Source organism: Notamacropus eugenii, chromosome 7 (assembly GCF_028372415.1).
Source record: "Notamacropus eugenii isolate mMacEug1 chromosome 7, mMacEug1.pri_v2, whole genome shotgun sequence".
NCBI classification, from domain to species: Eukaryota; Metazoa; Chordata; class Mammalia; order Diprotodontia; family Macropodidae; genus Notamacropus; species Notamacropus eugenii.
This window is the reverse complement of record NC_092878.1, coordinates 84642629-84714717: the sequence shown is the minus strand read 5'-3', so window position 1 is coordinate 84714717 and position 72089 is coordinate 84642629. Positions and strand designations below refer to the sequence as shown.

Sequence of the window (72089 nt, the reverse complement as noted above, 5' to 3'; positions counted from 1 at the left end):
AATTTTACTTTGACGACAAAGATGCAAACATACAAAGAAGAAGACAACAAAGTTAAAGCTCCTACACCAAAAGTCTCCAGGAAAAATACAAATTGATCACAGCCCATGGAAAAGCATAAATATACTTTTGAAAGTCAAGCAAAAAAAGCAAAGGAAAAATCAGAATGATAAATGATACTGACACAAGAAATTCTTGAAAAGTGAGTCAGCAGCTTGCTAAAGAAGACCCCCCCCCCCAAAAAAAAGAAAAAAAATAACAACTTAAAAAAGAGACTAGCCCAAATGGCAAAAGAGGTCCAAAAAGCCAATGAGGACAGTGATATCTTCCAAAAGTTAGGTGAAGAAAAAAATTGCTTAAAAATTATAAAGGCAAGCTAATTATGAGAAATCAAGAAATTAGAATGAAAAAGAAGTAATAGAGTGAAATATCTCAATGGAAAACCAACTGACTGGGAAAATGGACTCAGGAGAGATAATTTAGAAAGTATTGGACTACCTGAGAATCATAATCAGAAAAACAGACTAGATATCATCTTTCAAAAACTTACCAAGGAAAACTGCCCTTTTAAATTTATATATAATATTTACATATTATGTATGTAATATTTATATATATTACATACTTTTAATTACTTATTTAATAAGGAAAATTTAAAAATTTACTTCATTTTATAAACATCTATATTACATATTTTTGTATATTTTATATACCATAAGTTTTATCTATATCTATCTGTATATATGTGTGCGTATTTTTTATGTTTCTATATGCATATATATGTATATGTAAATGAATGCATATGTGCATTATCTATATTGTGTATGTATGAGTGTATGCTCATGTATATACATATAAGTACATGCATATATAGAAACATACATATATACATGCATATAAACATATATGTGTATGTGTCTATATGAGTGTGCATGTATATGTATGCACACATGTATGTATGCATGTGTGTATATATATATATACATTTATATATTTATAGAGAGAGAGAGACAGAAGACACTGTGAGTTTCATGAAGGGATGATATCTAAAAAATAAAATTAAGGATTGAGAGAGGAATATATTGGGAGAAAGAGAAAGGATAGAATGGGGTAAATTATTTCACATAAAAGAGTCAAAGAAAAGCCTTTACAATGGAGTGGAAGTAGGGGGAGGTGAGAGGGAATGAGTGAACTTTACTTTCACCGAATTTGACTTGTGTGGAAAAAGGGACACACGCAATTGGGTGTCGTTCCCTCCAGAAAAGTAGGGGGAAGGGCAGAAGGTGTGGGGGGATAATAGAAGGGAGGGCAGATTAAAGAAGGAGGAAATCAGAAGCAAACACTTTTGAAAAGGGATGTGGTCCAATAAGAGTAGAATAAATGTGGTGGGGGAGGGAAAGAATGAAGAAATATATAGTCATTCTTTCTCACCATGAATGGCAGGGGTGTGTACGAGAAGCTAGGCCTTGCTAAGAAGCTATTGAATTATATTTAAAAGCAGAGACAAGTTGCTGGAAGAGAAATCTCGGAAAGAAAGCTAGTTGGCTGGTTTGCAAGAGAGGCTTTTTATGCTTCAGGATTCAAACTCTGCTTTAGAAAAGCTGGAGGGTCTCAGATGACAGGAAAAGCTATTGGCAGTTTAGCTTATAAAAAAAAGCAGATTTGAAAAGATGAAGGATGTGTGGTCAGCTTCTCAGGCTCAACAGGAGAATCAACAGGGTCACACAATGTATGGGGGGGAGCGGTAATTAAGGATTTTACTCAGCAGGGGGTCGCAGATATTTCGAGTTGATTCACCCAAAAAATGGGAGAATCATGGGTATCTTGGATGGTGATAATCAGTGAAAAAGATAAATTTCATCAAAAAATAAGAAATAATTGTCAGTATATTCAGCATCAGAATAGATTGACAAGAAAAGATAAGTTAACTGCTCTATTGAGAGTAGTAGCAGATTTTGGAAGAATAAATGGTATTCCAAGTACTGAACACTATAAAATGTAATGAGGAAAGAGACTTGATATTAGATTGCGCAGGCAGATGAGAACTGCCCCTGCAGATACTTCTGAAATATTTTATTCAAGTTGGTAAGACCTGTAGGGAAAATGGGAAGTTGGTCAGGCCCCAGCTCAGATTAAAGAAAGTACACCTCTAACAAGAATGATAACCCCCAAAACTGAGAGTTAGAAAAGAGTAAACAACAATGAATGAGGCTATGGTAGTGGGTCCATGGAATGTAGAAGCATGGCTGAAGTTGTATCTACCCTGATTCTGATTATCGTCTCCTTGTTTCTTTTTGGCTTTTTGTCTGCTCAACTTGTTTGTCAGATTTCTTTTCTGTTGGTTTAGTACCCTCCCCATGCAGGTGCCTTATTCCTTAAGTCAAATATCACTCACAGTCCAAAACTGTGATGCCCTGGGCCTGGCATCAACCAAGCTCTGCATGTAGGTTGAAAAACCGACCCCTTGAATGGAACATCTGAGCCGAGACAGCTCTATGCCACTTCAACAGGAAGTAGCTATGGAAAAAGAGACCTATATCCCTTACTAGAATATTTCAGACCCCATTCATTTGAGGGTGGATGATGGGGTGGTTGTGCACAAACCCCACGCTAAGATGTTGTATGTGCTAATTTTGTGCGATGCCTGCTATATTTTAATTGAATTATTTTGTTTTCAGTGCTCGACAATCACTTGCATATATCTTAGAGTTTTTTCACATTCCCTCCACTCTCCCTCTTTGAGACAGGGTACAATCTTATATAGGTTACATATAGGTATATAGGTACATTATACTTATATATTCCTATGTTTCATAGAATAATTAAAATGAATGAAAGTATGAAACAAAACAAAACAAAATATAATACAAAAAGAAAATGGTCTGTTTCTATCTGTGATTCAATACCAGAGTTTTTTCTCTGAATGTGGAACGCATTTTGCCTCAAATCCATTGGAAATTTTATAAAGTCCACCCATTTCAATGAAGTATTAAGTCTACCAGAAACATTCCTCTCCCCCTGGTTGTTTCTGTGTATAATATTCTTCTGGTTCAGCTCCTTTATCTCAGCAGGAATTTATGTAAGTCTTTCCAGGCCTCTCTGAGGTCTTCCTGTTCATTGTTTCACAATAGTATCCCATTACATTCATGTAACAAAACTTGTTCAGTCACTCCCCAATTTATGGGCATCCCCTTGATTTCCAGTTGTTGGCCACCACAAAGAGTGCTGCTATAAATATCTTTGTACTTGTGGGACCCTTTCACATTTCTATGATCTCTTTGGGATAGAGTCACAGAGGTGACATTACTGGGTCAAATGGTATGCACATTTTTATAGCCCTTTGGATATAGTTCCAAATTGCTCTCCAGAATGGTTTGATCAGTTCACACGTCCAGAAACAATGAATTAGTTTTCCAACTCACCTGTATCTTCTCCAACATTTATTATGTTCCTGTTTTGCCATATTAGCCAATCTGTTAGGTGTGATGTGGTACCTCACAGTTGTTTTGATTTGCTTCTCTCCAATCAATAGTGATTTACAGCATTATTTCATATGATTATAGATAGCTCTAATTTCTTCCTCTGAAAATTTCCTGTTCATCCACTTTGACCACTTATCAACTGAGGAGTGAATTTTATTCTTGTATATTTGACTCAATTCTCTATATATTATATAAATGAGGCCTTTATCACAGACAGTAGCTGCAAAAAATCTTTCCCAGTTTTCTGCTTACTTCCTAATCTTGGTTGCATTGGGTTTGTTTGTGCAAAAACTTTTCAATTTAATATAATCAGATTTACTCATTTTGCACTTCATAATGTTCTCTATGTTTTGTTGGGTCATAAATTTCTCCATTCTTCATAAATTTGACAAATACACTATTCCTTGATCTACTAATTTGATTATAATATCACTCTTTATATCTAGATCATATATCTCTTTGGACTTTATTCTTGTGTCAGGCATTGATCTATGTCCAGTACCTGCCACATAGTTATCCAATTTTCCCAGTAATTTTTGTTAAATATCGAGTTCTTATCCCAGAAACTGGAGTCCTTCAGTCTATCAAACAGTAGATGGCTATATTCATTAATTACTGTGTCTCGAATGCCTAACCTATTCCACTGGTCTACCCCTCTGTTTCTTAGCCAGTATCAAGTGATTCTGATGACTGCTGCTTTATAATAAAATTTGAAATCTGGTAGGGCTAGGCCACCTTTTCTAGCACTACTTTTCATTAGTTTCCTTGATATTCTGGTTGTTCTGTTCTTTCAGATGAATTTTGATATTATTTTTTCTAGCTCTAGAAAATAATTATATATTAGTTTGATTGGTATGGCACTGAATGAGTAAATTAATTTAGGTAGAATTGTCAGTTTTATTATATTAGCTTGGCCTACCCACAAGTAACTGATGTTTTCCCCCTTACTTAGATTTAACCTTACTTCTGAGAAAAGTGTTTTGTTATTGTGTTCATACAGTCCATGGGTTTGTTTTGGCAGGTAGACTCCCAGATATGTTGTAGTGTCTACCAGAGCTATAAATGAGATTTCTCTTTCCATCTTGTGCTGTTCAGCTTTATTAGAGATACATAGAAATGCAGATGATTTATTTGGTTTTATTTTGTAACCTGCAACTTTGTCAAAGTTGTTTATTATTTTAAGTAGTTTTTCCTTTGATTCTCTGAAATTCCTTAAGTATATCATCATATCATCTGCAAAGAGTTGTTCTTTACCAATTCCATTTGTTTCAATTTCTTTTTCTTCTCTTATTGCTACAGCTAACATTTCTAATACCATATTGAATAACTGTGGTGATAATGGACATCCTTGTTTCCTCCCTGATCTTATTGAAAAGGCAGCTAGCTTGCCCACATTGCATATAATGCTTGCTGATGGTTTTAGGTAAATATTGCTATTTATTTTATGAAAAGTTCCACTTATTCCTATATTTTCCAGTGTTTTCAATAGGAATGACTGTGGTATTTTGTCAAAAAAAATTTTTTCTGCGTCTATTGAGATAGTCATGGGATTTCTGTTAGTTTTGCTGCTTATATGATCAATAATGTTCATAGTTATTCTAATACTGGACGAGTCCTGCATTCCTGGTGCAATAGTACTTGATCACAATGTATTATTCTTATGATAAGCTGAGTATTTTTTTTGAAAATATCTAATTTAAAACTTTTGCATCTATACTAATTAGAGAAATTGGTCTATAATTTTTTTTTCTCTCCTTTGGCTCCTTCTGGTTTAAGTATCAGAACCATATTTGTATCATAAAAAGAATTTTGTAGAGCTCCTTCATAGGCAATTTTTCCAAATAGTCTATACAGTATTGGAATTAACTGCTCTTAAAATGTTTGTTAGAATTCAATTGTATATCCATCTGGGCCTGGAGAGTTTTTCCTACAGGTTGCATTCACGGCTTGTAAAACTTCCTTTTCTGTAATGGGATTATTTAAGAACTCAACTTCCTCTTCTGTTAATCTGGGCAATTTATATTTGTTTATTTTATTTTTTATTAATTTTATTTATTTTCAGTGTTTTGAAATCACCACCATACAACTTAGATGTTTTTTTTCCCCTCCCTCCCCCCTCTTTCGTCCCTCCCTCCCCAAGACAGCATACAATTTTATATGGGATCTACACGATTGGTTGGTTGGTTGATTGGTTGTTGTCCCTCATCTTCAAAGAGGACCAAAATGACATTACCATTGTAAAGTGAAATTTCAGTGTGTCCGACTGTGGCTGATCAGACCAATAAGAGCTCAGAAAGAGCTACTACACGTTGGGTATATTTTATAGTGATTCTGGGTGCCCTATTTGAGTAATTCAGTATAGCCTATATATATATATATATATGTAGTTTTGCAGAAGACTTCCATAACAGTTGTGTTGTGAAAGACTGACTATATTTCACTCCATCCCATCCTGGTTCACATTTATTCTATTCTCTCATTTGACCTTGTCCTTCCCCAAAACTGTTTACTCCTGCTTCCCATTTGCCCTACCTTCTGTCATCCTCCCCACTCCACTTAGCCCTTTTCACCTTCTTTAATGTATCGTAACAAAGATATTCATACCAAATTAAGTGTGCATGATATTCTCTCATTAAGTCAAATATGGTGAGAGTGAGCTTCACCTTTCCCTCTCACTTTCCCCTTTCTACCTCCATTGAAAAAGATTTCTTTACCTCTTTTATAAGTCACAATTTGCCCTATTACATTTCTGCCTTTCTCCTCCCAGTATGTTCCTATCTCAACCTTTAATTTTACTTTTTTATATATCATTCCTTCCTAATCAACTCACCTTGTGCTCTGTGTGCTTGTGTGTACACACACACACATAAACATACACACACATATATGTATGTGTGTATGCATACATGCATGTATTATCCCTTTATCTACCCAAATAGTGAGAAAATTTTCATCAGTTACAAAAATTATCTTTCCAGGTAGTAGTGTAAACACCTCAGTTTTGGTGAGTGCCTTATGATTTCTCTTTCCTGTTTAATTTTTCATGCTTCTTTCTTTTCTTGTGTTTGAAAGTCAAATTTTCTTTTCACCTCTGGTCTTTTCATCGACATTGTTTGAAAGTTCTCTATTTCTTTAAATGACAATTTCCCCCCTTGAAGTACTATACTCAGTTTTGCTGGGTAGTTGATTCTTGGTTTTTATCCTAGTTAGTTTAACATCTAGAATATCATGTTCCAAGTCCTGCGATCCTTTAATGTAGAATTTGCTTTAACTTTTGTTGTACTGATTGTATTTTCACAATACTAGAATTTCTTCTTTCTGGATGTCTACCATATTTTATGGTGGAATTTAGCTACAATATTCCTGCAAGTTTTCCTTCTCAGATCTCTTTCAGGAGATGATTGGTGAATACTTTCCATATTTATTTTACCCTCTGATTCCAGAATATAAGGGCAGTTTTCCTTGAGAATTTCATGAAAAATGATGTCTAGGTTCATATTTTTATCATGGCTTTCTAGTAGTCCCATAATTTTTAAATTATCCCTTCTGGATCTATTTTCCAGGTCAGTTGTTTTTCCAATGAGATATTTCACATTGTCTTCTATATTTTAATTCTTTTGGCTTTATTTTGCAATTTCTTGGTTTCTCATAAAGTCATTAGCTTCCATCTGTTCCGTTAGAATTTTGAAAGAATTATTTTCTTCAGTGAGCTTTTGAATCTCCTTTTCCGTTTGGCAAATTCTGCTTATTAAAGCATTCTTCTCCTCATTGGCTTCTCCTCATTCTTCTCTTCATTGGACCTCTTTTGCCAGTTGTGTTAGCCTGTTTTTAAAGCTGTTATTTTCTTCAGTATTTTTTGGATGTCTGTTTTAGCAAACTGACTCCCTTTACATGATTTTCTTGCATCGCTCTCATTTATCTTCCCAATTTTTCCTCCACTTGTCTTACTTGGTTTTCAAAATCCTTTTTGAGCTCTTCCATGACCATGAGAACACTACATACATATTTTGAAAGTTTGGGATGCAGATGCCTTGACTTTTAGGTCCTCCTCTGATGTTAAATATTGTTCTTCCTCATCTGAGAGGATGGAAAAAACATACTTGTTTGCCAAGAAATTAGCTTTCTAGAGTTTTTTCCCGTTTTGGGCGCATTTTCCCAGCCAGTTACTTGACTTCTGAGTCCCATTTCAGGAGGAGGCTATACTCTGGGGACTTGTAAGTTCTCACTTCCTCCAACGTGGCACAATCAAGGGAGATGAGGTAAAGAGGAATTTACTCCTCTCCTGGTCTGGTAGTTACTGCAAGCTTTTCTGCCAAAGATCTTTGAAGCTGTCTTTGGCTCTTGTGGGTTGAATAATCAGAGAGCCACAGTTGCTATTGGGGATTCTTCCCGTGTGGCCTGCTCCCACCACGTCAGCAAGGCTGGGCTGCGATCCAAGGGCTACACTTCACTCTGAGTTCAGTGTGATTCCTGTTTGCTTTCCAGGCTCTCTTGGGCTTGAAATCCCCTTCATTCTGCAGTTTTACGGCTTTTGCTGCTCTATAACTTGTTTAGAGTCATTTTTCACAGGTATTTCATAAGCTATGAGGGGAGAGCTAGAGTAGGTTCGTCTTTCTACTTTGTTATCTTGACTCTGCCCCTGGCAAAGGAATTTCTAATTATTGTTTTAATTTCCTCTTCATTGGTGTTTAGTTTACACTTTTCGTTTTTGATATTGGTAATTTGGTTTTCTTCTTCCTTCTTTTTAAATTTAAATTGACCAAAAGTTTATCAATGTCATTGGTTTTATCATCAAACCAACTCTTAGTTTTATTTAGTAGTTCAATAGATTTTTTCAAATTTATTAATCTCTACTTTGGTCTTCCATTTTTCTAATTTGATATTTACCTGGGCATTTTCAATTTGTTCTTTGTCTTGTGTTTTCAGGCACATGTCCAATTCATTGACCTCCTCTTTCTCTGTTTTATTCATGCAGGTATTCAAAGATTTAAAACTTACTGTAAGAACTTCTTTTGCCGTATCCTGTAAGATATGGTGCTTTGTCTCATTATTGTCGTTCTTTTGAATAAAGTTGTTGATTGTTTCTATAATTTGTTGTTTTCCCCACTGATTCTTTGGAATTTAATTGTTTTGTTTCCAACAATTTTTTGGTTTTTCTTTCCATAACCTTTTTTTTTTTTTTCCACTTCTTTTTTTTTTTTATTTTTTTTTATTTTTTATTTTTTTTTATTAAACTTTTAATATTTATTTTCACACATTTTTGGGTTACAAATTTTCTCCCCTTTTTTCCCCTCCCCCCCCCAGATCCAAGCTTTCTAATTGCCCCTGTGACCTATCTTCTCTCTCCTCTATCCTCCCTCCCTGCCCTTGTCTCCGTCTTCTCTTTTGTCCTGTAGGGCCGGATAGCTTTCTTGACCCCTTAACCTTTATTTCTTGTTACCCGGTGGTAATAACATTACATTTGGTCCTAACACTTTGAGTTCCAACTTCTTTGGCTCCCTCCCTCTCTACCCCTTCCCCTTGGAAGACAGGCAGTTCAATATAGGCCATATCTGTTTAGTTTTGCAAATGATTTCCATACTAGTTGTGTTGTATAGGACTAACTATATTTCCCTCCATCCTGTCCTGTCCCCCATTACTTCTATTTTCTTATGGTCCTTTCCCTCCCCATGAGTGTTGACCTCGTATTGCATTCTCCTCCCCATGCCCTCCCCTCTATCCTCCCCCCCATCCTACTTGTGCCCCTGTCCCCCACTCTCCTGTATTATGAGATAGGTTTTCCTATCAAAATGAGTGTGCATTATATTCTTTCCTTTAGTGGATTGTGATGAGAGTAGACCTCATGTTTTTCTCTTGTCTCCCCTCTTTATCCCACCACTAATAAGTCTTTTGCTTGCCTCTTTTATGAGAGATAATTTGCCCCATATAACTTCTCCCTTTCTCCTCCCAATATTTCTCTCTCACTGCTTGATTTAATTTTTTTTTTTTTAGTATGTGATCCCATCCTCTTCAATTCACTCTGTGCACTCTGTCTCTATGTATGTGTGCGTGCATGTGTGTGTGTGTGTGTGTACTCCCACCCAGTGCCCAGATACTGAAATGTTTCAACAGTTATAAATATTGTCTTTCCATGTAGGAATGTAAACAGTTGAACTTTAGTAAGTCCCTTATGATTTCTCTTTGCTGTTCGCCTTTTCATGGTTCTCTTCATTCTTGTGTTAGAAAGTCAAATTTTCTTTCCAGTTCTGGTCTTTTCATCAGGAAAATTTGAAAGTCTTCTATTTCATTGAAAGACCATTTTTTTTCCTGAAGTATTATACTCAGTTTTGCTGGGTAGGTGATTCTTGGCTTCAGTCCTATTTCCTTTGACTTCTGGAATATCCTATTCCACTCCCTTCTGTCCCTCAATGTAGAAGGTGCCAGATCTTGTACTATCCTGATTGTATTTCCACAATACTTGAATTGTTTCTTTCTAGCTGCTTGCAATATTTTCTCTTTCACCTGGGAATTCTGGAATTTGGCCACAATGCTCCTAGGAGTTTCTCTTTTTGGATCTCTTTCATGCGGTGTTCTGCGGATTCCTTGAATATTTATTTTGCCTTCTGGTTCTAGAATCTCAGGGCAGTTTTCCTTGATAATTTCATGGAAGATGATGTCTAGGCTCTTCTTTTGATCATGGTTTTCAGGTAGTCCCAGAATTTTTACATTGTCTCTCCTGATTCTATTTTCTAGGTCAGTTGTTTTTCCAATAAGATATTTCACCTTATCTTCCATTTTTCGAATCTGCGCGGTATGTTCTGAGATATCTGTCTTTCTCGAAAAGTCCAAAGCTTCCATCTGTACCATTCCAGATTTGAGAGATCTATTTTCTTCAGTAAGCTTTTGAATCTCCTTTTCCATTTGGTTAATTCTGCTTTTGAAAGCATTCTTCTCCTCATTGGCCCCTTGCACCTCCCTTGCCAGCTGAGTTAGGCTAGTTCTCAGGGTGCCAATTTCTTCAAGATTTTTTTGGTTCTCCTTTAGCAGGGAGCTGATCTGTTTTTCATGCTTCTCCCTCATCCCTCTCATTTCCCTTTCCAGTCTTTCCTCCACCTCTCTAACTTGATTTTCAAAATTCCTCTTGAGCTCTTCCATCGCCTGAGCCCATTGGGTGGGCTGGGACACAGAATCCTCGATTTCTGTGTCTTTGCCTGATGGCAAGCATTGTTGCTCCCCATCAGAAAGGAGGGGAGGAAGTGTTTTTTTCTCTGCGATAAAGTACCCTTCAATAGTTTTATTTCTTTTCCCTTTTCTTGGCATATTCTCCACCTAGTGGCTTGAACTCTGAATGTTCTCCTCACACCCACCTCGCCTCCTACTCCTCCCAGCCAGCGTTAGGGAGGACTGAGATTCAAATGCTGCTTCCCGCCTTAGGGCTTTTGGCGGGGGCTGGGCTGTTATTCAGTGTTAAATTAAGTTCAGGTGGTCAGGGGCAGGGCCGCCTCTCTGGCTCAATTCCCTCAGGCGGTTTATGCACAGACCTTCCACAATGGATCCAGGCTCCCGCCCGCTTGGGGATCCGCCGTCCGCAGCCGCCTCTCAGTCCCCACCTCCCGAGGGGGCCCGAGCCATGGGGGCACCTCACTCCCCTCTCAACCCGCCAAAGAGACTCTCTCACCTACCCCCATCAGTCACCTGTTGGTGGGGGGGGCCTGTGCCGCTGCTGAAGATCCCACCTCTGGAGCCCTCTTAGGACTGTGCCTCTCAGAGCCGTGGCCGCTGCCGCAGGTCCCGGCTGGGCTCCGTGTCTGCAGCGCGAGGGACCTTTTGCGAGAGGTTTGCAGGTCCCTCTGTGGGTGGGGGGACCCGCGTGGCCGCTGGAGATCCCGTCTCGCAGCCCTCTCGGATCTGCTTCCCACGTTGTCGCTGCCGCGGTAGGGCTGCTCTCTGCTTCTCGCCCCGGCGCCCAGTCCACGGTGCGAAGGACCCCCCGCTAGAGGTTTGCAGGTCTCTCTGGAACAGAAATCTCCCTCGCTCCAATATTCCGTGGTCTCTGGGTGCAGAATTCGCCCTGGGTTAGTCCCCTCTGCCGTTCTGTGTTTTGTGGGTTTGGAGCTATGTGTCTCCATAACCTTTTAATACAAATAATTTTTATTGCATTATCATCTGAGAAGGATGCATCTGCCTTTCTACACTGGATTGTGGAGTTTTTATGGCCTAGAAAGTGGTCAATTTTTGTATATGTGTCATTTATGCCTGAGAAAAAGATGTATTCCTTTGTATCCCTATTCAATTTTTTCCAGAGATCTGTCATATCTACCTTATTCCCAGTTTTATTCACCTCATTAACTTCTTTCTTGTTTACATTGAGCTTAGATTTATCAAGTTCAGAGAGACTGAAGCTGAGGTCCCCCACTAGTATAGTTTTCGTGTCTATTTCTTCCCATAACTCCTTAATTTCTCCTCTAAGAATCTGGATGCTATACCACTTGGAGCAAACATATTTAATAATGGAATTGTTTCATTGCCTATAATGCCTTTTAGTGGAATACAGTTTCCTTCCTTATCTCTTTTGATTAAATCTATTTCTGCTTTTTCCTGGTCTGAGACTGGAATTGCTACCCCTGTTTTGTTTTGGGTTTTTTTGGCATCAGCTGAACCACAAAATATTCTGCTCCAACCTTCTATTTTTACCCTGTGTGTATGTCCCATTTCAAATGTTTTTCTTGTAAGCAACATATTGTTCAGTAATAGTTTTTAATCCATTCTGCTTTCCATCTTTATTTTATGGGAGAGTTCATTACATTCCCATTCACAGTTAGGATTATTTTCTTTGTCTTTCTGTCCATCTCATTTTCTCTTATTTATGCTTTTAGTTCTCCCTTCTCCCTTCCCCTCCACAACAAAGTTTTAGTTTTAGACCACCTCCTCCCTCATTCTTCCCTCCCTTCTTTTAGCCTCTCTCCCTTTTAATCTCCCTTCCCTTTACTACTCCTTCCCTCCCTTTTAGCCTCCCCTCCCTTTGCTTTTCCCCTTCCCTATCTTCAAGAAAGACATGCTAGCTATAAAGTCAGAGGACCTAGTTTTAAATTTCATTTCAGATGCTTATCATATATATGACCTTAGGGAAGACGATTAACCTCCCTAGATCTCAGTTGCCTAAACTGTGAAAGGACTTTTTCAGCTCTAGATTGATTATGTCATTGATCTTAGCTGTTCATTCATCAAAGATCACCTCACAATTATTCTTCAGAAGAAAAAAAAACTGAAATTCACTTATATGAGACTTATATGATAGAGACTTATATGAGGTAACATGATCCTTGCACAGTTTATCGTCAGGTGGCATAATAAAACTCTTGAGCTTGAGATCAGGAAGACTTGGCTTCAAACCTTTACTCAGTCACTTGGCAAGTCATCCTCTATAAGTCACCTGACCTCTATGATCTTTAGTTTCCCTGCTCATAAAAATGGGGAAAATATAATCTACCTCATATGCTTGCTGTATGGCAAAGAGCCACAGGATACAAAATGATTTGTAAACGTTAAAGCACCATGCATCACCATGCTGAAATAATTTATTGATAATGCATAACAAGGATACAATGTTTTAAAATTACAAAGTACTTTCCACAAAACATCCCAATGAGGTTAGCAATAAAAGCAATATTTAAATATAAATATTATGAATAACAATAATTTTGTAGATGAAGGAGAATGAAAGTCAGAGTTTCCAGCTTGTTCATAGGTAATAAATTCCATAGACAAAATTTAAACCTGTATGCTGTCTTCAAGAACTGCTTTCTTTCTCCCATGCCATGCTGCCATGAAGGGATGAAATCCCAAAGAGTATAGAGAGAATTTCCACTACTTACAAATCATTTAAACCTGTCATATTTTCATAAGCAGTGAAAATTCTCTATATTCAAAAATCTTTTTTTTTTCTAATCAGGCAATTTTTCATTTCGGAGAGAAAATTTCAGTACACTACTCATCATCAGAGTCCCCCCTTCCTCTTCTTTTATTTCACAGAAGTAATCCAAAGAAGATTGTTTGCTGTCATCTCCAAATAAATGATCAGTAAACACTTCTCATTCCACATCATTTGAAAAGTTTACTAAAGTTTACTTAAATCATCTATTTTTGTGGCTCAGGCTTAGCCTCTTTCACTGCACTATTTTGCATGAATGTTTTATCTCTTTTCATGCAACATCACCTATCAAACTGATGCCTGAATTCTGTTTTATAGCTTTGTATAGTATAATTTTAAGAATCACTTCTTCATTCTCTTGCGAGCTTTTTGCTTATTTGCCTTTTCATGTATTCTTTTAAGTAGAAAACACTATGTAAAAGCTGGCTTTAATGCAGGAATGAATGAGACTTACAAATATACTATGATAGGATTTAATATAATAGGATTCAATATAAAATGTGAGTACTGTGAATCTATCCATTCCAAAAAAAAAAAAAAATACCTTAAATACATTCCTATATAATGGAATGGATTTTACCTATTCTCATCCCTAAGCTATAGTAACTGGAATTGATTCTTGTCACCATCCAGGTGATTATTATATGTTATGCATAAAGAAGGTGTGCATTTGTCTTGCCAAGTATATAAGTCATGTTTCAACTTTTACTTCAATAACTCTCAGGATCTAAGGTACCTAAGGGTAGCTGATTTGCCCAGGGTTAGACAGTAATATATAAAACTGACTCCAAGTTAGCACTCTGTCTGCTCCAATAATCTATAATATTTTACAAAACTGAATGCGGAAACATCAAGGCAAAGTCTTAAACCCTGGTCTCCTTTCCTGTGGATAGCCAATTCCCAAGAGACATAAAGTTAACATGAAGGTTTTTTTTTTTTTTTTATAAAAGCATCAGATACAATAGTTATTTACCAATTAGAAAATGGCTCCTAAAAGATCTTCTAAGGGAAGCAATTAAAAAACTAGTTAAAAAGTTAACAACTGCAGCAAAATTGCAGGGTTTTACAAACAAATTAATCATCAGCATTTCTAGATAGAACCTATAAAATACAGCAGAAAGAGAAAGAAAGAAAAATGCAATTTAAAATTATTGCAAACGGCAAATTTAAGAAAAACCTGGAAAGAATTACCTGAATTACTGCAGAGTGAAGCAAGTAGAACAAAGTGAACATTGTACTCAGTAAAAGTAACATTATGTTATGATCCACTATGATAGATGTAGTGCCTCTTAGCAATGCAATGATCCTAGACAATTCCAAAAGACTCAAGGGAAAATGTAATCCACTTCCAGAGAAAGAATACTGGAGTACAAATGCATATCAAAGCATACTGGTTTCAGTTTTTAGTTGTTTTCTCTTTTTATGCCTTTTTGTTGTGATTCTTCCTTCCCAACATGACTAATGTGGAAATACGGGCAGCTTTGTGGTACAGTGGATAAAGCACCAGTGCAGGAGTCAGCAGGACCTGAGTTCAAATCTCACCTCAAACACTTGACACTCACATGCTGTGTGACCTTGGGCAACTCATTTAACCCCAATCACCTTATCCTGGCTCATCTCCAGTCATCCTGATGAATATCCAGCCATTGGATTCAGATGGTTCAGCAGGAGAAGTGAGGCTTGTAACCTGCACAGCTCTCCCTCATTCAAAATAAAGTCAAGTGGAAGTCATGTCATTATTTCGCTGATGGCATGGTCTTTTTTGGCAATGAAGGATGAACACACATCCAATGTGGAAATATGTTTAGCATGATTGTATCTGTATAGACTGTATCAGACTGCTCTCTATTTGGGGGATGGGAGAGGGGAGGGAGAAAAGTTTGGTACTCAAAATCTTATAAAAATAAAAAAAATGAAATATCTATCTTTATATATAATCATAAAAAAGAAAATGTTCTAAGTGGAAAAAATAGGAGAAAAACACAGAAAAAATAGTCTTCCTGGCAAGACAAACTCAGGAATTATAGGAAGAAATTTATATTTTCACAAAAATAAAGCCAAATATACACAATTGGAGAATTTTTAATTAATCTTCATAGACAAAGTCAATAGAATAAAAACAATTTTACCTAGGTTAATTTCCTTATTCAGTGCCAAATTGCTTATAGAAGCTCTTTTTGTGGTGGCAAACAATTGGAAATTGAGAGAATATTCATCAATTGGGGAATGGCTTAACAAATTTTGCCACATGATTGGGATAAAATATTATCTTACTGTAAGAAATGATGAGCAAGATGCTTTCTGAAAAACCTGAAATGACTTAAAGGAACTGAAATAAAGTGAACAGAACCAGGAAAATATTATACACGGTACAACAGTGAATGACTTAGCCATTCTCATCCACCTTTAGTGTATATCTGTCATTCAACTCTCACCGTATTGCCAAGAAACTGTAGCATGCACAATGCCTAGATCCTAGTAAAATTATATTGGAAGATTGACTAAACCTGTCTGAGGGTAACTAACAGACCTTAAACTCATCAGTGAGCTAGGGGAAAACTCCCCCAAGCATGTGAAGACACCCCCTTCCAGGAATGAGCAGATGAAAGCAATTTGTTCCATTGGATTCCATTGTTCCATGAATACAGTTGAAGCAGATGCCATGAAGCCCTTATATCATCAGACATCAAAGATGCTAAGATCATCCACTGCATTCCAGGCCATCTCCAATCATACTGACATTATTGTAGTCACTGAACTTCAACGAGAGAGAGAGTGAGACTGACAACTTTGCACAACTGTGTCTCACTCAAATTCAATTTACAAACAAATCAAGACATCATCCTTCCGAAATTATTGGCCAGTTTTGAAAGAGGAAGACAAACTATTCTCGGCAATACAATGACTTAAGAAAGTACTTATGACTTCCAGGAGCCAAGATGGCAGAGTAAGCAGTAAACTTTGGTCTCCCTCTCATATTCACTTCCAAAAATACAACAGAAAAATAGTGACTGCAGCACCAGTGAGATATTCATAGCACCTACAGTGGCTATAAATGTGCTGGCACAGCTCTAGATAGCGAAATACAACAGACTGTCTACATGGAAGACAGAACCAAAACATTTATTCAGATACCAGAAAGCCAGATCCCAACACCAGAACGTCAAATCAATCATGATAACAAAGAAATCTATATACAATAACAATGCAGAGGGAAACATCATCCCCATACCTTCCCTCTGTTAGGCTTCCCACAAACCAACTCCCTTAAACAAATCACAAACAAGCTCTCCCACTCATGCTAGTCAGCTTCCCATTTTCTCTCCCTCCCTTAGCTCTGAATGCTTTGATGAATTTCATCTCAGCTCTGCTCCAGCTCCTTCTCTTCCTGTTCCACCCTTCTTGCTCCACACCTTCCTATTTCATGTGATTTAGACTCATGTGACTCAGGCTTTCATGTAACAAGCAGGTCACATGGATTTATTAATGGATGGGAAAGATCTCCCCATTAAAAACCAAAATTTCATTAACAATAAGCAAAATGCATTAGTAATAGTGTGACTCAGCATAAATCCTGGAACAGCAGAGTCAATGTAAAGGCAAGGTGGAGTAATATTTTAGATCAGGAAACTTTTAGGATCAGAAAGAAAGGTTGGTCTCCATCAAGTAAAGGGAGAGCTTAGTGTAAGACAGGAAGGATCTCAGCAAGCCAATAAGAAGCCGAACTCAGAAAACCAGTAGGAGATCCTGAGCACCAGGATGTTGAAGCAGACAAATGCCAACCCCAAGGACCCCCACATACCTTAGCATAGCCAGAGAAACTGACCAGTTTCAGTATAAAGGACCTCCATATGCTCTGGCACAGTCCCAGATTGGTAGGTGTCCTCCAGCAACCAGATATCCATGTGCTTCAGTGGAGCCCAGGGTAGGCAGGCACATGCCAGAGGTCAGATCTCTACTTGCTTCAGGATAGCGCTGGAGGAATTCAATAAAACGCCACCTGATCTCAACACCCAACAGATATGAACCCACTTCTGTACCAGTTAAGTTGCCAGATGCCTACAAAACCTAGCTGGCAGCACCAGAGACCACAACACACAAAGTCAGTGACTAGGCACTGATCCTCACCTCAAGAAGCTTGGAATAGTGGCCCCTGGGCTCCAGCAAGAGAGCTCAACTTTAAAAGCCAGGAATTAGGCAAAAAGATGAGCTAATATCAAAAACAAACAGTGACCATAGTGAGTGACCATAGCGACTAGGAAGATCAAAAGACAAACTCGGAAGAGGAAAATATTGTCAATATACATATATCCAAAACTTCAGAAGGGAATATGAGTTGGTCCTCAGTTGAAAAAGCCTTCTTGGAAGAGCTCAAGATGGATTTTAAAATCAAATAAGAGAGGTAAAAGAAAAATTGAGAAAAGTAATGAGAGGTGTGCAATAGAGCATCAACAGCTTACAAAAGGACAGAAAGTGACTGAAGAAAGAAATTCTTTAAAAAATACAGTTGAGTGATTTGGCGGGGGACTAGAGAAAATCCACTAAAGAAAACAATTCTTTAAAAAGTAGAATTGGCCAATTGTGAAAGAAGGTACAAAAATTCACTGAAGAGAAAAGAACTCCTGAAAAAGTAGAATTGGTCAAATGCAATGGAAGTACAAAACTTAACTGAAGAAAGTAATTAAATAATCATTAAAACTGGGCATATGGGAGCTAATGTTTTTGATGTGCCATTTCTATTTTTGCTGGTCTATCAATGGCTATGTAATGTTGCATCAAATCAATTTTTTTTTCAGAAGGAAAAACTGAGAGTTTGATAATTACTCAGGACGTGGTTGATTGTATTTTATTTAATTAACTGTAGTAGGTAAAGACTGGAGTTTCAGTATTTTGTGATGCAGTTAAGACTTTTTACACTCCCTGAAATTGCAGAAAAGATTAACTTTGGTCAAACCTTGACTGAAAGAGAAACCACATTTGTATGGCCAAAGGTCTTTAGGAACTCTAATAAGCTTGATATAATGAAAAAGATTATCAGTTTCTTGGAAGATAAGGGCATGCCCACAAACAGTACTAGAAGTACTAAATTTTTGTCGAGTTTCCTTTAAAGAAACATTCCCTGAATGTAAAGACTTAGCAACTTTGGATTCTATTTGTCTTAAATTTGATGACAATAGGCAAAATTTTATACAGTAGTGGAAAGATTTCAAGAAGACCCCTATTAGATCTAGTGGAAGGTAACAATTTCTCTGAGACCTTGGAATATTTTTTGAAAGATATATTTGTTGCAATCCCTATGCTTCAGGTTGAATGAAGAAGACATTCTTTCAAAGGAAAAGTCAATAAAAGCAGAATCAAGTAAAAAACATTGAATTTAATGGCTCATTGACATTAAAATGAGAAACAAGAAGATGACTTTTGAAACAACAGTTGAGAAAAAATGGAATGAAGCCTTACCCATGTTGTAAATACACCCTTTCTATTTTTGCTGATCTATCAATGCCTGTCTCTACTTGCTACAAATGAAGCAATTTTCTCGCAAGAAGAAACTTAGCACTTAAAAGATATGAATTCCTCAGGATTTGGTTTGTTTCATTGCATTCAATGCATTGCAAAAGCTAGATTGCATGTAGTTTTAGCACTTTGTGGTTCACTAAGACACTTCTTTTCGGAAATGGTAGAAAATATTTGCAATCATCTAACCTTAAGTGGAAAAGAAAACCACTTCTGAAGGGGGAAGAATATACACAAAAATATACACAGAAAAACAACTAAATCAAACAGTTTCTTTGTTCTCTGAGTAAACTCAAAGAATATGTCTTCCTCTGTCAACAAGGCCAGATGGGGCTGACTTAAATGCATTTTTCCTCTGTTTAAGGATGTGACCCTTAACCCAAGACACTGTCTTCAATAATGGTACTTCTTCTCTACCTTGTTGTTTTGTGAACATCTAATATGTTAATGGTAAAGAAAATACAAATATCCTGGGTCATAATTTAAATTTGTACTTTGTATTTACCACTTGTATTGTGTTTACCATCTATTTAATTAAGAAAAGTTTTTTTCTCATGTTATAGTTAAAAACATATGGGGAACACAAATCTGAGAGACACAGACATCCTGGTATTGTCCTAAAATATACGTAAGCCTGGTCATTCTTTTATCAATTAGTCAGAAGGTTCTTTCTGACTCCATGATCATGTGTCTGTTAGCTTCAAGGGAATAAACAATATGGATATATAAATCACTTACTCCGTTTGCCTCTTTAACCAAACTTCCAGGTTGACACCTGAAAGAAAAATCATGTCTGGATTGGGAAAATTCTATAGAAACCTCAGCAAACTTTTAATAAACAGAATAAAGGACTACAAAGATGGTTCCTCAAAAGCTGTAAGACATTCAATATTTCTTTGTGGTTGCATTTAAGGAAGCATTCCCTGATATACGGTTTTCCATTTAGACCTTTTGAGTGTTCGAGTAGATGTCATTCATTGAAAGTGGAAAAATTTCAAATAGACTCCTATTAGATCTTGTGGAAGATGACAATTTCTTCAGGATTTTGAAATATTCTTTTGGAAAAGGAGTATTGTTGCAGTCCCCTTATTTGATCTGCAATGAATAAGAGATTCTTTCAAAGAAAAAGCCAATTCAAAGCAGAATCAGATAAAATATATTGAATTCAAAGGTGTATCTTCATTACAGTGAGAAATAAAAAGAAAGTTTCATAAACTTTGTTTAGAAAAAGAATGGTATGAAGGCTAATATAGCATGTTGAATTCACTGTTCTATTATTGTTGGTCTATCATTGCCTATCTTTAGATGCCTGAAAATAAAGATTTGATCATAAGGAAGAACGTAGTGCATAAAATATGGGAATTCCTCATGATGTGTATTGTTTCATTGGATTCAATGCATTGCAGTAGCTAGAGACTGTGGAGTTTTGTGCATTTGTTCTTACCCGTGAAACTTTTCTTGTTCCCTGAAATTACAGAATGAATTAACGTTGGTCAAACATTGAGTGAAAAGCAAAACTACATTTGGACAAACAAAAGTCAATAGAAACCTTAATAAACTCGATACTCTGAAAAAGTTCGTCATAATTGAGGATGGTTAAGACGTGTCTTCAAAAGATGAAAGAAGTTGAGGATTTCTGTACTGTTTTATTTAAGGAAACATGCCTTGGTATAAAGTTTTATCACCTTTGAACCCTAGCGAACTTAAATTGAATGTCAATTTGCTGACTTCCAAAGAACAGAGAAATGATTTCAAGAAGACTCCTATTAGATCTAGAAGAAGATAGCAACTTATTCAGGACCTTTTGGAAAGGGACTTTGCTGAAACGATTTTGTTTCAGTTTTAAGGAGGAAGGTATTCTTTCAAAGGAAAAGCCAGATCAAAGTAGAATCGAATAAAAGATGATTTCGATGACCTATTACCATTAAAAGAGAAATAAAATGATGACTTTTGAGAGTTTCATTAAAAAAAATGGTATGAGCGTAACGTATGTTGTTGATTTCCCTGTTTCATTATTGCTGATCTATCAATGTCTGTATTTTGATAGGTTAAACAAAAGAATTTTATCATAACGAAAATCTTAGCTTAGGTGAGTAGTTGCTCTCACTCCATCATCTTGGCTCCACCCCTATAAGCAATATTTTTTCCTTGACCTGGAAACTCTAATTTGGCTACAAGATTCCTAGTAGTTTCCTTTTCAGATCTCTTTCAGGAAGTGATCAGGGGATTATTTGAATATTTATTTTGCTCTCTGGTTCTAGAATGTCAGGGCAGTTTTCCTGGATAATTTCATGAAAGATGATATCGAGGCTTTTTTTTTTTTTATCATGGCTTTCAGGTTGTCATATAGTTGTTAAATTCTCTCTCCTGGATCTACTTTTCAGATTAGTTGTTTTTCCAATGAGATATTTCATAATATCTTATATTTTTAATGGTTTTGTTTTTGTTTTGTAAATTCTTGGTTTCTCCTAAACTCATTAGCTTCCATCTACTCAATTCTAATTTTTAAAGAACTATTTTCTTCAGTGCGCTTTTGAATCTCCCTTTCTATTTGGCTAATTCTGCTTTTTAAAGCATTCTTCTCTTCATTCACTTTTTGGACCTGTTTTGTCAATTGAGTTAGCCTCTTTTTAAAGGTATTATTTTCTTCAGCATTTGTTGTATCTCCTTTAGAAAGCTGTTGACTCTCTTTTCAATCTCTTTCATGGTCTGAGATCATTGCATATTTATTTTGGAGCTACTGGATGCAGAAGTCGTGACTTCCTCTGACACTAAGTGTTGTTCTTCCTCATCTGAAAGGATAGAAGAAAGTACCTTTTTATCAAGAAAATAACCTTCTATAATCTTAATTTTTCTCTTTTTTGTGCATTTTCCCAGCCAGTTACTCCACTTTTAAATCTTTTATTGAGAGGAGGGTATACTCTGGGGACCTGAGTTCCTCCGTGGTGGCACAATCAAGGGAGAGGAGTTTGCTCCCTGACCAGCTGGGTGGCTGAGATTTAGATCAGGTGTTCAATTTCCCCAGGGGATTGAGGCAGAAGTCAGGACTGCCACTCAGGGCTGAAGCCCAAAGCAGTGCCTCAATTCCCCCAGGGGCTTAAGGCTCAGGCCTCCACAAATGGTTGCTGCTACTGCTGTTGCCACTGCTGCCACTGTCTCCATTGGCTGGGGATGGAGGAGGAGCCTACTTCCTTGTCACCAAAATGAAAAATGTTTCTCACTGACCTTTGAAGCTGCTTTTGGAGCTTGTGGCCTGTGGGATCCAAGAACCACAGCTGATGCTAGGGATTCCCCCCCTAAATTCTGCTCTGGCCCTGCTCCTCCAGGGGTCACTTGGTCAAGGCTGGGCTAAGCTCTGCTCCACAACTCGTTCAATAGGCTTTTCTGTTGTCCTTTCAAGTTGTCTTGGGCCAGATATCTCTTTCACTCTGTTCTTCTATGCCTTCAGCTGCTCTGGAATTTGTTGAGAGTCATTTTATACAGGTATTTTTTGAATGTGAGGGAAAAGCTGGGGTATGTGTATCTTTTTACTCCACCATCTAGGCTCCACCCCTCTTCAGTTTTCTTTAGATATTTTCTTAATTCACGAGTCAGAGCCAAGATGATGCAGTGAGAGCAATGGCTAATCTGAGCTCTTAGACAAACTCCTTCAGATACCTCTAAGGAGATAATCTCACCAAAATTTGGAGGTGTAGAATCCAATAGGAGACAGACTGTGGCAGATTCATAGACCAAGACAGACTGGAAGGTCGACGGGAAGGATCTGTACCACCAGGGTGAGCCCACAGCACACAGCACATCACGTTCAGGGCAGTGGAGCTGGATGGCCCCAGGGAGACCTGAGGCAGCAGCAGGTGGAACCTGCAGAGCAGAAGCCCAGGGCAAGAGACCAACAGAGCAAGTGACAGCTGCTGAGCCCCAGATATCAGTCACAGCACCTTCTGAGACTCTCAGCCCACAGATCAAACGTCTGCAAGTCGCCTTCCAAGAGCCAGGATGGTACAGTGATCAGTAAATGCTCTCTCTTTCCCTCCTGATGAGCTTGAAAGAATCACAAAATATTTCCCCAGAAAAATCCTGAATCAGTGGGAATAGCGGGGGGGGGGGGGGGGGGGGGGGCAAATAGTCTCATAACAACTGAGGCTAAGAAAAGAGCTAAGGGGGATTCCTCCTACTGTGGGAGAGACTAACCAGAAAAAGAGGGGCCCGAGGGTGGCAGAAACTTGCACTAGGACCCATGCAAGTCTCAGTGCTAGAAGAGAAGCCCCAGGAGGTGTGGAAACTCGCATTAGGATCTAGGTGTGCCTCAACACTCCAGGGGAACCGGGAAGAAAATATTGCAGCTGAAATCACCATCGACTGAGCTTGCCTTTACCTCAGCTCAGTTGAGGAGATATCTCTTGACCAGACCACCCATCTCCCACACTTAACAAGCTAACCCCAGAGCTGATTGGGGAAATACAAAACAAAAAGCTTTTTCACACAAGTCAGCTCAACAACAAGTTCTGCAGCTTCTAATTGAAATAACCAGAAGCCACAACACACATTCACCTTCATGAGCAAGAAAAAGCAAAACAAGCACGAAAAAAACCAAAGAATATTTCTTTAGGGACAAAGACCAAAACACAAATACTGAAGAGGTCAGTAGTGAGACTATACTTCCATCTGAAACTTCAGAAGTCACCACGAACTGATCGAATGCACGAAAAGCTCTCCTGGAACAGCTGAAAAAGGAAATACAAGAGAAACTTGCCAATGATTTTAGGAGTATGAAAAAAGAATTCACTGATGAGAACATCTTTTAAAAAGGAAAATTGAACAAATGGAAAAGGAAGCAAAAAACCTAACTGGGAAAATTGGAAAAATGGAGAAGGAAACAAAACCTAGCTAAGAAAATTGGGCAAATGCAAAAAGAAAAAAAATTAAATGGAGAAAATAATTTCTTAAATGGAAAAATTTGACAGACCAGAAAGAAGATGCAAAAGTTAACTGAAGAGAATAATTTGATAAAAATTAGAATTGGGCAAGTAGAAACTAATGACTCTATGAGACAGGAAGAATCACTCAAACAAAATCTAAAGAATGAAAAGAAAGAAGAAAATGCAAAATATCTAATTGGAAAAACAACTGACCTGGAATTTAGATCCAGGAGAGAAAATTTAAGAATTATTGTCCTTCCAGAAAGCCAAGATGAAAAATAGGATCTGTATAATATCTTTCAGGAAATCATCAAGTAAAACTGCCCAGAAGTGCTAGATTCAGAGGGCAAAATAGTCATAGAAAGAATCCACCGTTCACCTCCCAAAAGGGATCCCAAACTCAAAACCCCAAGAAATATCGTTGCCAAATGTCAGAACTATTAAGTGAAGGAGAAAATACTACAGGCAGCCAGAAAGAAACAATTCAAATATAGAGGAGCTACAGTCAGGATCACACGGGATCTTGCAGCTTCTATATTAAAAGATCAAAGGAGTTGGAATCTGATATTTCATAGGGCAAAGGAGTTTGGAATACAACCAAGGATCATCTACCCAGCAAAGTTCAACATAACATTTAAGGCAAGGAGATGGTCATTCAGCGAACTAAGGGATTACCAGACCTTCGGGACAAAAATGCCAGAACTTAATAGAGGATTCAAATATTCAAGAGAGCCATAAAAAAGTAAGAAGGGGTGAAAAACAACAACAACAACAACAAAACTTGTTACTCAATTTGGGTAAACCGTTTAACTCCCTATAAGTTAAGATGATGCCTATTAATCTCGAGAATTGTACATCTATTATGAAATATAAAAGGGATATACATAGAGGGAACGGGTATAAATTAAATGATGTCATGTTAAAAATATGATTTAAGTATGAGAAGGGATTGTAACAGGAGGTGTGAAAAGAAGGAAGTAGAAAATGGTAAATTACATCACAGGAAGAAGTACAAAATTATAGTAGAGGGAAAGAGGGGAGGGAGATGAGCATTGTTTGAGAGGTACTCTCATCTGATTTGATTCGAGGAGGGAACAATAAACTTAAGTACATAATTCTAACTACCTCTGTAGGCAGTAGGAGGGGAAGGGGGAAGAAGGTGGAGGGGAAGTTAAGAGGGAGGGAAGAAGCAGTAAGGGTAAAGGGGAGCAAAAGGGAGGGGAGATAAAAGAAGAAAAGGAAGCCTGAATGAGGTGGTGTTGAGGAGTGAAAACTACTGAGGAAGGGAAGGAAGACAGGAGAGCTAAAAGCACAAATGGTAGGAAAGAGGATGGAGGAAAATCCATAGATGGTAATCATAACTGTGAACGTGAATAGAATTAACTCTCCCATAAAATGGAAACGAATAGCAGAATACATTAAAAGCCATAATTCAACAATACGTTGTTTACAAGAAACACATTTGAAACGGGGGGATACACTCTGGGTGAAGGGCCAAGGTTGGAGCAGAATGTATCCTGCTTCAGCTGCTGTAAGAAAATCAGGAGTAGCAATCCTAATTTCAGACAAAGCAAAAGCAGAAACAGAATTAATCAAAAGAGATAGGATAGGAAACAACATCCTTCTAAAAGGCATCATAGACAATGAAGAAATATCATTACTGAACTTGTATGCTCCAACTGGTATAGCATCCAAATTCTTAGAGGAGAAGTTGGGGGAGTTGAAGGAAGAAATTGACAGCAAAACTATACTGGTGGGGGACGTCGGCCTCCCCCTCTCTGCACTTGATAAATCTAACTTCAAAATAAAAAAGAAAGAGGTGAAGGAGGTAAATAAAACTCTGGATAAGGTAGATATGATAGATCTCTGGAGAAAAACAATGAGGATAGAAAGGAATATACCTTTATCTCAACAGTACACGGCACATATACAAAAACTGACCATGTATTAGGACACAAAATCCTTACAATCCAGTGCAGAAGGGCAGAGATACATCCTTCTCAAATCATAATGCAATAAAAATTACATGTAATAAAAGGCCATGGAAAGATAAACCAATAATCAGTTGGAAACTAAATAATCTAATCCTAAAGAATGAATGGGTTAAAGGAGAAATCACAGAAACAATAAACAACTTCATTCAAGACACTGACAATAATGAGACAACATACTAAATCTTATGGGATTCTGCAAAAGCAGCTCTTAGGGGAAATTTTATATCTTTGAATGCCTACATAAATAACATAGAGAAAGAGGAGATCAATGACTTATGCATGAAGATGAAAAAGCTAGAAAAAACCAAATTGAAAATCCCCAAGTAAATACCAAATTAGAAACAATGAAATCCAAAGGAGAGATTAATAAAATTGAATTTAAGAAAACTGTTGAATTAACAAATAAAATCAATAGTTGATTTTATGAAAAACTAATGAAATTGATAAACCTTTGGTCAATTTGATTAAAAAAAGAAAGAAGAAAATCAAATTACTAATATCAAAAATGAAAGGGATGAACTCACCTCCAAAGAGGAGGAAATTAAAACAATTATTAGAAATTACTTTATGTAAATTTATGCCCAAAAATTTGGCAATATAAATGAGATGAATGAGTATTTTTAAAAATACAAATTGCCGAGATTAACAGAAGAGGAAGTTGAACACTTAAACAACTCCATCTCAGAAAAAGAAATTGAACAAGCCATCAAGGTACTCCCTAGAAAAAATCTCCAGGGCCAGGTGGATTTACAAGTGAATCTTATCAAACATTTAAAGAACAGTTAATTCAAATACTATACAGACTATTTTTGAAAATTGGGGAAGGAGTCCTCCCAAATTCTTTTTATGATACAAATATTGTTTTCATACCTAAACCAGAAAGAGATAAAACAGAGAAAGAAAATTATAGACCAATTTGTCTAATTGAATATAGATGCAAAAATGTTAAATAAGATTTTAGCAAAACGAATACAGCAACTTATCATGAGAATAATACATTGTGGTCAGGTAGGATTCATACCAGGAATGCAGGACTGGTGCAATATTAAGAAAACTATTGGTATTATCAATCACATCAACAACAAAACTAACAAAAAGCACATGATTATCTCAATAGACTCAGTAAAAGACTTCAACAAAATACAACTCCCCTTCTTATTAAAAACTGTGGAGAACGTAAGAATAAAGGGAACTTTCCGTTAAATAATAAGCAGTATCTACCTAAAACCTTCAGCAAGCATTATATACAATGGAGATATGCTAGATACATTTTCAATAAGATCAGAGGTGAAATAAGAATCACCACTATTATTCAATGTGGTACTAGAAATGTTAACTGTAGCAGTTAGACAAGATAAAGAAATTGAAGGAAGAGGAATAGACAAAGAAGAAAATAAGTTACAAGTCTTTGCAGATGATTTGATTATATACTTAGAGAATCCCAGAGAATCAAGAAAAAACCTACTTGAAATAATAAACAACTTTGGCAAAGTTTCAGGTTACAAAATGAACCCGCACAAATCTTCTGCATTTCTATATATTAGCAACAAAGTCCAATAGCATGAGCTAGAAAGAGAAATCCCATGAAAAGTCAGGGCAGACACTATAAAATGTTTGGGATTTACCTGCCAAAACAAACCTACGAACTTTATGAACACAATTACAAGACACTTTGCACAAATAAAGTCTGATCTAAGTATGTGGAATAACATCAGTTGCTTATGGGTAGTCTGAGCCAATATAATAAAAATGACAATTCCACCTGAATCAATTTACTTATTTAGTGCCATACCAATTAAGTTATCATATAATTATTTTCTAGAGCTGGATAAAATAATATCAGAATTCATCTGGAAGAAAAAAAGGTCCAGAATATCAAAGGGAGGAATGAAAAGAAATGCTAGGGAAGGTGGCCTAGCGCTACCACATCTCAAATTGTACTATCAAGCAGCAATTATCAAAACCACTTGGTACTGGCTAAGACATAGGAGAGTACACCAGTGGAATTTGCAAGGAACTCAAGACACAGTAGGAAATGAATATAGCAATCTCCTGTATGATAAATCCAAGGACCCCAGTTTCTGGGAAGAACACACTGTTCAACAAAAATTGGTGGGAAAACTAGATAACAGTGTGGCAAAAACTAGGCAAAGACTAATGCCTGATACCCTACACAAGAATAAATTCCAAATGGGTACATGATCCATGTGTAAAGATTGATACCATGGACAAACTGAAGGAGCAAGGAATAGTGTATTTATCAGATTTATGGAGAAGGGAAGAATTTTTCACTGCAGAAGAGATAGAAAGCAGTATGAAGTGCAAGATGGATAATTTTGATTACATGAAACTGAAAAGCTTTTGCACAACCAAACTCAATGGAACCAAAATTTAGAGGGATGTAGCATAATGGAAAGAATTTTTACAGCTAATCTTGGGAATAAAGGCCTCATTTCTAGAATATATAGAGAACTGAGTCAAGTATACAATAATAAAAGTAATTCCCCAATTGATAAATGCTCAAAGGATATGAACAGGCAATTTTCAGAGGAAGAAATAAAAGATATCTATGATCATGTGAAAAAATGCTCTAAATATCTTTTGATTAGAGAGATGCAAATCAAAACAACTCTAAGATACTCCTTCATACTTATGAGATTTGCAAACATGACAGATTAGGAAAATGATAAATGTTGGAAAGAATGTGGAAGACTTGGAACACATTCATTCCTGGTGGACCTGTGAGTTTATCCAGACATTCTGGAGATCGGTTTGGAACTATGCCCAAAGAGCTAAAAAAATGTGCATACACTTTGACCCAGAAATATCTCTTCTAGGACCGTATCCTCAAGAGATCATAAAAATTGGAAAGAGTCTCACATGTACAAAAATATTTATAGCAGCACTCTTTGTAGGTGCTAAAAACTGGAAACCAACAGAATTTCCATCAATTGGGGAATAGCTGAATAAATTATGATATATGAATGTTGTGGAATGCTATTGCGCCATAAGACTTCAGAGAGGCCTGGAAAGACTTTTATGATCTGATGCTGAGTGAAAGGAGGAGAACCAGGAGAACTTTGTGCACAGCAATGACCACAGTGTGCGAGATTTTTTGTTTTGGTAGACTTGGATCTTCATAGCAATGCAAGGACATGAAAAAAATTCCCAGTGGTCTTCTAAGGCAAAACGTCTTCCACATTCAAAGAAAGAACTATGGAATTCAATCTCAGAACACATCAGATCATTTTTTTTTTGGTGTGTGTATTATGTTTTGCTTTATTATAAAATTTCTCCCATTTATTTTAGTTCTTCTACACAGCATGACTATAGTGAAAATGTATTCAAAAGGAATGTGTGTGCAGGCCCTGCATAGAATTTTATGCGGTCTTGGGGAGAGAAGGGGGATGGTGGGGGGTAGGTAAGGGGGAAAAAAATCTAACTTTTAAGTGATTGTAGAACATTAAAAATGAACAAAATTAGTATATTTTATTTATTTGTTTGTTTGTTTATTTGTTTGTTTAACTTTTATCATTCGATTTCACAAAATTTTGGGTTCCAAATTTTCTCCTCTTTTGTCTCCTCCCTCCACCCCAAAACACTGAGCATTCAAATTGCCCCTCTCACCAATCTGCTCTCTCTTCTATCATGCCTCTCTGCCCTTGTCTCCATCTTGTCTTTTGTCCTGTAGGGCGAAATAACTTACCCCTTTACCTGTATTTCTTATTTCCTAGTGGCAAGAACACTACTTAACAGTTGTTCCTAAAACTTTCAGTTCCAACTTCTTTTCCTCCCTCCCTCCCCACCCCTTCCCTTTGGAAGGAAAGCAATTCAATATAGGCCAAATCTGTGTAGTTTTGCAAATGACTTCCATAATAGTCGTGTTGTATAAGACTAACCATATTTCCCACCATCCTATCCTGTCCCCCATTACTTCTATTCTCTCGTTTGATCCTGTCCTTCCCCGTGAATGTTGACTTCAAATTGCTCCCTCCTCCCCATGACCAACCTTCCGTCAAACCCCCCACCCTGCTTATCCCCTTATCTCCCACTTTCCTGTATTGTAAGATAGGTTTTCATATCAAAATGAGTGTGCATTTTGTTCCTTCCTTTAGTGGAATGTGATGAGGGTAAACTTCATGTTTTTCTCTCACCTCCCCTCTTTATCCCTCCACTAATAAGTCTTTTGTTTGCCTCTTTTATAAGAGATAATTTGCCCCATTCAATTTCTCCCTTTCTCCTCCCAATATATTTCTCTCTCACTGCTTGATTTCATTTTTATAAGATATGATCCCATCCTCTTCAATTCACTCTATGCACTCTGTCTCTATGTGTGTGTGTGCGTGAGCATGTGTGTGTGTGTGTGATTCCACCTAGTACCCAGATACTCAGTAGTTTCAAGAGTTACACTCTTTGCTGTTTACCTTTTCATGCTTCTCTTCATTCTTGTGTTTGAAAGTCAAATTTTCTTTTCAGCTTTGGTCTTTTCATCAAGAATGCTTGAAAGTCCTCTATTTCATTGAAAGACCAATTTTTCTCCTGAAGAATTGTACTCAGTTTTGCTAGGTAGGTGATTCTTGGTTTTAGTCCTAGTTCCTTTGACTTCTGGAGTATGATATTCCATGCCCTTTGATCCCTTAATGTTGAAGCTGCTAGATCTTGTGTTATCCTGATTGTATTTCCACAGTACTTGAATTGTTTCTTTCTAGCTGCTTGCAATATTTTCTCCTTGACCAGGGAAATCTGGAATTTGGCCACAATGTTCTTAGGAGTTTCTCTTTTGGGATCTTTTTCAGGTGGTGATGAGTGGATTCTTTCAATATTTATTTTGCCCTCTGGTTCTAGAATATCAGAGCAGTTTTCCTTGACAATTTCATGAAAGATGATGTCTACACTCGTTTTTGATCATGGCTTTCAGGTAGTCCCATAATTTTTATATTGTCTCTCCTGGATCTATTTTCCAGGTCAGTTGTTTTTCCAATGAGATATTTCACATTTTCTTCCATTTTTTCTTCTTTTGGTTTTGTTTTGTGATTTCTTGGTTTCTCATAAAGTCATTGGCCTCCATCTGTTCCATTCTAATTTTGAAAGAACTATTTTCTTCAGTGAGCTTTTGAACCTCCTTTTCCATTTGGCTTATTCTACTTTTGAAACCATTCTTCTCCTCATTGGCTTTTTGAACCTCTTTTGCCAATTGAGTTAGCCTGTTTATCAAGGTGTTATTTTCTTCAGCATTTTTTTGGGTCTCCTTTAGCAGGGTGTTTACTTGTTTTTCATGCTTTTCTTTCCTCTCTCTCATTTCTCTTCCCAGTTTTTCCTCCACCTCTCTAACTTGATTTTCAAAATCCTTTTTGAGCTCTTCTATGGCCTGAGCCCATTGAGTGGGCTGGAATACAGAAGCCTTGACTTCCGTGTCTTTCCCTGATGGTAAGCATTGTTCTTCCTCATCAGAAACGAAGGGATGAAATACCTGTTCACCAAGAAAGTAACCTTCTATAGTCTTATTTTTTTCCCCTTTTCTGGGCATTTTCCCAGCCAGTGACTCCACTTCTGAATATTCTCTTCACACCCACTTTGCCTCCAGATCTGCCCAACTAGTTCTTGGGGTCTGAGATTCAAATGCTGCTTCCCACCCTCAGGGCTTCAGCGGGAGCAGGGCTGCTATTCAGTGTGAGATTAAGTTCAGGTTCTCAGGTGGGGGCAGGGCCGCCGGATGGTGCTCAGTTCCCTCAGGGGTTTTATGCAGAGACCTTCAACAATGGATCCAGGCTCCTGCCTGCTTGGGGAGCCCTGATCTGCTCCCGCCTCCACTGTTGCCTCCCGAGGGTGCCTGAGTTATGGGGGCACCCCACTCCCCTCTCAGCAAGCCGAGAGGATCCTCTCACCAACCTTTGGGGCCCCGTGGGTGGAGGGACCCACGTGGTCACTGGAGATTCCATCCCTGAAGCCTGCTCAGATCTGCTCCTCTCGGTGCTGCATGGCCAAGGCACGGCTGGGCTCGGCTCCAGGTCTGCAGCGCGACGGACCTTTGGTGTCTGTTTTCAGGGCTCTCTGGAACAGAAATCTCCTCCACTCCATTGTTCTGTGGCTTCTGCTGCTCCAGAATTTTTTGGGAGTTCTGTTTTACAGATATTTTATGGGCTGTGAGTTGAGAGCTAGCTTATATGTGTCTTTCTACTCTGCTTTCTTGGCTCTGCCCCCCAAGAATTAAATTATCTTGATGACAGTCCTTTTCCCCAGGCTGATTTTGATATCATCAAAAGTATAAAATAGGATAAGAAGTTATAGTTGTCCCCTTTTATATGGCCAATAGCATTTTTCCTACTACCAGGATAAATGAACAAAATGGATGATCATGGTGGTAACTTAGGCACAAAGCATGGCTTTCTACATTTATCTGCTTCTCTGTTTAATTGTTCAGTTTCTCAATTCTCTCAGGATGTATCTATTTACAGGTAACAATTTTAATAGGCACCACACATTTTGGTTCTCATTATTTTTGGTATGGTCTATAAAGTAGCATGTCTGACACTGGTCCCATATGGCCTCAGGGCAGCTTACTGCTCAGAATCACAATACATAGGTCTGAAGAAATTTCATAATTCTTTTCAGAGCCAGTTATTAAATAGACTATTCCAAAGCTCTGTTTTTCCAAAGCCCCTACATATTACCTCATAACAGTTTGGTCATCTCCTTGCACAGTCTGATTATAACCATGGTGTGATTAATTCTACTACTCCATTCAGCAACTTATTTTCAATTCTTTTAGGTCAGGCCATTCTAGTACTATAAGGACAAGGCTTGCCTGTGGATGGTGAGTGTGGTGTGCAGTTGGGGAAATACTTCATAATGGGTCTACTACTTTTTTATCTTTAAAGTATTCTTCAGCTAGGCCGTCCTGAAGTGGATGCTCAAGTTGGAAGTCGATCAGCACTGGTATGAAGAAATGGATGACCCCGGCATCTTTCATTTTTGGCTTCTAATTTTGGCATTAATTACTGGTAGAAATAACTGCTCTTTTTAAAATTTGTTTTATGGGGTAAATCTTTATTTTAAATGTAATATTAGGTAGTTTGAGTGACTACTTTGCTGGGAAATTGTTTCTACTCTAAAGATTCTATTGTCTTATGGTCATACGTTATAAGCTATTGCCAAGTCAATGAATTAGCTTCTTCAACCTGGATGTTACAGAATTACGTTTTTTCCACATTTTTGAAGTTCTACATCCTTCTTCAGTTTTCTTCTGGCTGACATATTGGGATGTCCCACAATGCATCACAGGAGCAATATACGTAGTTATGCAAAAGACTTCCATAAAAGTCATGTTGTGGAATATTTCCCTTCATCCTATCTTGCCCCCCATTTATTCCATTCTCTCTTTTGACCCTCTAACTCCTCAAAAGTGTTTATGTCTAATTACTCCTTCTTCCCATTTGCAATCCCTTCCATCATCCACTCATCCCCATCTTTTCCCCTTCTCCCCTACTTTCCTGTAGTGTAAGTTAGAGTTTCAGAGTAAATTGAATATGCTTGTTATTCCCTCCTTAAGCCAAATGTAATGAGAGTAAGGTTCACTTTTACCTTCTTCCCTCCCCACTTTTCCCTTCCATTGAAAAAGATTTTCTTCCCTCTTCTATGTAACAGACGAATTGCTCCATTCTATTTTTCCTCATCTCCTCCTAATATATTCCTCTGTCACCCCCTATTTTTATTGTTTTTCGATACGATCCCTCATTATTCAACTCACCCTGTATCTTCAATCTATATGTATATAATCCCTTGAACTGCCCTAGTACTGAGAAAAGTCTCAAGAACTAAAAATATTGTTTTTCCTTGTAACAATGTAAACAGTTCAACTTAATGAGTCCCTCATTATTTGTCTTTTGTTAACATTTTCTTGCTTTTCTAGCTTCTCCTGTCTGAAAAATCAAATTTTCTATTCAGCACTGATTTTTTCATCAACAATGCTTGAAAGTCCTGCATTTCATTGAAAGGCCATTTTCCCACATGAAATATTATACTCAGTTTTGCTGGATAGGCAATTCTTGGTTTAAATCCAAGTTCCTTTCACTTCTGGCATATCATATTTCAAGCCATGTGATCTCTTAATGCAGAAGCTGCTAGATCCTGTTATCCTGACTGTATTTCCATAATACTCGAATTGTTTCTTTCTGACTGCTTGCAATCTTTTCTCTTGACCTGAAGTTCTGGAATTTGGTTACAATATTCCTAGCAGCTCTCTTTTTGGAATCTCTTTCAGGAGGTGATTGATGGATTCTTTCAACATTTATTTTACCCTCTGGTTTTATAAGATCAGGGTAGTTTTCCTAGATAATTTCTTGAAAGATGATTTCTAGGCTCTTTTTTTGATCATGTCTTTCAGGCAGTGCCATAATTTCTAAATTGTCTGTACAGGATCGATTTTCTGAATCAGTTGTTTTTCCAATGAGATATTTCATATTGTCTACTATTTTTTCATTCCTTTGGATTTGTTTTAAAATTTCTTGATGTTTAATAAAGCCATTAGCTTCCAACTGCTGCATTCTGATCTTTAAGGAATTATTTTCTTGAGCGAGCTTTTGGACCTCCCTTTTCATCTGGCTAGTTCTGCTTTTTAGGACATTCTTCTCTTCATCGCCTTTTTCCATTTTTATTGTAGTTTGCATTATTCTATTTTTACAGTGTTATTTTCTTCAACGTTTTTTGGGTCTCCTTTAGCAAACAGTTGACTCGTTTTTCATAATTTTCTTGCATCACTGTCATTTCGCTTCCCAATTTTTGTTCTTCTTCTTTTACTTAAGTTTCAAAATTCTTTCTGAGCTCTTCCATAGCCTAAGACCAATTCATATTTTTCTGGGAGGCTTTGGATTGAGGAGCTTTGATTTTGCTGTCTTCTGTTTCCATGTTTTAGTCTTCCTTGTCAGCAAAGTCAGATTCTATAGTGTGATTCTTTTTTCCACTTTTCTCAGTTCCCCAGTAATTTACTTGCTTTTTGAGCTCTTTGTCAAGGTAGATCTCTGGCTACAGTGGGGGCGGGAGTGTACTGTCAGCTACTAGATTCCTCCACAATCTGTGGGCCTAGAGCTCCAGGAACAGTCATCTCTGTCCCTGCTGGTGTGGTGGCTACTGTGGATTCATCTGCCCCCTTCCCCTTCTGCCACTGTGGGACCATTCTACTCTCCTGAACTAGTCCCACAGGCTTTTTCCACTGACCTTCCAATTTGTCGTTGGCGTTTTGGGGTCCTGAAATCTGGAACTGACACAGGTGCAAGAGATTCATTCTCCCCAAGTCCTGCTCAGGTACTGTCTGTGCCAGTGCTGCCCACACTGGACAGTGCCTTGCACCCTACGTGTCAGGATAGACTTCCCATCCACCTTCCCAGCTGTCTTGAGCTGGAGATTTGCTTCATTCCATCATTCCTTGGGTTCTGCGGCTCCAGAATTTAGTTAGAGCCATTTTTACAAATATTTCACGGAGGTTAAGGGCAGCACTCTAGAAAGTGTGCTGTTGCTCCACCATCTTGGCGCTGCCCCCATTATTACTTTCAAAGATGCCCTGTTTATCCGTGTTTCCTTATGAACTTTCTTCTGTTCTCTTATTTATAGTTTAAAATTCAAGATTCAGTTCCATTGATCATCCTATCCTACATAAAAAGAAATAATCTTTTTGTGAGAAGAACACTTCTTGATTGAATTGATCAATGGAATTTAGTTTGACTATGGGTTGTACTCAAATTAATAAAACCATCATATGAGAGCCTTGATCACTTTCCAAAGAATAGTCATTAAATAAATAAGGAGTCTTTATGGAGAAGGGAGGTATTGAGTAGTACCATATTTCCTACAGTCATCTTAGAAGAAAAAACTCAGCTTGATGCCACCTATTCAAAGGACTGAAGAAAGTCCTAAAAATTAGGTCTTCTCAAACTATGCCAGTGCCTCAGTATACACATAAAGTACAGTGTAACTATCTATTTCACTCCCCACACATTACAGGTAACCTGAATCTGTCTATCTAAGTATCTGTCTACAATCTCTCTCTCTCTCTCTCTCTCTCTCTCTCTCTCTCTCTCTCTCTCTCTCTCTCTCTCTCTCTCTCTCTCCCCCTATCATCTATCTAAGTATCTAATTAGGTACCAAATATCTACCTACTATCCATTTATGTATGTATAAAGAGATAAACATAATTTAAATAAACATAATTTAAAGGAGACAGTTAAACTTTTACCTACATTCTAGGTAGTTCCCTTAACAGGGATTTAAATCAATTGTATACTCCTAACATTTTGCCTACAGTAAACTATGTAAAGTTGTAGGAGGTGGGTAGAAACTTAGACAGCAATATGTTGCCCCATGCTTTATAAAAAGCTAAATTACTAAAATATTCACTAACTCTATCTAATGAAGAAAACTTCATAACCATAACAGCACACTGGGTTAATGTCCTAAAGAAAGTTTTAGTTTCTGACATCTCCCTCACCTCTGTCCCGAGGCTGCAATTTACCTTCCTCTAATTATATTTCATGTTATTTTTAGCCAAGCATATTCATTTCTTTGTATTTACCACAAACGAGATACACATGTCATTTTACTTACTCACCCATCCTTGAATGATCCCCCTTCAGTTTATCTTCTTGGTTTAGAGTTTCATTAGGTTGGAAAGATCAGTTTCACTAATAGAAAAATTTCTTTTTTTATATTATTCTGTATGCACTCACTCTCAAAATATTTTATGCTGAAATTACACTTGATTTTCTAACATCATTTCCTTGGGAACTAATATGGAGATCTTATTCATTATTAACATTTGTGTATGCGTGCTCATCTTTCATTGCCAAAGAACACCATGTCATCAGAAATAATGACATGACTTGCATTTGACTTTGTTTTGAGTGAAGGATGGCTGTGCAGGTCATCAGCCTCACTTCTCCTCCTGAGCCATCTGAATCCAGTGACCAGATATTCATCAGGATTAGTGTATATGACCCAGTTTGAGGCAATTGGGTTTAAATGACTTGCCTAAGGTCACACAGCTAGTGAGTGTCAAATGTCTGAGGTGAGATTTGAACTCAGATCCTCCCGACTCCTGCACTGTTGCTCTATCCACTGCACCACCTCTTAAGGTAAAAGGAGTTATCCTTTGTGCTCCCAGTCGACTTGAATTGTTTAGATGCAACCTGTCAAATATTCAATTTTCATCATTATCCTTATTTCCCAGTTCATTCTTCCGTTACTATGTGGGCTGCTTCAATATCACATTATGTGGAATATATAGTGGCTTCCAAAAGACAAAAGAAAGAGTACAATTAAATGTGTAATTACCAAATTAACACTGGTGACTTGAAATAAAAAATGCAATTGCCTAACATGATTGTGCTTTGAGGGAACTTAATTCTGTAATTAACAGCTTAAATCAATATCCTGCAAGTTGTGTGTGTATGTGTGTGTGTGTGGGGGGGGGTGTTTCATTAGTTCTTCAAACAACTTCATCATATTAAAGCTTTAACATCCTTGTTTCCTATACTCATAGATCCATTTGTTCTTCATACTTTTATCATTACTTGGTAGCTGTTATGCACTCTAAGAGGCACCTGTCCTTTTGAGGATCACTATTTTAAAGAACACCCAAATTGATCCTGGCATTTTCATGGAGTCCTCAGAGGCCTATTAGAATGTTAAAAACTTACTTACAAGTGTAAAAGAATGAAGTTATAGCTAGAATTTCTGGTGCACACCTGTCTTCCAGTTATAGAGACAAATTATGTTGGAAGATATATTGGACTAAGGAGATCTGAGATAATCTTTTTGTGTGTACATTACTGAAGTCAGAATCAATATGGTGAGCGCATAGTGAGGTGAAGTACTGGTTTGACTAAGGAAGAAAAGATGCATTGACTTGGATTAGAAATGGAGTAAGTTAAAACTTGGTTGCCAATGAAACTGGGTGTTGTAAAGTCTCACCATCATTATTCAGTATTTTAGTAGAAATGTTAAAGGGAGCAATTAGAGAAGGAAAACATGATGGAAGGAATTATAATGGGTAATGAGGAAAAAACTAACTCTTTGAAATTGTTCTGATGGTATACATAAGAGAACTAGAGTGTAAATAAAAAACTATGTGAAACAATTAATAGCTTTGACAAGTTTGCACAAACCCACATAAATACTTTTCATTTCTATATATTACCAAAAAATCTAGCAGAAGGTACTAGGGAAAGAAATCCCATTTAAGGTAACTTTAGGGAGGGCAGAGTCAAGACAGAATAAAAGCTGGGATTTGTTTGAGCTCTACCCCATACCAATCTGCAAAAAAAACCGACTAAACAAATTCTGGAGCTGTAGAACACAGAGAATGAAGGAAAAAAGCAAATCTCCAGCCCAAGAAAGCCTAGAAGGTCGCCAGAAAGTGTCTGTCATGCCAGGTTAGAAGAAGAGTATAATGCAGCATTGCTGGATCAGCATAGAAAGAATCCAAGCAAGTCTTAGGGAATTGAAGCACTGGCAACTGTAGTGGTCTGCAGATTTCTCAACCCCAAAACACCAAGCACAATTTGGAACTTCAGTGACAAAAGACTATCAGGCCTGTGGGAGAGAGTAGCATGGTCCTACCCCAGACCCAAGGCAGTGGAGGTGTAGGGGAGCAAAGAAATCACGAAAAATGAGTTAACTGCTTTCCAAGGGGAATCCACTAAAATGTTGAAGAAAATAATACCTTAAAAATTAGACTAACCCAAATGGCAAAAGAAATCCAAAAAGCCAATGAGGAGAAGAATGCCTTAAAAAGCAGAATTAGCCAAATAGAAAAGGTGGTCCAAAAGCTCACTGAACAAAATAATTCCATCAAAATTAGACTGGAGCAATTGGAAGCTAATGACTTTATGAAAAATCAAGAAATCATAAAACAAAAACCAAGGAATGGCAAAATAAAAGACAGAGTGTAATATCTCATTGGATAAACAATTGACCTGGAAAATAGATCCAGGAGAAATAATGTGTGTGTGTGTATGTGTGTGTGTGTGCCGTGTTGGACTATCTGAAAGCTGTGATCAATGAAAGAAGCTAGACACCATGTTTCAAGAATTTGCCAAGCAAAACTGCCTTGATATTGTAGAATCAGAGGATAATATAGAACTGGAAAGAGTCCACCAATTGCCTCTTGAAAGAGATCTCAAAATGAAAACTCCTAGGAATATTGTAGCTAGATAAAGGAGAAAATGTTTCAAACAGCCAGAAAAAAAATCAAGTACTGTGGAAACACAATCAGGATAATACAAAATCTGGAGACTTCTACATTAAGAGAATGAAGGGCTTCAAATAGGATATTCCATAGATCAAAAGAGCTAGAAATAAAGTTAAGAATCACCCACTCAACAAAACTGAGTATAATCTTGCCAGGAGAAAAATGGATATTCAGTGAAATAGAGGATTTTTCAAGCACACTTGATGCAAATGCCCAACCTGAATACGAAATTTGACTTTCAGATAAAAGAATCAAGAGATGCATGAAAAGGTAAAAGGGACAGAGAAATCATAAGCAACTTATTAAAGTTGAACTGTTTACATTGCTACATGGAAAGATGATACTTGTAATTTATGAAACTTTTCTGAGTATTAGGGACACATGTATATATGTGTATGAATACAAATATGTATATGCATGAATATATAGATATACACATTTGATATATATGTATATATATATGACATACATGCGACATGTTATGTGTGTATATATACAGAGGGGACAGGGTGAGTTGAATACAAATAGGAAACAATGATATCCAAAAAGTAATTTGAGGGGTAAAAGAGGAATATATTGGTAGAAGGACAAAGACAGAGATACAATGGAGTAAATTAAGCAAGAAAAAGCTTTCACAATGGAAAGAAAAGAGGAGAAATGAAACAGAAAAAATGAACCTTACTCCCATGTGATTTGGCTTAAGGGGGGAGTAACATACACACTCAATGGGGTATTTTACAGTACAGAAAAATAGGGGGAAGGGAATAAGAGGGGATGTGATAGAAGGGAGGACAGATTGCAAGAGGAAGTAGTCAGAATCTCACAATTTTGAAAAGGGACAAGGTCAAAGGAGAGAATAGAAAAAATGATAGCATTGAAGGAAATGTATTCAGTTTTCTTCTGATTATTATGAAAGTGCTTTTGCATAACTACACAGTTATAACCTATATTGAATTGCTTGCTTTCTTAATGAGTGGGGAGGGAAGAATGGAAGGAATCTGAACTCAAAGTTTTCAAATCAAACGTAAAAAGTTGTTTTTATATGAAACTGGGAAATAAGATGTACAGTATTGGGATATAGAAATCTATCTTGCCCTACAAGAAGGTGAGGAGGAGTGGGATAAGAAGGCAATGGAGTAGTACAGGGTAGGGAATATTGGGAAAGGGGTAAGCAGAATGCAAGTCATCTTGAGGTGGGGAAGGGTAGACATGGGGAAAACTTGGAACTCGAAATCTCATGGAAAAAATATTGACTAAAGTATAAATAAATTAATAAAAATGAAAAGATAACTGTAGGCTAATATAAAATATTGGGAATCTACTGGCCATGAAAAAACCAGCCTTGAATAACAATGAATTACAATCCCTGTATTGATAAAATCAAAAGTCTTTTGACAGAATAAGAACATGGCTGCTGTGAACGCTAGATGTTGGAGATAAAGGAGGGACTTGCTTGGATCCCTCCCCAATCCCCTATAAATACCTGTAAAAATGACCCATACAAACTCTAGATCTGTAGAATTCGTAGAATGATGGAGTGAAGCAAATATCTAACCTAGTACAGTCTCGAAGGTTTATGGGAGGCATCTATCGTGCTGGGTTGAGAGGGGAGCAGAGCCTAGTCTGGGGTGGGCTGCAGAGGCATAGACAGGGCCAGAACAGTCTTCGGGGGCTGATTCACTGGCATCCATAGAGGTTTAAGGCTTCTTAACGTACAAACACTAAAGAGAACATAGAACGTCATTGAGAAAGCTCTCTCTGGACTGTGAGGGTGCGAGGTGTGGTCTGGCTCAGGTCTGATCCCAGACTCAGGCAGAGGATGAGGTAGCACACGCAATGGCACCTGCAGCAGAGGCAGCAGCAGCAGTTTCTGGAGTTATGGTCCCACAGACAGTGGGGAATTGAACAGCTGATAAAAAGCAATTGAATCCTGGGACAGTAATCCACAACTACTCTCAATCCCATTGGAAGCAGAGCCTCACCGTGACAAAGGTTTAGAAAGTCAAGTATTTGACAGGGAACATGAACAAACAGAGAGTAAAAAGTGAGACTAAAAAAATCTTACTTTCGTGACAAAAGATATCAAAACATACAACCACAAGGAAACAAAGTCATAACTCCTACATCAAAAGCGTCCAAGAAAAATATAAATTGACCTCAGGCCATGGAAGATCTAAAAAAAAAAGGATTTTGAAAATGAAATAAAAGTAGTAGATGAACAACTGAAAAAAGAAATGAGAGTGGTGCAAGAAAATCATGAAAAATGAGTCAACACCTTGCTAAAGGTGACCCCAAAAATGTTAAAAAAAAAAATTACACTGACAAAACAGAAAAATTCAAATGGCAAAAGAGCCAACTAGGAGAAAAATTCCTTAAAAAGCAAGACTGACCAAATGAAAAAGGAGGTCCAAAAGCTATGTGAAGAAAATAATTCCTTCAAAATTACAGTGGGAGAAATGGAAGCTGATTACTACGAGGAACTGAGAAACTATAAAACAGAATAAAAAGACGGAGAAAAAAAAGAAGACAATGTGCAAAATCTCATTGTAAAAACCACTGAACTGGAACATAGGTCCAGGAAAGATCATTTAAAGCTTATTGGACTATGTGAAAGAAAGATATAAAAAAGAATTTAGACTTCATCTTCCAAGCATCAAGGAAAAAATTGTACTGATATTCTAGAACTAGAGGATAAAATAGAAAAGGAAAGAATCCACCGATCACCTAGTGGAAAAGGCTCCAAAAGGACAACTACTAGGAATATGGTAGCCAGATTCCAGAGTTTCCAGGTAAAGGAGAAAATATTACAAGTAACCAGAAAGAAGCAATTCAAGCACTGTGGAAATACAATCAGGATAACAAAATACCTAGCAGGTCCTACCTTAAGAGATCAAAGGGTTTGGAATATGATATTCTGGAGCTCGGAGGAGCTTGGATTAAATCCAAGAATTACCTAACCAGAAAAATTGAATATAATACTTCAGGGGAAAAAATGGACAGTCAGTGAAATAAGAGCCTTGCAAGCATTCTTGCTGAAAGATCAGAGCTGAATATAAAATTTGGCTTTCAAATCCAAGAATTAAGAGAAGCATGAACAGGTTAACAGGAACGAAAAATTACGGTTGGTTTGTTGGTTATTGTCCTTCACCTTTGAAGAGGACCAAAATAACACCACCATTGTAAAGTGAAATTTCGGTATAGCTGACTGTGGTTGATCAGACCAATATGAGCTCCAAATGGTCTACCACAAGTTGGGCACAGATAGTCCGTGTGAATATTTGGAGTGGATATACCACTTTTACATATCCTACCTTTACTTTGTGAGGTCTCAATTCTGCTTTCTTAAAAGAGCACAACATCTTTTCTTATGTGGGCATGTCATACTGAGTGGGCCTGTGCCAGTGGCTCCCATGTTGCACAGTCAAACCCAAATTTCTTGAGAGAGACCTTGAGAGTGTCCTTGTATCATTTCTTCTGCCCTCCATGTGACGGCCTGACTCAACCAAGTTCTCCATAAAATAGTCTTTTTTGGCAAGCATACATTTTGCATTCGAGCAACGTGGACAGCTCATCACAGTCACACTCTCTGAAGCATAGTTTGAATAAGTGGCAGTTCAGCTAGAGCAAGGACTTCAGTGTCTGGTACCTTATCCTGCCAGATGATCCTCAGAATCTTCTTAAGACAGTTCAAGTGGAAGGTATTCAGTTTCCTGGCATGGCGTTGGTAGACAGTCCATGTTTCACAAGTATGTAACAATCAGGTCAACACAGCTGCTCTGTAGACCTTCAGTTTGAAAGTCAATCTAATACCTCTTCTCTCCCAAACTTTTCTTCGGAGCCCCCCAAACACTGAGCTAGCTCTGGCAATATGTGCATCAACCTCATTGTCAATGTGTCCATCCCTAGAGAGTACACTACCAAGGTAAGTGAACTTATTCACAGCATGCAAAGCTTCTCCATTGGTTGTAACTGATGGTTTCACGTATGAATGGTGTGGTGGTGGCTGATGGAGTACCTGTTTTTTGGTGTTAAACAGTAGGCCAAAATTAGCACAGGCAGCAAAGAATTGATCCATACTTTGTTGCATCTCAGTTTCAAAGGCTTCATTTAGGGCACATTCATCTTTAAACAGAAAATCAAACACCTCCACTCTGATCTTGGCTTGTAGCCTTTACAAATTGAATTTATCATCAGTACGATAATTGAACTTGAGGCCATGTTCATTCTTGTTGAAAACATTTGTCAATGTGGCTGAAAACATCATGCTAAAAAGCATGGAAGCAAGCACACAGCCCTGTTTCACTCTACTGGTGACTTGGGAAGGCATGAGAGTTTTGTCCATTATCCAGAAACCGAGCAAACGTGCCATCATGAAATTGACGTACAATATTGATGAACTTCTCTGAGAAAACAAATTTTGACATAATTTTCCATAATCCCTCATGACTAACAGTGTCAAAGGCCTTGGTCAGATCAATAAGCGTTGTATGTAGATCTCTGTTCTGCTTCTGGCATTTCTCTTCGAGTTGAGGGGCAGCAAATACCATATCGATTGTTCCTCGGCCCTTTTTGAAACAACACTCACTCTCAGGTATATGACCATCTTCCAGGTGAAGGATCAGCCTATTAAGGAGGACTCTAGGAAGAATTTTGCCAGCAATGACTAAGAGAGATATCCCCCTGTGATTATAGAAAGACAATCTATTCCCTTTACCCTTATAAAGATGGACAATGGAGGCATCCTTGAACTCCTGAGGGATAACCACTCTCTTGCCATATAACCTGGAAAATTTCAGTCAGCTTTTGTATGAGCAATGATCTCCCTACCTTATAAATCTCAGCTGGAATAAAATCAGCACTAGGTGCTTTGCCACATGAAAGGCACCTAATGGCCTTCAAAACCTCTTCTTCAATTGGAGGTTCAATTAAGTAGGGATTGACTTCAACCTGAGGTAAACAGTCAACGGCCTCCTCATTAATTGATGATAGTCTGTTGAGAATACTATGGAATTTTTCAGCCCATCTCTCCAGGATCATGTCCTTATCACTAATCAATGTGGCTCTATCAGCACTGAGTAGTTGTGACACACCATAGCTTTGTGTTCCATAAATGGCTTTCAGGGAATCAAAAACGCGCTTTGGATTGTTACTATCAGCATAAAACAATTCGATCTGCCTTCTTACAGAGCCAGGAATCCTGTGTCTCTCTAAGCTTTGCTTGTACTTTGCTTTTGATGGAATTAAATGCTGCTTTCTTAGAGGTGGATGAACTATCTTGCTGGTAAATCCGGTGGAGTTCTCGTTTTTCATTTAGCAGTTTCTGAATTTCCCCATTATTTTCATCAAAGCAGTCTTGGTATTTGTGAGTGTTCTGACCCAGATGAGCAAATGTGTGCTGTTCTCCAAATCTCTGAAAGCGGCCCACTCCTTTTCTGATCCACTGATGACAACTGGAAGTGCATCTAGCTTATTCCCATTTCATATAATGCTTGCTGATGGTTTTAGTTAGGTACTGCTTATTATTTTATGAAAGGCTCAATTTTTTCCTATGCACTCCAGGATTTTCAATAAGAATGGGTGTTGTATTTTGTCAAAAGCTTTTTCTGCGTCTATTGAGATAATCCTATGGTTTCTGTTATGTTTGTTTTTGATATGATCATTAATATTGATAGTTTTCCTAATACTATACCAGGTCAGCATTCTTCATATAAATGCTACTTGATCATAATGTATTATTCTCATGATATTTTGCTGTATTCTCTTTGTTAATATCTTGTTTAAAATTTTTCCGTCTGTTTTCATTAGAGAAATTGGTCTACAGTGTTCTTTCTCTCTTTTTGCTCTTTCTGGTTTAGGTATCAGAAACACATTTGTATCATAAAAAGGTAGGACTCTTACTCACCACTTTTCCCAAGTAGTCTACATAATATTGGAATTTGGTCTTCTTTAATTGTTTGATGGGATTTGATAGAAGTCCCATATAAATACATCTAACCCTGGGGATATTTTTTCTAGGGAGTTCATTGATGGCTTCTTTAATTTCTTTTTCTGAGATGTTTTTGTTTAAGTATTCAACTTCCTCTTCCATTAATATGGGCACTTTATATATTTTTAAATGTTTATTTATCTCACTTAAATTGTCAAAGCTATGGGCATATATTATGGTAAAGTAATTTATAGTTATTATCTAAATTTCCTTCTCATAGTAGGGGACTTCACTCTTTTCATTTTGACTATGGTAATTTGATTTTCTTTTTTCTTTTCTTTAATCAAGTTGGCACCGTTTTTTCAATTTTTTTGCTTTTTTCATAAAACCAGCTCTTACTTTTATTTTTTGGTTCAATAGTTTCTTTAATTACAAATTTACTAATCTACCTTTTTACTTGTAACATTTCTAAATATTAAATTATTTACTGAAGATTTTCAATTTGTTATTTTCTAGTTTTTTCAGCTGCATGCCCCATTGATCACTTCTTTCCCTCTTTTGTTCATGTAGGCCCGACATGATATAAAACTTCCTTTAAGAACCTCTTTTGCAGTATTCCTTAAGGTTGCATAGGTTGTCCCAGTATTGTCATTCTCTTGAATGAAGTTGTTGATTGTTTCTATGATTTGTTACTTAACGCAGTTATTCTTTAGGATAAGATTTTTAGTTTACACTTAATTTTTGGTATACCTTTCCATGGCTTTTTGTTATACATAATTTTTATTGAATTACCATTTAAGAATTATTCATTAAATATCTCTGCCTTTCTGCACTGGATTGTGAGGTTTTTATGCCTTAGTAAATGATCACTTTTTGTATATGTGCCATGTACCCCTGAACAAAAGATATATATCCTTCTATCCCCATTCAGTTTTTTCCAGAGATCTATCATGTTTACCTAATCCAGAGTTTTATTCACCTACTTAACTTCTTTCTTGTTTATTTTGAGGTTATATTTATTAAGTTCAGAGACGGGGATGTTGAGGTCATCCACTAGTATAGTTTTCTATTTCTTCTCCTTTAAGAATTTGGGTGCTAGAAGATGGCAGAGTAGAAAGATATACATATGCTAGCTCCGAACCCACAGGCCATAAAATACCTGTAAAGAAGAACTCCCAACAAATTCTGGAGTAGCAGAAGCCACAGAACAACATAGTGGAAGATATTTCTGTTCCAGAGAGACCTCAAAAACTGAAGGGAAAGCTCCATCTTGCACCAGACCCAGAGCTGAGCCCAGCACTGCCTTGGCCGCGCGGCACTGTGGGGAGCAGATCCGAGCAGTCTTCAGGGACAGAATCTCCAGCAGCAGTGCAGGTCCCTTCACTCACAGGTGCAGAAGGTTGGTGAGAGGGTCTCTTTAGCTGGCTGAGAGGGGAGTGGGCTATCCCCATAACTCAGGCCCTCTCGGGAAGCAGCAGTGGAGGCAGCAGAAGACAGGGGCTCCCAAAGCAGGCAGGATATCTGATTCATTGTTGAAGGTCTCTGCATAAACCCCCCCGAAGGAACTGAGCCCCATGTGGCAGCCCTGTCTCCACTTGAGCACCTGAACTTAATCTCACACTGAATAGCAGCCCCACCCCCACCAAAAGCCCAGAGACTGGGAAGTACCATTTGAATCTGAGACCCGAAACACTGGCTAGGAGGATCTGTAGGCCAGGTGGGTGTGGAGAGGACACTCAGAAGTCAAGTAACTGCCTGGGAAAATGCCCAGAAAAGGGGGGAAAAATAAGACCACAGAAGGTTACTTTCTTGGTGGATAGATATCTCTTCCCTTCCTTTCAGATGAGGAAGAACAATGCTTACCATCAGGGAAAGACATGGAAATCAAGGCTTCTGTATCCCAAACGTCCAAAATAAATATTCAATGGGCTCAGGCTATGGAAGAGCTCAAAAAGGATTTTGAAAATCAAGCTGGAGAGGTGGAGGGAAAACTGAGAAGAGAAATGAGAGAGATGCAAGAAAAGCATGAAAAGCAGGTCAACACATTGCTAAAGGAGACCCAAAAAAATGCTGAAGAAAATAACACCTTGAAAAATAGGCTAACTCAATTGGCAAAAGAGGTTCAAAAAACCAATGAGGCTTCAAAAAGCAGAATTAGCCAAATAGAAAAGGAGGTTCAAAAGCTCAGTGAAGAACATAGTTCTTTCAAAATTAGAATGGAACATATGGAGGGTAATGACTTTATGAGAAACCAAGAAATCACAAAACAAAACCAAAAGAAGAAAAAATGAAAGAAAATGTGAAATATCTCATTGGAAAAACAACTGACCTGGAAAATAGATCCAGGAGAGACAATATAAAAATTATGGGACTACCTGAAAGCCATGATCAAAAACGAGTGTAGACATCATCTTTCATGAAATTGTCAAGGAAAACTGCTCTGATATTCTAGAACCAGAGGGCAAAATAAATATTGAAAGAATCCACTGATCACCACCTGAAAGAGATCCAAAAAGAGAAACTCCTAAGAACATTGTGGCCAAATTCCAGATTTCCCTGGTCAAGGAGAAAATATTGCAAGCAGCTAGAAAGAAACAATTCAAGTACTGTGGAAATACAATCAGGATAACACAAGATCTAGCAGCTTCTACATTAAGGGATCGGAGGGCATGGAATAGGATATTCCAGAAGTCAAAGGAACTAAGACTAAAACCAAGAATCACCTACCCAGCAAAACTGAGTACAAATACTTCAGGAGATTAATGGTCTTTCAATGAAATAGAGGACTTTCAAGCACTCTTGATGAAAAGACCAGAGCTGAAAAGAAAATTTGACTTTCAAATACAAGAATGAAGAGAAGCATGAAAAGATAAACAGCAAAGAGAAGTCATAAGGGACTTTACTAAAGTTGAACTGTATACATTCCTACATGGAAAGACAATATTTGTAACTCTTGAAACTTTTCAGTTTCTGGGTAGTTGGTGGGATTACATGCATACACACACACACACACAGACACGCATGCACTCACACACAGAGAGAGACAGAGAGCACAGAGTGAATGGAGTAGGATGGGATCATATCTTAAAAAATGAAACTAAGAGGTGAGAGAGAAATATATTGGGAGGAGAAAGGGAGAAACAGAATGGGGCAAATTATCTCTCATAAAAGAGGCAGGCAAAGGACTTTTTCGTGGAAGGAAAAAGAGAGGAGGTGAGAGAAAATCATGAAGTTTACTCTCATCACATTTGACTCAAGGAAAGAATAAAATGCACACTCATTTTAGTATGAAAACCTATCTTACAATACGGGAAAGTGGTGGAGAAGGGTATAAGGAGGGTGGGGGGGATGATGGAAGGGAGGGCAATGAGAGGAGGGAGCAATCTGAAGTCAACGCTCTTGGGAAGGGACAGGATCAAAAGAGAGAATAGAAGTAATGGGGGGCAGGATAGAATGGAGGGAAATATAGTTAGTCTTACACAACATGAATATTATGGAAGTCATTTGCAAAACTACACAGAAATGGCCTATATTGAATTGCTTGCCTTCCCAAAGGGAATGTGTGGGGAGGGAGGGATGAAGAGAAGTTGGAACTCAAAGTTATAGGAACAACTGTCGAGTACTGTTCTTGCTACTAGGAAATAAGAAATACAGGTAATGGGGTACACAACGTTATCCGGTCCTACAGGAGAAAAGAAAAGATGGGGACAAGGGAAGGGAGAGATAATAGAAGAGAGGGCAGATTGGTGATAGGGGCAATCAGAATGCTCGATGTTTTGGGGTGAGGGAGGGGACAAATGGGGAGAAAATTTGGAACCCAAAATTTTGTGGAAATGAATGTTAAAAGTTAAATAAATTAAAAAAAATAATTTGAATGCTATACCACTTGGAGCATACATGTTTAGTAATGATGTTGCTTCTTTTACCAGAATGTAACTTTCTTCCTTATCTTCTTTGAATAATTTTCTTTATGCTGTTGCTTTCTCTGACTCTAGGATTGCTACCCCTGCTTTTATTTACACTAGCTGAAGCATAACATACAGTGCTTCAACCTTTTAAGTTTACCCTGTGTGTATCCCTCTGTTTCAGATGTGTTCCTTGTAAACAATATGTTGTTGAATTATGGTTTTGAGTCCATTCTGCTCTCAGCCTACGTTTTATGGGAGAGTTAATCCCATTCAAATTCAGTTATAATTACTATCTGTGTCTGTCTCTCCATCATCTTTCCCACCTTTTTTACTTTTAGTTCTCCCTTCTCATCCATGATAGAGATTTAATTTTGAATACTGCCTCCTTCAGTCTTCCCTCCCTTCTTTTAGCACCACTTCCTTTTATTTCCCTTTTCCTTTACTACTTCTTCCCTCTCTTTTAGCCTTCCCTACCTTTTCTTTCCCCTTTTCCCTCCTAGTGCCTATAGAGCTAGTTAGATATCTATACTTAAATGAGTTTGTTGTTCCCTCCTTGAACCAAATCAGATAAGAGTAAATCTTAAACAATTCTCTTCTTCCTCCCCTCTTTCCCTCTACTTCAATAAGTTTTTGCTCCTCTTTGTGTCATATAATTTACCATTATCTACTTCCTTCTTTTCACACCATCCTTTGCACCCTTAAATCACATTTTTATCAACATATAATTTCATTTATACCTACTCTCTCTGTCTACACATATTCCTTTTGTATATCATAATAAATGTACAATTCTCAAGATTAACAATTATAATCTTCCCTTAGAGGGATGTAAACTGCCTGCTCACATTGAATAACAAGGTTTTCCCTACTGTTTGCATTTAAATACTTCTCTTGATACTAGCGTTTGAAGATAGTAATTTCCACTGAGTTGTGGGCTTTTCATCAGGAAGGTTTGAAAATCTCTTATTTCATTGAATGTCCCTCTTCTTCCCTGAAATACTATTCTCAACTTTGCTGAGTAATCGATCCTTGAAAGCATTCCCGTGTGCAGATATTTTCAGACATACTTCTAGAGATCTCTAAGTTTTCAATTCTTCCAAGTTGTTATGAATAAAAGAAAAGTGTTTACTACTCTCCTGGCCTGTGTTCAGTTTGTAAGTGATCACAAGCAGTTGCTTCTGCACTGGAAATGTAACAAAATCTCCAGTCAAAGGGTATGATGACCAAAAAAGTGGTCTGGAAGCTGATGTTGCCACTTCCACTTCCACTGCCACTGCTGATACACTCACTGTTAAGGCCTGCTCCAGATTTGTTTTTTCTAGGAATTTGCTGCCCCAGGCCTGTGCTGGAATAAGCTTCCCTCTCATCCAGGTGCAACAAATCCTTCCTGCTGACGTTCCAAATTTTTCTTTGCATCTATAGACCAAGAGATCTGGAACTTGCTGCTTTTTACAGAGATTCATTCACCACAAGGTCTTTTCTGGTTTGTGCTGCTGTGGCCTTCCTGGACTGCACTCCCCTCTCACCCTGGTACAATGGACTTTTCCTGCTGAAGATTGCTTGGGCTGAAAGTTTGTTTCACTACAATTTTTTCTGGGCTCTGCTGCTCTAGAATTAGTTTAGAATTTTTAAACAGGTTTTGGAGAACCCAACACAGTTACAGAGCAGAGTGCAGCCCAGCACAGGTGTGGAGTGGAGTGCAGCTGAGCATGATCAGATAAAGGAGCTAGATACCATCTTTAACGAAATTATCAAGGAAAAATACCCTGATATTCTGAAACCAGAGGACAAAGTAAATATTGAAAGAATTCACCTATCACTTCCTGAAAAAGATTAGAAAAGAACAACTCCTAGGAATATTTTAGCCAAATTCCAGAGTTCACAGGTCAAGGAGAAAATATTGCAAGCAGCCAGAAAGGAATAATTCCAGTATTGTGGAAATACAATACGTATAATACAGAATCTGGCTGCTTCTATATTAAGGACTCTAAGGGCTTGGAATATGGTATTCCAGAAGTCAAAGGAACTAGAACTAAAACCAAGTATCACTTACCCAGCAAAACTGAGTACAATACTTCAAGGGAAAAAGTGGTCATTCAGTGAAGTAGAGGACTTTCAAGCATTCTGGATGAAAAGACCAGAGCTGAATAGAAAAGTCGACTTTCAGATACAACAATAAGGAGAATCATGAAAGGGCAAATAGGAAGGAGAAATCATAAGGGACTTACTAAAGTTGAACTGTTTACATGCCTATATGGATAGATAATATTTGTAACTCTTCAAACTTTGCTCAGTATTTGGGTAGGTGGAGGGATTATAAACACGCATACATACATGCATATATATGTGTGTATATTATATATATGTATATATATACATATATATGTGTATATATATATATATATATATATATATATATATATATATATATATATATATATATATATATATATATATATATATATATATATATATATATATATATATATATATATACACACACAGACACAGAGGGGGGACTCAGTGTGAGTTGAATGGGAAGGGATGATATCTACCTAAATACAATTAAGGGGTGAGAGAGGAATATATTGGGTGGGGAAAGGGAGAAATGGAATGGGGCAAATTATCTCTCATCAAAAAGACAAGAAAAAGCTTTTTGATTTTTTAAAATGTTGTTTGGTAGACCTTTTTCATATGTTTATTTATTTATTTTTGGTTTTCAACAATGCCTTCTACAAAATTTTCGGTTCAAAATTGTCTCCCCATCTCTCCCCTCTCCCACCTCATAACACCTTGCATTCTGATTAACCCTTCCCTCAATATGCCCTGCCATTTATCATCCCACTCCCTTCCCTTATCGCCATCTCTTCTCTTTTATTGTAGGGCAAAACAGACTATTGTACCCCATTAACTGCATTTTTTATTTCCCAGTTGTATGCAAAAACATTTCTCAACATTCGTTCCTAATATCTTGAATTCCAACTTCTCTCCCTTCCTCCTCCCACCCATCCCCACTGAAAAAGCAAACAAATCAATACTGGTCTATATGTGGAGTTTTGCAGAAAATTTTCACAAATTATCTTGTGTAAGACGAACTATATTTCCTTCCATCTCATCCTGCTCCTTATTTATACTATTCTCTCTTTTGACCTTGTCCCTCACCATCAGTGTTTACTTCTAATTATTGCCTTCTCCCCTTTGCCCTCCCTTCTATCTTTCCTCTCACCCTTCTCCCCTACTTTTCTGTAGTTCAATTTATATATTCACACTAAATTGAGTGAGCATGTTATTCCCTCCTTAAGGCAAATGTGAAGAGAATAAGCTTCACTTTTTTCCTCTCACTTTCTCCTTCTTTTCCTCCATTGAATAAGCTTATTCTTGCTTCTTTTAAGAGTGATGATTTGTCAAGAAAATCTATCTTGCCCTACAAGAAAAGAGAGAAGATGGGTATAAGGGAAGGAAGGGGTGTGATAGGAGCGATGATAGATTGAAGGAAGGGGTAATCCGAATGGACTGTGTTTTGGGGTAGGCGAAGGGAGAGATGGGAAGAAAATGTGAAAGTCAAAAATCTTGTGGAAATGAATGCTGAAAACTAAAATAAATAAATAAATTGGGAAAAAATAAAAGGTATTTGGAGTGGTTTGGGGGAGGGCTCATGTTTGTCCCTGTCTTTGTTCTGCCATCTTTGCTCTGCTTTATTAAAAAATATCATTTGTAATTTCTAATTATTCTTACATATTCTCAACCCTCTCCAGAAAAGAAAAATGTGAGATCCTCAAAGACAGGAGTTTTTGCATTTTTGTCTTTGTATGATTAACATGTTGTCTCAGGTATAAAGTGTTCAACAAATGGTTGTTAAACTGAATAATACAGAGAATATTTTGACATGAGCAACTACCAGTTCGGGAAATCCTTTAAACAAAACAAAGGACAAAAACAAAACAAAATGATTGTGATGAAGCACTACTGTACTTTCGGAAATGATGCAGAGGGTGGTTTCAGAAAAAAGTAAAACAGACATAGAAAGACCTATATAGTGAATTGATGCAAAGTGAAGTGAGAAGACCAGATTTTTGTGCACAGTAATGACAATTAACTGAAAGCCTTGGCTACTCTGAGCAGTACAATGATCCAAGTCAATTCCAAAGACCTCATTATGAAAAAATGCTATCCACATCCAGAGAGAGACTTGACGAACTCTAAATGCAATTTAAAATACAATTTTCTTACTTTATTTTCTTATTATTTCTTGAAATGTGGCTAATATGTAAACATATGTAGTGTAGTTTCTCATGTATAATTGATATCACATTGCTTCCTTGGTAGTGGAGGCAATGGAATGGAGGGAGAAAATGTGAAATTAAAAATTATAAAGAATAAAAATTTGAATAATAAAGAAATAAATAATTAGAGTTATTTTTTAAACTAGGAAAAGGAAACAATCTGAATGAAACAGTGGGTTCCATCTTCTCATGGGGACGAAAACAAATTATCTGGTTGATTTGGTTTTATCAGTTATTCAAGGAAAATGATAACCACCCTTCACTCAACCTCTTATTCACATAACGTTTAACTAATTTCCATACTATTCAGCACGTGTTGTGTTCCAGGCACTGTGAAAAGCACCATAAGATGATATTTGATTTTCTAATATTGCAGTGCTTGTGATGAATATATGCAAAATACCATAATAAAAATTGTGGGTGTTTAATAAATAGAAATAAAATATGCAGCTCAGTAGCAGTGTGAAGAATATTGTTCCTGCACTTTGGAGAACCTCCTTTTAAATTCAGCTGCAGACACTTCGTCTGTGTAAACTCATTCACATCTTTTACCTTACTAGCTTTAGTTTCCTCATCACTAAAGTAGTATTATAACTTCACCTACAGCCCAGGACTTTTGTGTACAAAATGAGGTAATATTAACAAAATACTTTGGAAAATTGAAATTGCTATGCAAATTGTAGTTACGATTATTATTATTGTTATTAACAATAAACATCATTTCATGTAAACTAAGGAAAGAAGAGGGTTAGGCAAACGCGAATGAGGGGAAGAAGGTGTGAGGAAGCTAAAGTAAGAGGGAGAGGAAGAGTAGGGAGCAAAAGAGAAAGGGATGGGGAGAAGTGAAGGGGAGGAGGAAAGGAGGAGAGGAAAAAGAGAAGAAAGAGACACAACTAACAACTAACTGGAATTTCTGAGGTTGGTTTTCAAAGAGAAAACATAAAATAAAAAATTATTGAATCTTGAAAAATATTAAAAATCTCATATTCTTATTTTTATAAGTATGCCACAATCAATTCTCCACATACCCAGCAGCCCCCATTGCTTTCCTTTATCTTGAGACTACAAGGAGGAAGATATATTTCATTATTTATTGTCTGACAACATTATTGAAAGTCTGACTTCATTTAATGACTATATTTATATGGTTGTACTTTTTGGGAAGTTGATAGTTCAGTGTACAAAGTGCTGACAGCAGAGTGAGTTAGATCTAAATTCAAACCTGGCCTCAGACACTTAGTTACTTTTTACCCTGCACAAGCCACTTAACCTCAGTTTGCCTTAATGCACTGAAGGAGGACATGGTAAACCTTTCTAGTATCTTTGCCAAGAAATTCTCATGGATAGAATGATTCATAGAATCAAAAAATGTCAGACCCGACTGAACAAGATGTGATAGTGTGTATGTCGCTCTGTGTGAATGCACATAAACACTTCTCCTCGTTTTGCTTGAAATCACGGCATACAAATCTTTTTAAAATTATTATGTAACGTATTTTGAATAAATATAATTACTTTGTATCTATAGAACAGAGGTTCCCGCTCCAATAAATTCTAGATTAATTCTTATTTCTAGTTCTTTGCTATAACAAAAAGTGCAACTGTGAATATTTTAGTATATGTAAGCTCTTTCCCAAATCTCAGCTGAAGTACCACCAACCATATAAGACGTTTTCCTTTTCCCATTAAATGTTAATCACTTCTTTTTCTCCCCAAAATTTTACTTCGTGTTTACCATATGACACTTTATATCTCAGTCTAATCTTTATCTTTTTAACCTCAGCACCCAACATGATGGCAGGCAAATAATAGCAACCTAAAAAATGACTGTTGACTGACTAGTTGCAATAGATGTCCAGTCATGATAACGTTGAATAAAAGAACACGAGTTTTCTTGTATAAATTTGCACTTGATATTAGGAGTAGTAAGAATGACTCACAGAACTATCAACAGTGTATCAATGTTATCTTTTCATAGTCTTTCCAATTACTTTCTCCCCAAATTTTTGGTTGTCTTACTCATCAAACAAAGTGGGAAATAAAATTTGAGAGTTGTTTTAATGTGTTTCCTCTTAGTATTTACAACATTTCCTCCTGAAGAGTATTTGTGTCCATGGGAGAAATGCTGTGACAAAAATCACAGATCTTTAAAGAACTGACAAAATCATGGAATCAATGGTGCAAAGCTGAAAGTAGAGGATTTTGTTTTACAATTGAATTGGAGTCCAGCATGATGAACTGACCTGCCAAAAAACAATTATTTATACATCTGAATTACAAAATAATTCTTTCTTAATTTGAGTAATAGCAAAATATAGTATGCTGAATATATTTGTGTATATATATATATATATATATATTTAGGTATTCACATATATGTGTGTGCATATACATATATGTATTTATAAATGTGTATGCACACATATATATCCCTCCATACAATATAAACATCGCATCTATTTTCTATTTACCATAAATAGGAATTTAAAATAGCTTAAAAACTAGTCATTTTCCCTCTGTGGAGGCAAGTGAGTTTCTCATTGCTTTTAGCAATGTCAAATGTAACCTAGTAATAATATATAGTAGCCACCAGTAATCTTAATAATTAAATGAACGGTAATTCATATACACAGTATTGTTTTCAGTTAGCAAAATGTTTAGTTAGTGATTGAAATTCGAAGTAAAATCATTTGTTAGCAATTTCAAGTAATTAAATACAGATTGCAATAGACACTTGATTAAATTAAAAAAATTTCCACATTATAAGTGATTTAGAATCTTTTATCCTAAGCAAATGGTTTCTGGTATATTAGTAGAAGCCTGTATTGTACTTATTCATATATATATATATATCTATGACCCCCCACACACATACACATGCACGCACACACACACACCCACACACACACACACCGCTATTTTAAATGGTGCAGTTAAATGGTATGGTTATTTCCACATTTCTTTGTTATGTTGTTTCTTTGTTCAGTTTTGTCCAACTCTTCATGATTTCATAAACCATAGAATTCCAGGACTTTCTCTCCTCCCAAAGTCTTCTATCTCCCAAATTCTTTCCAAGCTCTTATTTCTTGCTTCCACCACACTATCTATCCATCTTATTCTCTACCATTACCTTTTCCTTTTGCCTTCATTTTTTCCAACATCAAGGTGTTTTCCATTTTTTTCTTTTCAGTATATGGTCCTAATAAACTTCAGTTTCAGTGTTTATTCTTCTATTGAATAGTTTGAATTAATTAATTTAGATTTTGACTGATTTTAGCTCCTTATTCTGCAAAGAACTCTCAAAAATTTTCTTCAGTACCACAATTCATAAGCATTGATTCTGTGTTGATCAACTTTCCTTAGAATGTAACTCTCATAGCCATGTATTGCTAATGGACAAACCAGAACTTTGAGTATTGTGGACCTTTGTTGGCAAGGTGATGTCTCTGCTTTTGGTGGTGCTCTCCATATTTGTCATACCTTTAGATCCAAGGAAGTGTCTTTTAATCTCATGGCTACAGTTACCATCTTTGAACTCAAGTATATAAAATCTGTCGTTGCTTCCATTTCTTCTCCTCATCTGTCAGGAAGTGATAGAACCATTTTTCATGATCTCATTTTTGTGTTTTTGTTTTTAATATTAAGCTTTAAACTAGCTTTTCTACTTTTTTCTTACGCGTTCATCAGGAGGCTTCTTAATTTTTATTCACTTTCTGTCATCAGAATGGTATAATCTGTATGTCTAAGATTGTTGATATTTCTCCTAAAAGCTTAATTCTGGCTTTTGATTCATCCAGACTAACATTTTGTATTTTATACTCTTCACAGAAGTTAATATACATATATATATGGATATAGATATAGATATAGATAGACAGATATAGATAGATAGATAGATAGATAGATAGATAGATAGATAGATAGATAGATAGATAGATAGATATAGATATAGATATAGATGTGGATATATTTACTTGGAAATATTGTCTTATCATGCTTCTTTCCTAATCAAAATCCGTACATTGTTCTATGTTTGTTTTTAACTGTTGTTTCTTCACCCATAAATAGGTTCCTCAATAGACAAGTAAGTTGATGCAATACACACATTTCTTTGAGAACTTTCCATGATTTCTTGTGATACACACAGCCAAGGCTTTAGTGTAGTCTGTGAAGCAGAAGTAGACTTTTTTTTTTTGGAACTCCCTTGCTTTTTCTATAATCCAGTGTGTTTGGGTAATTTAGCCTCTAGTTCCTCTGCGTCTTCAAAAAAGACCCTGCTTTTCTGCTAGTTCTTGACTTACATATTGCTGATAACCTAGGTTACAGAATCTGAAGCATAATATTGTTGGAATGTGAAATGAGTGTAGTTGTTCAGTAATTTGAGCATTATTTGGCATGATCCTTCTTTTAGGATTGACATGCTAATTCTTCCAATCCAGTGGCCGCTGTTGAGTTTTCACAGTTTAAAATCTTAATAGCTCAAGTGTAATGCTATCACTTTCACTAACTTTATTGTTAGCATGATTCTTAAGGCCCATTTGACTTCATTCTCTATTATTTCTGGCTCGATATTTGTAACAAACCATCATGGTTAAGAGTAATATTAATATCTTTCTTATACAGTAATTTTGTTTTAAGTATTGTTATGAATTTATTAATTTACACGCATATACATTGTGTGTGTAAATTTTAATATATCTTTTGGTACAAGTAGGTGGTACCTCTTTTGACTCAAGTGTTATCTGCCTGCTTCAAAGAACTTAATTACATTTAAACATTTTTGTTTCTTTCATTGCATTTATTTATTAAATGTAGATTAATTATTCCTCTAGTCCAACTCTGGTACAGATATTTTTTCCCTCTAGCATGTCTGAGTTTTATCTGCAGAAATAAGACAATCATTGCTGCTCAAATAACTATATCTTTAATAAATAAAAGTGGCAAAATAGTATGCTTTACAAGAAGGCAACCATCAATCAGGAACCAATAATATCTGATTTCACCCCTAACGAAAATTCTAAATGAAATCACAAACTACTGTATTAAGTTGTGACTGGTCTGATTGCTCTTCCACCAAAACAGACTCACCCTGTCATAGAAATTTCAGTCAATACCCTTTAAATAAGAATCTGTCATCCTGAAGGAGATTAGACATGGACAATTTTTCCATGAGTACAGAAAAATATCTTATTTAATTGCTGAGGATAATTTCAGTATAGGATGAAGTTTCTTGTAAGAACAAAAGAGGAAATAAAAGTTCAAAAAGTGCCTTATGCTCTAGAGATGCAAATTTCTTTTCAGCATCTACCATTTTATTGTAGGTTTGCCTCTGTGACAACAATGGTAGTGCCAACAATGACAAAACCATACATCCTCACTGTATTTACTGAACTAGTATGTTTACACTGGAGTATCAGAAAATGGTTTCAAATAAAACATTGTACATTTTATAAATATTAAAAACAAAATTTATTCATATTAAAAATGTATCCATCCTTCTTTCACTATAGACATGCATTTAAAATGTCTTGGAACTAGTTATTTGTCCCTTCACTTCTATGGTTTTTTCTTTCTCCTTCTGCTCTCTCCCTTTCTCTCCCTCTTTCTTTCTGTCCCCTAGGCTTATATCCTTTATTACTGACAAAGCTTTTAGAGAATATTTATTCCATCTGCCAGCTCCACCATATTTCAATGATCTTTGCAAATAACGACTACAAAAGGAAAATGGAGAGGAAAATGATACATGTTTTCTAGGCCCCTTCAAAAACATGGTGTTGTCCTATTGGCTATGTATATGTGAATATCCAAGAAAAGTGTTATTGCAGATATCAAGGGTGTTGGGACAGTTCAGCAAGGAATGCCTCACAAATGTTACTGCAGCAAGAGTGGATGTGTCTATAATGCTACTCATCTTACTGCAGGGATTTCTCTAAACAAAGAGATTAAGGACAAGATTCTAGCCAAGAGAATTAAAGCATACATTGAACATATTAAGCGTTCTAAAAGCAGAGATAACATCCTGTAATGGGAAAAGGAAAATGATCAGAAAAAGAAGGAAGCCAAAGGAAAACGTACTTCGGTTCAAATAAAACGACAGTCTATTCTACTCAGACAAGCACACTTTGTGAGAAGCAATGGTAAGGAACATGAACTATTGGAAACAATCTCCTACAAAGTCATTATATGACTGTTATAAAAAACAATGAAAAATTTTGGATTATGAAAAAAAGTATTTAGTGTTTTATTTTCCCAGTTACAAGAAAACAAAATTTTTAACTATTTTTTTTAATTTGAGTTCCAAATTTTCTCCCTTCTTCCTCATTTTGAAGGCATACAACTTCATATATATTTTTCATATGTAGTCATGTAAAATGTTTCCATAGTAGTCATGTTGTGGACAAAATAGACAGAAAGCTCATGAAAAAGTTAAACAAAAAGTATGCTTCAATCTATATTGACACCATCAGTTGGTGGTGAGGATGAGTAGAATTTCTCTGAAGATGCATAGAAATTTTCATCACGAGGCCGTCAGAATTGTGTTGGACCATTGTATTGCTGAGAATGGCCAAGTCAGTTGCGGATGATCATCTAGCTACATTTTTGTTACTTGGTACATGGCACGTTTCATTTGGAATCAACACGTAATCTGAGGTTGTTCTGAGACATCCCATTTATCATTTCTCCATAACATAATTCATTCAGTCATTCTCCAATTGATGGGCATCCCTCAGTTTCTAATACTTTGTCCCCAGAAAAGAGCTGCTATGAATATGTATGTGTATGTGTGTATACACACACATAAATGTATGTGGTTGTGTGTAAAAGTATATGTATACATCCACACGTGTACACATGCATATGTATACACACAGATATAAATAGATCCTTTTCTATTTTGCTTTTTATCTCTTTTGAGATACAGATCTAGTAGTGATTGCTAGGTTAAAGGGTATGCATAGGGTTGTTTGGTTTTTCTTTTTTTTTGCAACACTTTGGGAGTAGTTACAAATTGTTAATCAGAATGAATGAATCAGTTCACAACTACACCAACAGTGCATTACAGTCTCATTTCTTCCCTATATCAAACTGAGTATTTTTCATTTCTCTTTCTGCCCTATGAACCATTCTAATAAGTATGAAGTAGTGCCTCAGATTTGTGTTCATTTGTATTTTTCCAATCATTAGTGAGTATAAGTATTTTTCATATGGCTATAGATGGTTTTGATTACTTCGTCTGAAAACTGGTCATATCTTCTGATTATTTATCAATTAGGGAATGATTCTTAATTGTATAAATTTGAATGAATTTTCTATATGCTTGAGAAATGATGTCTTTATCAGGGACACTTCCTGCAATATATATATATATATATATGTATATATATATATGTATATATATATATATGTGTGTGTGTGTGTGTGTGTGTGTGTGTGTGTGTGTGTATGTATGTATGTATATATATATATATATATATATATTTACCGGTGCTAACTGTCTTCGCCTTCATTCTACTGCCCCTCCATTAATTCTATTATCTCTTTTCTCCCTGTTCCTCCTCAAAAGTGCTTTGCTTCTGACTATGCCCTCTCCCAATCTGTACTCCCTGCTATCACCCATCATGCTTCTGTCATCCCCTCTCCTCCTTCTTTCCTTTAGGTAAGACATATTTTTATATCCAGTTGAGCATGTCTGCTATTCTCTTTTTTAGGCAACACTGATGAGAGGAAGATTCACTTATTCCCCCTCCCTTTCCCCTCCACTATAAAATCATTTTGTGCTGCTTTTAAGTGAGATAATTTACTTCATTCTACCTCTCGCTTTCTCTTTCTCTCAGTATATTCTCTCTCTACCCTTAATTTTATTTTTAGATATCATCCCTTCATATTACATTCATACCTGTGCCCTCTGTCTCTGTCTCTGTCTCTCTCTCTCTCTGTCTCTCTGTCTCTCTCTCTGTCTCTCTCTCTGTCTCTCTCTCTGTCTCTCTCTGTCTCTCTCTCTCTCTGTCTCTCTCTCTCTCTCTATATATATATATGTATATATATATATATATATACATATATATATATATATATGTCTTCTGAGTTAAACATATCGTCTTCTCATATAGGAATAAAAGTAGTTTAACCTCATTAACTCCTTTATAGTTTACCTTTCCTGTTTACCTTTTTATGTTGCTCTTGAGCCTTCTAATTGCAAGGCAAATTTTCTATTCAGCTCTAATCATTCCATCAAGTACGTTTGAAAGTCCTCTGTCTCAATGAATGTCCTTTTTTCCCCTGAAAGATCATACTAAATTTTTCTGTGTAGTTGTTTCTTTGTTGTAATCCTAGATCCCTTGCCCTCCAGAATATCATATTCCAAACCTTCTGGTGCTTTAAAGTAACTGTTAAATTTTTTGTTCTGCTGACTATCGTTCCACAGTTCTTGAATTTTTCCCTTCTAGCTGCTTACAATATTTTCTTCTTGGCCTGGGGACTCTGGAATTTATAATATCCCTGGCAGTTTTCATTTTGGGATCTCCCTCAAGAGGGGACTGGTGGATTCTTTTATTGTCTATTTACCCTCTTCTTCTAGAATATCAGATTAGCTTTCCTCAATATATTTTTGTAGTTAAAACAGTAGTTCTTTCATTAGTACATTTATAAACAATGAAATCATTGAAATATACTCAGTGCATTGTGAAATATAGAGGAATAGAATCAGAGATCTACAGATGGAAGGGAGCTTATAGGTCATCTAGTTTAATACCGTCATTTTACAGATTAGGTAATTGAGACAGAAAAAATTAAGTGATTTTCTCAAAGTTAATGAATGGAAGTAACTTGAGATTGCAGGCAACCTGATATGCACTCTCTATACTGTTTTTCCTATGTCATATTTGACATTGTGTTCTATGTTTTTTAGTGTTTTGACACTTTTTAAAGAATTTTTTGATATCTAATGGAGTCATCAGCTTCCACTTCACTAATTTTAATTTTTAAGAAGTTATTTTCTTCAGAGAGGTTTTGTACCTCTTTTGTCATATAGTCAATTCTGATTTTAAAAAGTCATTTTCAATAATCACTTTCATAAAGTTTAAAATTTCTCCTCCTCCTTCCCCTCTCCCTCCCCAGAAGAGCATGCAATCTTTTATGGATTCTTCATACACATTCTTATTAAATACATTTTCACGTAAGTCATGATGCCTAGAAGAATTAAAGCAAATGGGAGAAAGTATGAACAAAACTATAACAAAATAGAAAGTCGTCTGTTTCATTCTGCATTTTGACTCCACATTTCTTTCTCTGAATGTATACGGAATTTTGCATCATGAGTCCTTGGGGAATGTTTTAGGTCTTTCCCTTTCTGTGAAGGAATAAGTCTTTCAAAAAGAAATTCGTTCTCCTAGTTCTGCTTACTTCACTCAGCATCAGTTCATTTCAATTTATACAGATATTTCTCAAGTCTGCCTGTTTGTTATCTTGTTTAGCACAATAGCATTCCATTACATGCATATATCACAACTTGCTTCACCGTTCCCCAATTAATGGGCATTCCCTCAATTTCCAGTTTTTGGCCATCAGAAAAAGAGTTGCTATAAATATTTTTGTACATGTGGGTCCTTTTCCCTTTTTTATGATCTCTTTAAGATGCAAATCTATAAGGAGTATTGCTGGATGAAAAGTTATACACATTTTTATGGACTGTTGGACGTAGTTCCAAAATGCTCCCCAGAACAGTTGGATCAACTGACAATTCCACCAACAATGAATTAGTGTTCCAACTCTCCCACATCCTCTCCAACATTTAGCATTTTTGTTTCTGTCTTGTTAGTCAATCTGAGAGGTGTGATGCAGTACTTCAAAGTTGTTTTGGTTTGCATCTTTCTAATCAATAGTGATTTAGTGCATTTATTTCACATGACTATATATAGCTTTAATTTTTTCTTCTGAAAACTGCCTGTTCTTATCCTCTGACCATTTATCATTTGGGAAATGACTTTCATTCTTGTAAATTTCATTCAGTTTTTTATATATTTAAGAAATGAAGTCTTTATGGTAGACAGAATAGTAAAAATTCTTTCTCAGTTTTCCTTTTCCCTCCTAATCTTGCCTGCATTGGCTTCATTTATGCAGAAACTTTTCAATTTGATATAATCAAAATTATCCATTTCGAATTTCACAATATTCACTACCTTTCGTTTGGTCATAAATTCCTCCATTTGCTATAACTCTCACAAATGATCTATTCCTTACTCCACCTAATTTGTTTATAGTATGAACTTTTATACTCAGTTCATGTATCCATTTGACTTTTTTCTAGTATGTGGTATTAGGCATCCCAGAAATTTTGGTCAAATAGTGAGTTCTTATTCCTGAAGCTGGTGTACTTAGATTTATCAACAAGTAGACTGCCATAGTCATGGACTTCTGTGTCATGTGTACTCAACCTGTTCTCTTGATCTGCCCCTCTATTTCTTAGCCATTATCATGTGGTTTTGATGATTGACGCTTTATAATACAATTTTAGATCTTGTATGGGCAGGCCACCTTCCTTACCATTTCCTTTCATTAATTCCCTTGATATTCTGTGTCTTTCGTTCTGCCAGATGAATTGTGATATTATTTGTTCTAACTCTATAAAATAATTTTGTTAGCTAGATAGGTATGACATTGAATGAGTAAATTAGTTTAAGTAGAATTTTTATTGTATTAGCTCAACATACTCATGAGCAACTGATGTTTATGTAATGTATGACTCCATTCATGTGAAAAGTGTTATTTATTTGTCCTCATGTAATCTCTGGGTTTGTTTTGGCAGGTAGAGTCACAAAGATTTTTATAGCGTCTACTATAATATTAGATGAGATTTCTCTTTCTATCTATTGTTGTTGGACTTTATAATATATAATGCAGATGATTTCTGTGGGTTCATTTTGTGTCCGGCTGCTTTGGCAAAGTTATTTATTATTTCAAGTCATTTTTCACTCGGTAATCTAGGATTATCTAAGTATATCATATTGTCTGAAAAGAGTGATACTTAATTTCTGCTTTGTGTATTCTAATTCCTTCAATTACTTTTTCTTGTCTTGTTGCTAAAGCTAACATTTGTAATACCTTATTGCTTAACAGTGGTGATAATGGGCACCCTTATTTCGCCCTCTATCTTATCAGAAATGTATGTAGCTTATCCTCATTACATATTACGACTGCTCATGGTTTTAGGTAAACACTTTTTATGATTTGAAGGAACAATATTCTCCAATGTTTTCAAAATGAATGGGTGTTTTGTTTTCTCAAAAGCTTTTTTCTACATATAATGAGATAATCGTTTGGTTTCTCTTAGTTTTGGTGTTAATGCAATCAATTATGCTGATAGTATTCCTAATACTGCCCCAGCCCTGCATTTTGGGTGTAAATTCTACCTGATCAAAGTGTATTATTATGTAATAAAATGCTGTAATCTTATCACTAATATCTCACTCAAAATTTTCTCATCCATATTTTTTAGGGAAATTAGTCTATAGGTTTCTTTCTCTGCTTTGGCTCTTCTTGGTTTAGTAACAGCACCATATTTGTATCATAAATAGAATTTGGTAGGACTCTTTCTCCACCATTTTTTTATACAGTATTCGAATTAATTCGGTTTTTTCTTTTGAATTTTCGATAGAATTCACTTATAAATACATCTGGCCCTGGAGATTTTTCCCTAGGAAGTTCATTGATGCCTTGTTCAGTTTCTTTGATTGAGATGGGGTTATTTAAGCATTTTACTTCCTCTTCTTTTGTTCTGGGTAATTTATGTTTTTTCTAAATATTCATTTCACTAAAATTGTCAAATTTATAGGCCTACACTTGGGCAAAATAATTTCTAATTAATGTCTTAATTTCCTCTTCATTAGAGGTTAATTTAACCTTTTCATGTTTGATACTGGCAATTTTGTTTTCTTGTTTTATAAAAAAATCAGATGAGTCAAAGGTTTATCAATTTTGTTGCTTTTTTTTCAGAAAAAAACAACTCTTAGTTTTATTAGTTCAATAGTTTTCTTAATTTCTGTTTCATTAATTTCTCCTTTGTTTTGCAGTATTTCAAATTGGTATTTAATTGGGGCATTTCAATCCTTTTTTTCTAGCTTTTTTCACTTTCATGATTCATTGATCTCTTCCTTCTCTATTTTTTTAATGTAAGCATTTAGAAATATAAAACTTCCCCTCATAACTAACTTTGTCGCATCCCATAAGTTTGGTATTTTGTTTCATTATTGTCATTCTATTGAATGGAGTTATTGATTGTTTCTCTGATGTGTTCTATGACCCGCTCATTCTTTAAGATTAAATGATTTAGTTTCCAATCAGTTTTTAGTCTACGTTAACAGGGTCCTTTATTACATATAATTTTTATTGCATCATGATCTGAAAAGGATATATTGACTATCTGTCTTTTTGCAATGGATTGTCGTGTTTATGCTTTAGCATATGGTCATTTTTTGTGTATGTGTCATGTGCCTCTGAGAACAAAATTGCTTTCTATCTACCTTCAGTTTTCTTGAGGTGTTTATTTCTTATCTAAATTTTGCAGAATTCTGTTCCCTCCTAGACTTCTTTCTTCATTTTGAGGCTAAATTTATCAACTTCGGAGAGGAGGAGTTTGAGTTTCCCCACTAGTATAGTTTTGTTGTCTCTTTCTTCTTGTAATTCCCTTAACTTCTCCTCTAAGAATTTGAATTCCTTAGCACTTGGTTCATATATGTTTAGTAATGATACTATTTCAGTGTCTATGGTGCCTTTCAGAAGGATATAGTTTCCTTACTTTTCTCATTTCGTTAGATCTATTTCTTGATTTTGCTTTGTCTAAGATTAGGATTGACACTCTTACTTTTTTTTTTTAACTTCAGCTGAAGCATAATACCTTCTCCTCCAACCTTTTCCCTTTTCCCTGTGTGTATCACCCTGTTTCAAACGTTTTTCTTGTAAACAATATATTGTAGGATGGTGGTTTTTAATTCATTCTGCTATCCACCTCTTGTTTATGGTAGATTTCATATCATTCCCATTTACTGTCATGATTACTATCTGTGTCTTTCTCTCCATTCTAATCCCCCCTCTATTTAGGTTATTTCTCCTTTTTCTGTTCTCCTATTCAAAAGTGTTTTACTTTTCACTACCACTTTTTCAGTCTTCCCTCCATTCTATCCACTGCCTCTCCCTTTTCTTAAAATTTTCCCTTACTATTTCTTCCCTAGCCTTTAATCACACCCTCACCTTTTCTTTCCCATTTTGTCTCCTACTGACAGTAGTGCAGGTTTTATTTCTACACTTAACTGAGAATGTCACTCCCTTTTGAACCAAATCTGAAGAGAGTAAAGCTGAAAGAATACTCATCTCCCTCCCTTTTTTCCTCTACTATATTAAGTTTTTTTTTCATTTCATGTGATGTATTTTACCCTTCTCTGGCTCCTCGTTTCCACTACTTCCTCCACAACACTGAATTAGGTTTTATATCATCACATTAGTCAATTTATACCCTCACCATCTATTTATGTTTATCCCTCTTTGTAATCTATGTGTGGGTATATACATATATATATATATATATATATATATATACATATATACATATATATACACATATATGTGTATATATTTGTATATATGTATATATTTGTATGTTTTTGTGTGTATATATATATACACTCACACATAAAATATATAGACATATACATACATACATACATATATATATATACATACACACACACACAAATATTGGTTTGTGTGTGTTTGTGTATAATTCTCAAGATTTTCAAGCATCATCCTCCCACACAAGGATGTAAAAAATTTGCCCATATTGAATAACAAGTTTGTGTTTTTGATGCTTACACTTTTATGTATTTCTCACGTCTGTATTTGCAGATCATATTTTCTATTGAGCTCTGGCCTTTTCATCAGGAAAGTCTAAAATACCTTTTTTTCATTGAATGTCCATCTCTTTGCCTGAAATATTATGCTCACTTTTGCTGAGTAATTGATCTTTGGTTGTTCTCCATGCTCCTTTGCCCTATAGAATATCAGATTCCAGTCCCTCCAGTCTTTCAATGTGGAAGCTTCAAGGTCCTGTGTGATCCTGAATGTAATTCCTCAGTATTTGAATTGCTTCATTCTAGCAGCTTGCAGCATTTTCTCCTTAACTTGATAATTCTGTAATTTTGCCAAAATATTCCTTGGTGTTTTCAACTTGGGATACCATTCAGGAGGTGATCCGTGGTTTCTTTTGATGACTACTTTGCCCTCTGCATGTAGGACCTCAGGACAATTTTCTTCTATGATTTCTTGGAAGATACTATCTAGGTTCTTCTTTTCATCATGACTTTCTAATAGAACAAAAATTCCTATATTTTTTTTTTGTATTGGATCTATTTTTCAGGTCAGTTGTTTTTTCCAATGAGATATTTTACAGTTTCTTATACATTTTCATCCTTTAGATTTTGTTTGAATGATTTTTGATGCCTCATAAAATCATGTGTTTCTGCTTACCCAATTCTAATTTTTAACAAATTGTTTTCTTCAGTCAGCTTTTACATCTACTTTTATAAAGACTTACTTTTTCTAGTTAGGTTTATATATTGGGCCAATTTTACTTTTTAAGGAACTGAATGTATTTTTTATATCATTGTTCAATTTTTTTCTACCTCTTTAATTTGGCTTTCAAAATCCTTCTTGAGCTCTTCCAAGAATGCTCTTTGGCCTTGAGACCAGTTCATATTCCCTTTTGAGGTTTCCGGGTTGAGTACAGTGTCAATACTGCCCTCTTCGGAATTCCTTTTTTTCTTGTCTGTTTCCATAATAAAATTCTACCGTATTTTGTTTTAATGTTTTCCACTAAGAACTGCTTTGGCCTCATCCCACAGTTTTTGCTATATTGTCACATTGTGGCCATTCTTTATATGGAAGGTTTTTAATTATTTATGATTTATTCTTTCACTGACTAATTATAGAGAATCAAATTAGACTCTAATTTATTTTCATTATGTTTCTACAGCCCTTTGTTGAATGTGATTTTATTGCATTATGATTTTAAAATAATGTGTTTAACATTTCTGATTTTCTGCAGTTAGTTGTGAGAATTTTATGCTTAATACATGGTCAGTTTTTTTGTGTGTACGTTTGTTTGTGTGGATGTATGCATGAGAGTGTGTTTGAGATTTTCGGTGACACATAGCACTGAGAGACAAAAAGCATATTTCTATTTGAATTCAGTTTTCCCCAGAGGTCTGGCATTTCTAATTTTTCTAAAATTTTATTTACCTCTTCAACTTCTTTCTTATTTATTTTGTAATTGGGTTTATCTAATTTTGAGAGGGGAAATTTGAAAGTCTCCCACTAATACAGTTTGTCTATTCATTCCTATAGTACATTTGATTTATCCTTAAGAATTTGGATGCTGTACTATTTGGTGTATGTATGTTTCACATTATTGTTACTTCATTGTCTATGACAGCATTTAGCAAGATATAGTTTCTTTGCTGATCTATTTTAATTAGTCCTTTGTTATTTTCCTTTTCAGAGATTGACTGCTTAACTTGCATATATTTTTTACTTCAGCTGAGGCATATTAAATTCTTCTACATATCCTTATCTTTACTCTTTATGTCTCACAGTTCCAAATATTTTTCTATTAAACAAGAAATGTTGTGTAAGATTTTGATTTCTAATCCAATCTGTTATTTGCTTCGTTTTTAATGGGTGAGTTCATCTCATTCACATTTGTCAATGTTAACTGCATATTTGCTTCCATCTGATTTCCCACTGCATATCCTCTCTCTCTCTCTCTCTCTCTCTCTCTCTCTCTCTCTCTCTCTCTCTCTCTCTCTCTCTCTCTCTCTCTCTCTCTCTCTCCCCTCCCCCTCTCTTTCGTAAATATATGTAAATGTCCTTTCCCCCTTTAGGGAAACCTTAAGGGTAAGGAATGTTTGATTTTTGTTTCTGTATGCAGTGTCTAGAATAGTGGAAGACACGTGGATGATGCTTAATAAATACTTTCCTGTGAAGATATATATTAATTAAAAAATGAAATGTTTTCCTATTTATTACAAATTATTGTAAAGATGTTGAAACATTAATGGCCAGGTTTGGATGGTTTTATTTTCACTTATTAGAACATATGCCATGTGTCTAGGATGAAATTATTATAAGTTCATACCTAGAAGAGGCCATAAATACTATACTGGGTCACTGCCTCATTTTATAGATGAAAAACCTGAGACCAAGGACATAAGATGTTAAACAGGATGTTCAACGTCACACAAACAGTAAGAAAAAAACAGGTTTCAAATCCTTCAGGGTTCTTTTATATTTTATTATTTTGTCTCCCTCTAATATATTACATATATTCTTATTTCCATTTCCATCTGCAATAATCTTAGGATAAGTTTCTTGAGGTTAAGGAACGTATCATTTTGTCTTTGTATTCTCAGTTTCTAATACAGTGCTTTATATATATATATATATATATATGTGTGTGTGTGTGTGTGTGTGTGTGTATATATGTATATATATATATGTATGTATGTATATATATATGTATGTATGTATATATATATATATATAACAGTATCTGTATATATACATACATATGTTTATGTAGTAATGTTTATTTATTTATTTTTAGTTTTCAACACTCATTTCCACGAAATTATGAGTTCCAAATTTTCTACCAATCTCTCCTCTCCACCCAGCCCCAAAACCCATGCATTCTAATTACTCCTTCTCCAATCTACCTTCCCTTTTATCACTCTCCTCCCTTCCCTTATCTCCATCTTCTCTCTTTTCTTGTAGGGAAAGATAGATTTCTGTACCCCATTACCTATATTTATTATTTCCCAGTTGCATTCAAAAACAATTTTCAACATTCATTCCTAATACTTTGAGTTACAACTTCTCTCCCTTCCTCCCTTTTCACTCATAGCCACTGAGAAGGCAAGCAATTCAATATAGGCTATATAGTGTAGTTTTGCAAAAGACTTCCATAATAGCCAAGTTGTGTAAGACTAACAATATTTCCCTCCATTTTATCCTAACTCTCATTTATTCTATTCTCACTTCTGATCTTGTCTCTCCTCAAAAGTGTTTACTTCCATTTACTCCCTCCTTCCATTTGCTGTCCCTTCTTTCATTCCCCTTACCCCACTTATCCCATTCTCCCCTACTTTCCTGTAGTGTAAGACAGATTTTCTTACTAAATTGTGTGTGCATGTTATTCCCTCCTTAAGCCAAATGCGATGAGAATAAGCTTCACTTTTTTCCTGTTGCCTCTCTCCTTTTCCTCTTCATTGAAAAAGTTTTTTCTTGACTCTTTCAAGAGAGATAACCTGCCCCATTCCATTTCTCTTTTTTTCCTCCCAATATATTCCTCTCTCACACCTTGGTTTTCTTTTTTTTTAGATATCATCCCCACTTATTCAACCCACCCTGTTCTCTTTGTCTAGATGTGTGTTTGTGTATGTGTGTGTGCGTGTGTATACATATATATATATATATATGCACACACAAATATATATGTATGTGTGCATATATACATATATGTGTGTGTATGTGTATACAATCCCTGCCACTACTCAAATACTGAGAAAAGTTTCAAGAGTTATAAATATTATCGTTCTATGTAGGAATGTAAAAAGTTCAAATTGAGTAAGTTCCTTATGATTTCTCTCTCCTGTTTACCTTTTTACGCTTATCTTGAATCTTGTATTTGAAAGTCATATTTTCTATTCATCTCTAGTCTTTTCATCAAGAGTTCTTAAAAGTCATCTGTTGCACAGCATAGCCAAGATCGTGGAGTTGAAAGATGCATCTGTAAAGCCTGTCCCTCATAGGCTATAAAATACTTGTAAAAATCACCCCAAACACATTCGAGAGCAGCAGAAGCCACAAAATGACAGAGTGAAAGAGATTTCCAGCCCAAGACAGCCTGTAATAATGACAGGAAAACTGTAGTGCATCAGGTGCAGAGCGCAGCATAGTCCAGCACAGACCATGGCACATAGCAGGGACAGGACCTAGGAACAGGCTTCAAGAAGCCACCAGCATCAACAGTTCCAGGTTTGCTCAAACCACCAATGCCAAAGACAACGTCAAAGGCAGTGAGAGAGCTCTTTCAACCAGAATAAGTTAAAGGGGTCTGAGCCTGCCAGCAACAGCTATTGCTGGGGCAGTACCTATTTTTGGAGTCCTCCCCCTAAAGCCCCTGGGGGAATTGAAGGGCTGATGTGCATCTCAGTGCTGAGTGTCAGCCCTGGGGTGAGAAGGACTGCTCTCTCTCTCTCTCTCTCTCTCTCTCTCTCTCTCTCTCTATATATATATATATATATATATATATATATATATATATATATATGTGTGTGTGTGTGTGTGTGTGTGTGTGTGTGTGTGTGTGTGTGTGTGTGTATACACACACTATATATATGTATATATATATATACATATACATATATATATATATGTTGCCCAGATTAATTGAAGTGGAAGTTAAATTTTTAAATATCTCTGTTATCGAAAATTAAGTGGAATAAGTCATCAATGATCTCCCTAGTAAAAAATCTCCAGGGCCACATCGATTTACAAGTGAATTCTATCAAATATTTAAAGAACAGTTAATTGAAATAATACATAGACTATGTGTGAAATTGGCAAAGAAGGGAGTCCTGCTAAAATTGTTTTTATGAAACAAATAAAGCTCTGATACCCAAACCAGAAGATCCAAAAGAGATAAAGAAAAATATACAAGAATTTCTCTAATGAATACATATCCAAAAATTTTAAATAAGATATTAGCAAAAAGTATACAGCACTTTATCACGACAATAATATATTATACTCAGGAAGATTTATAGCAGGAATGAAGGACTGGTTCAACATTAGAAAAATTATCAGCAT

At 36.3% G+C, this 72089-nt stretch overlaps 1 pseudogene; it reads left to right on the top strand.

Annotated features, from left to right (window-relative positions):
• Positions 1–22727: 22727 nt before the first annotated feature.
• Positions 22728–59361, top strand: LOC140514698 (large ribosomal subunit protein eL21-like; annotated as a pseudogene).
• The last annotated feature ends 12728 nt before the right edge of the window (positions 59362–72089 follow it).